The 69,863-nt window shown below is 52.1% G+C and overlaps 2 protein-coding genes and 1 long non-coding RNA gene across 5 annotated transcripts; 1 reads left to right on the top strand and 2 right to left on the bottom strand.

Moving 5' to 3' along the window:
* Positions 1–15,344: 15,344 nt before the first annotated feature.
* LOC132246588 (leukocyte elastase inhibitor-like) lies at positions 15,345–19,592 on the top strand. Its single transcript, XM_059719908.1, has 2 exons — positions 15,345–17,914; positions 18,539–19,592. Exons 1-2 carry the CDS (start codon positions 17,759–17,761, stop codon positions 18,941–18,943), a joined length of 561 nt encoding a protein of 186 aa, XP_059575891.1. The 5' UTR covers positions 15,345–17,758; the 3' UTR covers positions 18,944–19,592.
* Positions 19,593–25,470: 5,878 nt separating this feature from the next.
* On the bottom strand, positions 25,471–37,024 carry LOC132246587 (maestro heat-like repeat family member 5). The gene is made up of 13 exons (XM_059719907.1): positions 36,909–37,024; positions 35,340–36,288; positions 34,304–34,803; positions 33,795–33,904; positions 33,331–33,453; positions 32,871–32,953; positions 32,389–32,494; positions 32,192–32,287; positions 31,568–31,675; positions 30,996–31,131; positions 30,557–30,657; positions 29,671–29,823; positions 25,471–29,437 (listed from the first exon to the last, which is right to left on the bottom strand). The coding sequence occupies exons 3-13, from the start codon at positions 34,800–34,802 to the stop codon at positions 29,294–29,296; spliced, it is 1,659 nt and encodes a 552-aa protein (XP_059575890.1). The 5' UTR covers position 34,803; positions 35,340–36,288; positions 36,909–37,024; the 3' UTR covers positions 25,471–29,293.
* A 2,559-nt stretch (positions 37,025–39,583) lies between these two features.
* On the bottom strand, positions 39,584–44,311 carry LOC132246589 (uncharacterized). 3 transcript variants are annotated; one of them, XR_009457984.1, is made up of 3 exons: positions 44,279–44,311; positions 42,975–43,125; positions 39,584–41,530 (listed from the first exon to the last, which is right to left on the bottom strand). It is a non-coding gene; the product is annotated as an uncharacterized LOC132246589 (long non-coding RNA). The 3 variants fall into 3 exon arrangements; XR_009457983.1 differs by lacking the exon at positions 44,279–44,311 and adding an exon at positions 44,204–44,243; XR_009457985.1 differs by lacking the exon at positions 44,279–44,311 and adding an exon at positions 44,087–44,101.
* Positions 44,312–69,863: the final 25,552 nt, after the last annotated feature.

Genomic DNA, 69,863 nt, shown 5'->3' on the forward strand with positions numbered 1-69,863 from the left:
ACCTTTAAGTGTAATGTTAAACATTTTAAACACGAGAGGCAGCCACTCCCTGTGCTGTTCAACCTGCATTCTTTAAGGTACATAATTCCTGATTGACACAAGGCCTGTGTGAAGCTGCTAGTGTTTGCTTCGGATTCGGACTGGGCCAATTCGGGGGGCGGTGATTCGATAGAGTGATTCGAATCACCGTCCCGAATCGATTCGGCTGCTGCCAAAAGAGCCAAATGTCCAAGTCGCATAGGCCCCATCCCCCGCCTGCTCTCCCAGCCCTGGCAATAGATGCTCACCCGCCCCAGCTCCCAGCTCTTTGAAAAAAAAGCCTGTACTCAGTGGATGCTGCCCAGTGCGGGGTGGGGGGTCTATCCGCGCTGCCCCCAACTGCCCCCGACTCGGGCAAGGAGCTAAGTACCTGCAGATGGAAGCTCAACTCCTTTCACAGCCTCAGTTGTCCTTCCCACCCCTGGGGAAGCAGCGGTGAACAGGCTGCGTGGACCTTACTCTGGCTACTTAACCATCACCAATGTCCAGGTGGAGGATGAGGCTGATTGGTACTGTGCTGCCCAAGGCAGTGATGTACAGCAGCACAGCGCGAACCTGAGATGCAGGACTTGACCAAAAACTTGCTCTGCCCTTCCTCCGCCTGTGCTCTGCTTGAGTTCAGTCTGTGCCCGTGCCGCGTGCCCACCAGGGTGATGTCTTTCTTGTGTCTCCATTGCTTGCTCTTGCAGTCCCCCGGTCTGGTGGTTTCTAGGATTTCTCAGTCCTTGCACATTTAGGGCCACATTTGGCTCCAATGAAGTCCCCGGGAGATTTCCCATCCACTCCTATTGGGCTAGACTCTCCTCGGCTCTGCTCTTCCTGTGGTGACTGGGTCATGTGATAACGTGGAAGAAAGCATTTTAAATGTGAGGTGAGAAGGCTTCTCCGGAGTCAGCGTGCGGACGTGTGTGTCTATAATGTTGACTTCAGGGGTCTGGTCTCAGCCCGTGGTGATCACGAAGCCCTCCGTGTCTCCAGTGTCCCCAGGAGGGGCTGTCACTCTGTCCTGCGGCCTGAGCACTGGAGCCATCCCCAGCAGCAAGTGTCTGTCCTGGGACCAGCAGAAACCTGGCTCTGTCCCTCAGATGCTTACTTGTGAAGCGAAGAGATGCTCAGGGATCCCCACCCAGTTCTCGGGGTCCAGATCTGGCCACAAGTTCACCTTAACCAGGGGCCCCGGGGGTCCAAGCTGAGGCCGAGGCGACTGCTGCGGTGCTGTGTGGTGCAGTGGGCAGTGTCGCAGTGCCGCGGCTGGATGCAAAGTGAGGAAAAAGCCTCTCTTGCCCTCCCTCCCTCCTTCCCTCCCTCAGCCTGGGCTCTGGGCTGCTGCACAGCTTGGCTCCTGCCTGAGCCAAAGGAGTCGGTGTCTGCTCCTCATCAGGAATGTCCTCCCCTGCGCTGCTCGCCCCCTCCTGCTCCTCCAGCTCTCTGGGACAGGCCAGCAGCTCTGTGCCCACGAGAGCACAGCGCCCGCGGCCCAGGGGCACTGCCCAGGCACCTGGGGACTAGTCCCACCTGCCGCTATGAGAGCCATCCGCCAGTGCCGGTGATAGAGCTGCTGGGAGCCAGAGCAGGCGCCTGCTCCGACCAAGCCTGGGGCTGTCCTGGCCGAGGCATGTGCTGGCCGCTAAGTCAAAATGCAGCTCCTGCTGCTCTTGGCCCTGTCCTGCACACCTCACCTCCATCTGCACTTTCTCTTCATCCTCCATCAGCGCTCAGCTTGCAGCAGGATTTGGGTCCTGGCAGGGAAGCGCCTGTGCCCGCCTGCCCGCGGGCGTCCAAGCGCAGCAGCACCGGGGAGGGAACCAGGCGGGGGGTTGAGTGGAGCAGGGTCCTGGGCACTGCCCGTGCAGACACGGCCGAGCACGTCTCCGTTTCTCTCAGCTCTTCCAGAGCTGCCTCGTATGTCAGCTCCTTCCCCGTGCCCAGCTCTGGGGGGCCTGACAGGGCTCTGTCCTCATCCCTGTCACCATTACCTCCACCCCGACCCTTGGGGTTCACCCCTCCAGAAGGCCTCCAACGTCCCCCTGCTGCATACGGCTCTTTGCTGCTCTCCTCTGCATCTGAGCGGGGCCCGCTGCGTCTCCCCCTGAGGACCTGTGCCTGGGCACAGAGGTCTTCCTGCCGTCTCTGGTTAAACATGGCCATGCTGGGGTTTCACTTTGGGCGCCTCCACTTGTTTCCCTTCCCTTCTCACCCCAAAGGCAGGGACCACGGTCAGCATCATCTTTGTTTCGTGCTCCCACCAACCCCTCCCTCCCAGCGGTGCCACCATGTTCCTGCTTCAGCTGCAAAAGGGCTCTTCTTCTGCAAGAGGCCGGTGAAGGGGAACTCGCCTTCTGCGTGTGCTGCATTGGGCTCTGCCTGAGCCCTGGAGGGAGGCTGTCCCAGACGCGACACCGTATTTGCAGTTCAGTCTGGTCCCCGACAAGGGGATGCTGGGCTCAAAAGGCAGTTTGGGAGCCGGGGAGAAGTCTAGCCCAGGGATTGGCTGGCGCCTCCCCTTAAACTGGGATTGTCTCCCCACCCCGGGATGGAGAAGGAGAGGTGCGTGCTGTGTGAGAAGGGCTGGGAGTAGCGGGAGGTGAATTTAACCCCATCAGTACTGCTCTAGCCTTTTCGGTCTGCTTTCTCCAAGGGGATTTTCCCAAAGCAGTCAGGGACGGCCTTTCTCGGTTTCCCCTGAAGTCATTGGTCTCCATCTCAGCCCTGGGAGACTCGGTTTACTTCAGTGGAAACATTTCTGTTAGAAATCCCAGACACAGGTCATTTGGGAACGTAGCTGAAAGATTCAGAAGCCAACCTGCATGCCCCAAGGCTTTCCCAACTTGCACTGCCCTTGGGGTCTCCATTGCCAGAAACCCTTCTCCAAAGGGAGCCGATCATTAGCTTTGCTTCCAGCCGTGCTGGTCTGGTGGCACATCGCCCAGACCGTGGAAACAGAGGCCGTGTCCCCCTCCAGAGAGGGGTGGCTCTTAGCGGACGGGGAAGTTGGTGTCTCCGTGCAGGGTTGTCCTCATCTGATCACGGAAAGATCATTTTTTCCAGTAGTGATAATTGTGTTCCTACCTTTCTGTACACTTCAGTCTTAAATGACTTGCCCAGGTCCTGCGAGAAGAAGGTAAGGCGTCCGGTCTGGCAGTGCTCGGTGGACCGACTCGTGAGCCAGCAAAGGCAGAGAGAGTGCAGCGGTGCCACGCGCGTGTTGTTTCTGCTAGCAATACTGTTTTCTCCTCTTCAGAATAAAGTGCACGGAGAACTACAAGCCCAGAGACTTGAAAGCCTTGTCGGCAGAACTGTTGCTTGTTTTTCCAGCCTTTTAAAAGGGGCGGCCAGGTCAGCTCCGTGACGCAGAAACCTCCGTTATCTGGGACGCTGAGACGGTGTCCGCCAGCAGGGATGGCACATGCTCCTGGGAGTCCCGGCAGGAGGGCCAGATCCACAGCGATGCCCACAACAAAGATGCCTCGCCACCGCAATCATCTCTGGACACGTCTTCCTCACAGGACGAGCTAGGACTCCCACCTTGCTGGGTGACTCTAACCACCGCCGCTCTGGCCTCAGCCTTGAGGTTTCTCCTAGACGCTTCGAGAGCTGTTCCCATGGTCTCCTTCTTACCGTCTTGAATGCAAAAGCAAGTGGAGTGGGGCCTGGTCTCCTCTTTCTGGGTCTGGAGTTGAGCCAAAACGTTCCCGGCTGGCAGAAGAGCAGAGACGTCTCCAAAAGCGTAAGGCAAACTGCAGTCCGTCCTCATGTGGTCTTGTGCTGTCCACACTCCCGTGGGGCAGGGACCTGGCTCCACGCACGCTTCCTTTGCAGGAATAATTGCAGCAATTCCTTGAATGACGAGTATCTGCCGTTCCTCGTGTCGAAGACTGTATTTGTAAAGATTAATATATAGGGGCTGTGCGTGGACAAGCGTAGCGCCTTTCCCCAGTGTTGTCACCATGCTGCTGCGAAGCACTGACTCTTGTAGGTTGGGGGGTTTGTGCCCCTATCCCTGAAAGAAGCTGCAGCTGTCGTGTGTGCGCGCGTGCAAGGGAGTGGGGGTCCTTTCTTTTTCCCTTTGAAAGGATCAGAGTCAAGATGAACGTGTCTTTCCCAAGTGGCCACCTCTGTGTCAACACCAGCACTTCTCAGCCTTGTCTGTGATGTGCCCTGCCCGAGTTCAGGTTTTCTTTCCTGTCAAAGTAGACATTGCTGAATCCCACGGGCCCAGGGGAGGAGGAGGGTGCTTGAAAACCCTGAAACACGTGTACGGGCTCTGGAGCCAACGCCTTAGCTTGAGAGCCGACGCCTTGGCTTACTAGCACTGAAAGCTAGTTCAAGATCCAGCGTGCTTGTCGCCTCTTATGGCATTTGCTTGTTGAAGAGTGAAGCAAAATCAATCCGATTTACTTCTTGTTTCTTGCAGTTCCTTCCCAATTAGTACATTTACCTAACAAACAGACAAAACAAAACCAAAAACCAAAAAAAGAGAAAAAAGAAAAAAAAAGCTTTCACTCACATGTATAAATCATAAAAAAATATTTCTATGCATTTGGAGCTTAACCAACTTGACAGTGTTCATTGAAAGGGAAAAAAGATGCAAATGTGACGTGTCAGCTCTGCAGGGCGTTGTTTGAGCCTCATGAGAAGTGTGTCACACCGGACAACAAGGCAACTGGGCGGTGGTGTATTTTTACGTCTGAGGAGCAAGCTTATACATTTTGGGATGAGTTCTTCTATGCTCAGTATTGGCTAACATGTCAGCATGGTAAATCTTCTAGTTTATAAAGTGATCCCATAATTCAGATGATTATAGACTATATAACTTTGCTTTAGCTGATGATAGATTAGGTCTTTTTCTGTGCAACATGAAGAGCTGAGGGAAAAAAACCTCCTGGTTTTAAATGACTTTAGACCATGTCAGCTGCAGGGTGATCGGTACATTTGAGGGTGTGGTGACTTTTTATTTTGTGGGGCTTTTTAATAATCGCTGATAATGTTGTGCTCTTTCCTAAAGAAGACATATTTCCTCCTATCAGCAGGTCTGATAATACCTAGATCTCAGATGCAAGGTGTTTGGCTGTGTGTCGTCTGCGTTTGCGTGGCACGGGCTCGGATACTTGAACGCCGGCGTGGTTTCCTCTGACTGAGTGGGGACCGACCAAGGATTGAATTCCCCACGCTGGTCTGGGCCCAACCCCTGGGCAGCATTTAACTACGGCATCTCTCAACAAAAGGAGCGCTCACAAATGGCAGGGAAGCATTTTGGAGCATGTGCTAGCTCTCGCTGCAGGGAAGGGAAACTTGTACTGGACTTTCCAGGGAAGCCAGTCCCAGGATGGGGTTGATTTTGTCTGCATCCAGGTCACACACTGTGCCCAGTCCCTATGCTGTGGACTTCCACATCTGCCACTGTCTTATGCAGTCTAATCCACCTTTTCAGACTCAAGTCACCCCTTGGAAAATGTCAGCTTATGTTTTGACTATGGAAAAATTGAGCAAATCTCTTGTAAAGACCTCAGGCAGACCACAGCAGGCCAGAATGCTCTTGTCACCGTTATTTCCTATATGAAATTTGGGTTTCTCCTGTGCAGGTGTGTACACAACTAAGAGTGGGAATAGTGAGTCACCCTCCAGACCCCTCCCAGGATCTCCTGGCACCTTGGCTGAGAATTGCTGGCATGGGGCAGAAGGGGCGGGGGTCTTCCCCAGGCCGTAGTCCATGATTTTGGAGAGGCAGGGGGTTCCCCCTGGGAAAAACTCCAGCGCCACAATCAGGGCTCGGTTTTCCAGCCAGCTGTGCTTGCATCGACTGCATCTCCAGCTGGGGCAGGGAGCGGGTGTCAGCGTTCAATAGTAAACTGCTTGCCTTGTAGCATGTTAGAGAACCCAAAAAGCATGAAAATGTATTCAAAAACTTAAATTGAAGTGAGTAGTCTTGCTAATCATGAGAAAGGGCCTGCATGAGATCAGGAGGAATTTTAATGTGGTCTCCAGGACGAGACGATGGAGGCATGTTTGTGCCAGCCACTCTTTAGCAGCATTGAACCAGAATGTCAGGTGGGAGCCCGAACGGGAGCTGAAACTAGGGGGAGGGATCATAGCCGCAAAAACGGGGGAAAGCAATGCAGAACTCAGCTTTTTTGCGTAGAGTTGTAGGTATGAAGATGGCATGACCAATATTTCACTTAATTTCAGTTTTCCCTCAGAAATGGGATGCCCTTTCAATGCAGGTGGCTTTGCACAGGACAAGTATGGAAATCTTGAGATCAGCACCTTTTCCATTGGGACCATCTCCGTTCCCTTTGGTTGCAGAGGTCAAGCTGCCCTTGGTGGGAACAAAGGCTAGGACACACTGTAGGTTCAACACATCGCCCCTGTACATGTTCAGGGCTGGCACGTCCCCTTCTTGAGGACAGTCAAGAAAACAGAGACCTAGTGCTCTCCCCACCGCTCTCTAGGACACTTATTTCCAACTGCTTTGCCACGACCACTGTCAACCTTCAGTAGTTTTCAGTTCACCTTTCCCTTTCATCATGAAACTTTTAATTGCAGGGAAGGATGTCTTTTGCATTTGTGGATCATGTCTGGGGAACCATTGCTCTAAGATAAGCTGCACTTCCTCTGAATATAGCAGTTGCTGTTGTGAGTACGTATGAGTCCAACGTAACTCTTATTCCTTCCCTAGCCACTTACCTTCTCTCATTGTGTTTGATGATAGCTCAGGCCTGAAGTGCCATGCAGCCATAGCCCCAGGCTGAATGGTTTCTGATGAAGGCTTGAACAAATCGTATGCCGTGGTACAGTGCACATAGAGATACTGCTTTGCAACCAGTGGACACTAAGCTATGTGCACTTATTTCCCAATGTTTGGAAGGACCACTGTCAACCTTCAGTATTTTACAGTTCACCTTTCCCTTTTCTCATTCTGCATTGGGGCTGGCAGAGCTTCCCGCGGTTTGATCCACTCTCTGGTGGGCTTGAGAGACAGGCAGGCAGGGCTGGGGCATCCGCAGGGGCTGCGCAGGCAAGAGATGAAGCATGGCACAGGCATGTACTGCAATGAATGGCACCCAGCAGGAGAGGGACCCCGGGGTGCCACCTCAGCAGCCCCTGCTGCCATGTGCTGCCAATGCCCCCCAGTCCTGCAGGCTGGATCCCAGCGCGGAGCGGGCTGGAGGCTGCCAGCCCCTGTCCTGAACACCAAGACCCCAGCGGCAGGTTTCACGATCTAACCTTGTATAATTTAACACAGAAAAGCACTTACTCTGTGGAAATTTGATTAGGGAAATCCTGCAGTGCGTCTCCACCTCTCCCTGCAGAACGGCACCGATTCTTCCCATACTTCTCCCTAGTTCATCTACTAGCTGAGTGGGAACAAGGACATCTCCAGAGATGATGAAGTGCCAGGATGCAGGACAGGGACATTTCTACCTGGGAGAAGTGGGACAATCTGTGCCTTCTCCTTTGCCTGAGGAAGGGTGAGGGAGCCCAGTAGCTTACAAATAAAGAAGTTTTTTTTACAACTATTTACTTGGTCTAATAGAAGATACCACCCTGTAATATCTGGTATAAGCAAGTCTTTTGGGTCTGGACCTGTGGTTCTGGTCATTAGAGACCTTCATGTAAGCACCAAAGTTCATCAAGGATGAGCCTTTTTGCAGGTAAGAGTACATGGATTTGGAAATTGTGGGTGGGTGCAGCAACCAGGCCACACTTTAGAGGTCAGCTGAACTTTGAGATGACTTAAGAGTTCAACATGTCCACTCCAGACACTTCATAGATGAGAAAGGGCCACGGGGTGGTGGGGACAGAAGAAAGGGAAGGTGACGATTTTACTCATTCCAAAACTAGGTCTTACTTTGTAAAGCTGTATTTCTGCTAGGAGTCCCTACCCTACTCAACCTTGAGTATATCTATATCTGTATCTGTAGCTATATCTATATCCTCCATAATGGCCCAAAGAATTGTGGAGAAAACTCAAACGAATTGGAAATCGTTGGGTATTCGTTTCTCTGAAGTCTCATAAGTAGGGTGCTCGTTCTCCATGCCCGCTTTCTGCTGGACTTGTTTCCCAAATACCAAGTGTTATCTCTGAAAAATCTGAATAGGAACACATTGTAAAAAAGGTTTTCTATTTTCTTCATTTCCTACTGCAGTTTTCTGAGCAGCGGGTTGGGGTCCTGTCGCTGGAGTCATTCAAGAGCTAACTGTCTGCTTTCATAGCAATTCTTTTCACTTTCCTGTGGGATGTCTAAAAACCTGATGGCTACTTGAGCATCCCAGGGCCAGTCATGTAAAAAAACACCATCTAATTCCTAATTCATAGATTCATAGATGTTAGGGTCGGAAGGGACCTCAAAAGATCATCAAGTCCGACCCCCTGCATAGGCAGGAAAGAGTGCTGGGTCTAGATGACCCCAGCTAGATGCCTATCCAACCTCCTCTTGAAGACCCCCAGGGTAGGGGAGAGCACCACCTCCCTTGGGAGCCCGTTCCAGACCTTGGCCACTCGAACTGTGAAGAAGTTCTTCCTAATGTCCAGTCTAAATCTGCTCTCTGCTAGCTTGTGGCCATTATTTCTTGTAATCCCCGGGGGCGCTTTGGTGAATAAAACCTCACCAATTCCCTTCTGTGCCCCCGTGATGAACTTATAGGCAGCCACAAGGTCGCCTCTCAACCTTCTCTTGTGGAGGCTGAAAAGGTCCAGGTTCTCCAGTCTCTCCTCATAGGGCTTGGTCTGCAAGCCCTTAACCATACGAGTGGCCCTTCTCTGGACCCTCTCCAGGTTATCCGCATCCCTCTTGAAGTGCAGCGCCCAGAATAGCACGCAGTACTCCAACTGCGGGCTGACCAACGCCCTATAGAGGGGAAGTATCACCTCCTTGGATCTGTTCGTCATGCATCTGCTGATGCACGATAAAGTGCCGTTAGCTTTTCTCATGGCTTCGTCACACTGCCGGCTCATGTTCATCTTGGAGTCCACTAGGACTCCAAGATCCCTCTCCACTTCCGTGCCACCCAGCAGGTCATTCCCTAGGCTATAGGTGTGCCGGACATTTTTCCTCCCTAGGTGCAGCACTTTGCATTTCTCCTTGTTGAATTGCATTCTGTTGTTTTCTGCCCACTTGTCCAACCTGTCCAGGTCTGCTTGCAGCTGTTCTCTGCCCTCCGGCGTGTCCACTTCTCCCCATAGCTTTGTGTCATCTCCAAACTTGGACAGAGTACATTTGACTCCCTCGTCCAAGTCACTGATGAAGACATTAAAAAGTATCGGTCCAAGGACCGATGCCTGCGGGACCCCACTGCCCACACCCTTCCTGGTCGAGCCTGACCCATCCACCACGACTCTCTGGGTGCGACCCTCTAGCCAATTCACCACCCACCGGACCGTGTAGTCATCCAAGTCACAGCCTCTTAACTTGTTCACCAGTATGGGGTGGGATGCTGTATCAAAGGCCTTCCTGAAGTCTAAGTATACGACATCCACCCCCTCCTCCTGCGTCCAGGTGTTTTGTAACCTGGTCATAAAAAGAGACTAGATTAGTCAGGCACGATCTGCCTGCCACGAACCCGTGCTGGTTTCCCCTCAGCAGAATTTGTCCTGCCGGGCTCTCGCAAATGTGTGCCTTGATAATTTTTTCAAAGATTTTGCCTCTGATGAAGGTGAGACTGACTGGCCTATAGTTGCCCGCCCGGGTCCTCCTTCCTCCCCTTCTTGAAAATGAGGATCACATTGGCCCTTTTCTAGTTCTCCGGGACTTGTCCTCTGCGCCACGAGTGCTCAAATATTCCCGCCAGTAGCTCTGCAATGTCGGCCAGTGCCTTCAGCACCCTCGGATGGAGCTCATCCGGGCCTGCTGACTTAAAGGCATCCAGTTCCTCCAAGTGACTCTGCACCATCTCAGGGTCTATGCATGGCAGTCTGGCGCCTTGCTGCTGCCTCTCTACAACCCCAGTGAGAGACTTGTCGTGCCCCTCGCTTAGGAACACTGAGGCAAAGAACTCGTTGAGGAGTTCAGCCTTGTCCCCCTTGTCTGTCACCAGTTGCTTCTGCCCATTTAGTAGGGGTCCTATTCCTCCCTGGGCCTTCCTTTTACTCCCTATATATCTAAAAAACAATTTCTTGTTGTCTTTTAATGTTATCATAATTTCAGTAAAATATTAATAAATGTTGAATCGAAGAAGCATTCTGCCTTTTGAAAAGACATCTTGTTCAGGAGAGTACAACTGATTAAAAAGATGACCTTTAACAGGACTTTTTAACTAATAAATATTTAATTGTCTTAAATAATAGGATCATAAACGTTTTAACTATATACAATTTGTCATCTCAGGAATGGAGGTTGTACAGCCATTCTGCAGACACTGTCCGGGTGCACGTCCGTGCTTTTGCCACGTTTAGATGAAAACTGGAACTGACCCAGGCTGGGGGCTAAAAACCTGATCCTGCCAAACCTTCCCGGACCCCAGAAAACCCCTGCAGATCCTGCATCCCCATAATCCCTCCCATGGATCGTGCTTGCCCCCCATCTTTCCACAAATTGTGCCAACCCATTCCACACCCAACCCCCCATGGACTGCACCTGCCCCCCCCACCGGCACCCCCCCTGCAGACACCCCCTGCCCCCTGCCCCTCTGCCGATGCCCCCCTATCTAGGGTTACCAGGGGGAGCAGGGAGCTGTGGGTTGGGAATGAGGAGCACCAGCAGCGCTGGGGGGTGGGAAAGGGGCCACGTTAGTCGAAATTGTTCTTGGGAATGCTCCCCGGGGGAGACACGTGGGTTCATGCCCATTGTGTTCCTGGGAGCCAAAGACCTGGACCCTCCAGTGAAGAGCCAGGAGGTAGGAGCTGGGCTGAGAGAGAGGGCGAGTGAGCACAGGGGCGCTTGTAGGGGGCTGAGGAAGTGTGAGCATGTGTGCGAGCATGTGTGTGCATGTGTGCGTGTGGGGCCGTGCTGGGCAGGATATGTCAGCTGAGTGGAGCCCGGGAGGGAAACCCCCCTGCCCAGGTCCCTACTTAGTTGAGCCCCCCGGGACCCCTGCGAACAGAGAGCACAAGCAGGTGCAGCCCAAGTAGGGAGCAGCGGTTTGCACGGGAGTTCGTGCAGAGGGGCGTGCAGAAGGTGCCCAGAGGGCTGGGCCGAGCAAGCAGCCTGAGCCCAGAGGCCTGAAGAGCAGCTGATGGCTGATCTACGCACAGAGCTTTAACCTGACTTTGCAGGGGCCGGGGAAAGGTCAAGTGGAGCGTGCCCGGGGACTTGCGCACAGGAAAGCTCCCTTGTGCAGGACACAAACACAACTGTTTTTCAAAAGCTAATGCAGCGGTTCTCCCACAGCATCTCAGGACATCAAGGGGGTCAGCTGGGACCTCAGCTGCCTGTACAGCAATGCCAGGAGCATGGGGAACAAGCAAGAGGAGCTAGCCTGCCGGCTCTCTAGTGGGCAATATGACCTGGTAGGGATCACAGAGGGGAGGCTGCAGGTTCTGCCCGGGACAGACGGCAGCAGCAATTATCTCTGGTGCTGGGCGCACCCCGTGCCCAGTGCTGGTCCCAGGCAACAGGGCAGCCTCCTCTCATCCAGGGCACAGATCCAGGGGCTCGAACTACCGGGAGGGCAACTGGGCTGTGCTGGACTCCTAAGAGATCATGTTCGCACTTGAGCCCGGCCTCTTGAGCTTCATGCTCGCGCTGGTGCTGGAGCTCCTTGTGCTGGTGCTGGGCCTCCTTCTCCATAATCTGCATCTGCGTCAGCTCCAGGTCATGCTTGAGGTTGTGCTCCTCAGCTTCCAGCTGCAGCTGGGATTTGCCCAAGTCCCACTCAGAGGACGGCCCCTCGGGTTCTGCATGGACACACGGAGGTGATCTTGCAGCCTGGTCATCATCACACAGGATCTTAATCAGGTCTTCTCTCTTCTGCTCCCTCCTCTCTCTCTCTTCACCTCTTTCAAGTTGACTGCAGTCATGTGGTCATACTCGTCAGCCACCCCAGCTATCTACACTGACCACTTGACCTGATGCCAAATTAGAGATTGTTTGCTCAAGGGTTTCCAGTGACTCTGCTTCCTTCCCCAAATGATGCCTTCAAGACACAGGTTGTCGGACCCCACAGCTACCAACACACGTGGTAGGCCAGTAGGGGGTGCTCCTGCATTGAGCCATGTGTCTCACTGCACCCAACCACCTTCCAGGCTCCAAGTGCCTCCGTGGGGGCACCTCACGTCCAGCCGCCCCCACTCCTGGAGCACACCTGCAAGCCTGGGGTAATGAAGCCACCATCCACAATCTGGTCTGATCTTGGTCCTGTGCCCCATGGGAAAGACAGGCCTAGTAGTCCTTGATGGTATTTAATCCACTGCACAAACTTGGGGTGCTTCCCTGTCTGAAGCTGATATAGTGGTTTCCCTTACTCAGCCGAACCAAGGGGATCCCAAGGCATCATCTACACCCTTTCCCAATGAGTCTCCCATGCTAGGTACACAGGAGAAACGTATTGGTTACAAGAAGTAGGTTTGGAATATGGCACAGGATAGAGCAATATCAGAGAAATCCCTTAGTGCAAACGGTGGCATGATAGCCTTTGATCACACATCTGAGTTCATGCAGGCTATCTATTTAGTTAGTGAGGCTGTGCAAAATTTTGCCGGGTGTTTCATTTCAAAGCTGTTTCAAAGTGTTTCAGGCTCAAAACAGTGAAACTGAAACACAACAAAAGGAGTCAAAATGAAAGAAGGGCACTTGTAACATTTCAAAAGCTTGAAACCATTTTGAATTTCGAAACAGGGCTTACTTGTTGTCCCCGACAGCAGCGGCAGCCTTGTCATATCCGGCTCACAGATCTGGGGGCTTGCATACCTGGGAGGAGTCTGGCACAGCGCAGCAGCCCTGCCAGGGGTGTGAGCCCCCAGATCAGTGTATCAGATGAGGGGAGGCTGCAGCTGCTGCCTGGAACAGGAGGCAGCAGCAATTCTCTCCGGTGCCGGGTGCACTCCATGCCCAGTCGAGATCCAGGGGCTTGCACCCCGGCAGGACTGCTGGGCTGTGCCACACTACTCGTGGGGGACCAAGCTCCCGTATCTGTGCTGGATGAGGGGAGGCTGCAGCTGCTGCCTGGGACAGGCAGCACCAGCATTTATCTCCAATGCTGGGTGCAGCCTGTACCCCCGGGAAGGCTGCCAGGCTGTGCTGGACTCCTTCCAGAAATGCGAGCCCCAGACCTGTGAGCTGGATGAAAAGAGGCTGCCCTGTCACCTGTGACTGGTGCTGAACCCGAATAAGCCCAGCTTCGAAACGCAAAATAGTTTGAAACTTTCAAAATGTTCTGAGTGCCCTCGTTTCATTTCCAAGCTGTATCAAATCCTTTTGTTCTGTTTCAATGTCACTGTTTTGAGCATGAAACACTTTGAAACAGCTTTGAAATGAAACACCCGGCAAAATTTTGCACAGCCTCACTAACTAAATAGATAGCCTGCATGAACTCAGATGCGTGATCAAAGGCTATCATGCCACCGTTTGCACTAAGGGATTTCTCTGATATTGCTCTATCCTGTGCCATATTCCAAACCTATTTCTTGTAACCAATACGTTTCTCCTGTGTACGTAGCATGGGAGACTCATTGGGAGAGGGTGTAGATTGTGCCTTGGGATCCCCTTGGTTTGGCTTAGTAAGGGGGACCACTATTTCTGCTTCAGACAGGGAGGCACCCCAAGTTGTAGCAGTGGATCAAATACCCTCAAAGACTACTAGGCCTTTGTTTCCCATGGGGCATAGGGCCAAGATCAGTCCAGATCGAGAATGGTGGCTTCATTTTCCCCAGCCTTGCAGGCATGGTCCAGGAGTGGGGGTGCCTGGTCGTGAGGTTCCCCCAGGGGGGCACTTAGAGCTTGGAAGGTGGTCAGGCTCAGTGAGGTGGGTGGCTCAACGCAGGAGCACTAGCTACTGGCCCACCACGTGTGATGGTAGCTGTGGGATCCGACAACCTGTGTCTTGAAGGCATTATTTGGGGAAGGAAACAGAGTCACTGGAGACCCTTGAGCAAACAATCTCTAATTTGGCATCGGGTCAAGTGGTCAGTGTAGATAGCTGGGGTGGCTGACGAGTATGACCACATGACTGTGGTCAACTTGAAAGAGGTGATGAAAGAGAAAGGAGGGAGCAGAAGAGAGAAGACCTGATTAAGATCCTGTGTGATGATGACCAGGCTGCAAGATCACCTCCACACGTGCATGCAGAACCTGATGGGCCGTCCTCTGAGTGGGACTTGTGCAAATACCAGCTGCAGCTGGAAGCTGAGGAGTGCAAGGTCAAGCATGAGCTAGAGCTGAAGCGAATGGAGACGGTGGAGGAGGAGACCCAGTGCCAGCACAAGGAGGGCCAGTGCCAGCATGAAGAGGTCCAGCGCCATCATGAGCGTGGTGCCCAAGAGGCCAGGTTCAAGTGCAAACACCATCGCGCAGTACTCAGGATGCAGTCAAACCCTGGAGTTGCAGGCGCGTAGCAAGCCCCAGCTGCTCCCCTCAGGCTGAACACCCCAATCTTCCCTCACAACAAACATGGAGATGATCTAGAAGCCTTCCTAAAAAAAGTTTGAAAACTATGCATGCCACTGCAAGCTGGGAAAGGTCTTGAGCATATAACTAACCTCTTCTCCCAAGAGTGCATCACAAACTGCTGGGGATCAGGCTGGGACCAGGCAGCCAGTGAACAGGGACTGCCAACAGCGGAGCAGTTTGCGGCAGTTCACAGGCCAGTCGTGGGCAGGAGCATGTGGGGGCTTATGCCAGAGATTCAGGGAAGTGAAGGAGGAGGGGTGCTATTATGGGGTGACACGGAGCGCAGCCAAGGCCCCTGCCCTGCTGCTGCCTCCGGCCCGCAGCTCCTGGGAGGCCTCCACCGAGACAGGCCCCTTGGGTGGGTCGGCAGTGCCCTGAGCCCTGTCTGCGGGGGTTGCTGGGCGGGACCTGTGAGGCCTGGGGGTAGCATCGGGGCCGGGAGTCTCTTGCCTGTGCCACCTGTGCCCGGATTGAGGCCTTGGAGGGGCAGGAGAGGGGACTCCAGGCAGAGGTGAGCAGGCTGAGGGGCATCAGGGTAATTGAAGAAGGGATTGATAGTTACTTTCATTCTCCTGGATAAGGGAGGAGCACCAGGAGGTATGTGGGGGTGGGAGGGAAAGGGGCTGTGGGATGGGAGTGAGGGGCACCGGCAGGGCTGGGGGGGCAGGGGGAAGGGTATATAGCCCTTCCCCCACCCGGGTGTCTGCTTCTTTGCAATTGCAAAACCCTACCCCCATCCCTGCCTTGAAACAAACCTCCCTCCCATTTTCCCCCTATCCCTCCCACTCCTTGTGCCCAACATCCCTCCTGAACATAAATTATATTTCCTTCTGCTCCCCATTCCCACCTGACCCCATCCCTCCCATGCCTGCACCCCAACCCCCGACAGGTTCCCAGTGTCCCCCAGCCTGACGGTGTTATTTATGTCAGCTCCCTTTTAAAAAGCTTTCATTCAGGTCTGAGCCTGCTGCCTCTAAAGAGGCAAGGCAGGCGCCTCCTCTTTTTCTTGATTTCGGCAGGCCCTGGGGTGACAACAAAAGCTGGTTTTCTTCTTATACTGAAGTCTGCATTGCCCTGGCTGTTCATTTCAGAGAACACGTTTGCTCCCTGTGGGAAGACTAGCTCTGCAGAAAGAGAAAAGCAAAGAAGCGTCGAGTGATTTACTCTGGATAGTAGCACTGCAAGCAAGCGTAGAAAACTGGTGAGCATTCAGAGGTGCATGCTGGCTGGACACGTACCACTTTGAAGTCTAAATAAGGTTCTTTCATTTGGTTTTTATTAGTTATAACACCTCCTTTCCCACCAACAGCAAAAGTATGAGAAGATGTTGGACCATCCAAAGTCATGCTTCTGGAAGTCTGAGAACACCGAACTTACCTGTGCACTAAATGAAACAGTTTTCTGGCTCGGAGATCATTGACTACAGACAGTAGCACGATGTATACACACAGGGCTGTACATTTAGGTTGAAAGGAAACCATTTGATTTGCTTCCTTAATGCATCATTTCCATGTGTGGTTTTCTACAGCTTGCATGTGTTGGGTTCTTTATTCAAAAAAAAGGTCAAGGCAAATTCCTTTCCATTCAGCTGAGACAACACCTTTACCTCCTCATGCACCAAGAGCAGGGGTTGAACTTTGCCTTTTGGCAGCAGAGGAGATTGCTGCTCCCTGAGCTCACAGATACCTGTCTGCTAGCAATGGGAGACAGCTGTTTTCCAAAGAGGTGCGTGTGTGGGGAGAGGGGACACTGGGATGTTGGGCTGCTGGGTGCCAGAGGTGAGCAGAAAGAAGCCTGCTCAGCCTGGCTTTCTCCCCTCCCTTTGAATCTTCCCTCTCTTCACTGGCTCTGAAAGAGGGCTGGTAAATCCAGGGCAGGGCCTGATACTGCTGCTGATTTGATGGTGATGATAGTTTGACCTTGCAATGGTCAGGGATTGATGGTAGACTCAAGATACCCAGCAGGTTTAGGGCTTGCCAAACACTGCAAGTGCAATGCCTACAATCCAGTAGCCCTCTGTGAAGGTGAAGCTGTTCTGTGGGGAATGCTCTGGATTTATACAGTGCTTTCCCCAGTAGGGTCTTTGACCATAAGTATGGCTTTAGGCATGACAAGAGTACAAATAAGTAGTAAAGGTTAGCACGGGCATGCAAAACCTCAAACAACTGGTGGCCAGGATCCCAGGGACAGTACATTTAAAGCAAAAAGGAATCGGGGAATTTGGTTGTACCTTTGAGGGGATATTAAGGGCCCGAGGATATGTCATCCCTGTGTGAGGAAGGTTAAGAATCACGTCAACGGACTGGCTTGGCTAAACAGCAAATGCTTTTGTGACTTGAAACTTAACAAGGAATCTCTCAAAATGTGGAAGCGTAGCTACAATACTACAGATGGCAATAAAGGAAAAACCCGGGCAGACCAAGGCACTGTAATACAGCTACTACGAGACCCACAAGCACCCTTTGAAGTTAGATGTCAAGGACCAAAGGAAGTGTAGGTCCATTACCGATTGGGGAAAGGGAATTAAAATTGCTCAATGTGGAAAAGGCAACGTGTTTAATGACTTCTTATCTCAGTCTGCATAAAATGTGTCCTAGAGGTATCAGGACACACCTGATAAGAAGTTGCGTTCATGTTCTGTTCTTGAGCCCGAAGCAATCCAAATCTATAAAACAGGATTCTGGCATGGCGCTATTCTGACTTTTATAATGTTGGGTTCCAAAATGAGGAACGTAACTATATCCAGGGGATTTTAACTTAATTCTTCTCCTTAACAAATGGATGTTTTTCTCTGGTGTTCTTTAAAACAAAATGTCCTCATTTGAGATGTCAAAACAAATGCATGATGGGGTTGAGGGAAATTCTATCCTAACCCATAAGTCGGAAAAAAGTCGATATTGTCCTCTGTAGAATGAAAAGGAGAGTTATAATGAACTTGATGTGAGAGGGGCTGAAAGGGAGGAACACAACATGCCACTGTTCAGGTCCAGAAAGCCGACAGATAGAACAGGGGCTGGCTACCTGTGGAGAATTTCATCCTGGGCCAGAAACAGATCCTAGACCCAGTTTGACTGTGTGACTTCCAGTACACAGATTCTGGATAGGGGAATGTCTGTGCTTTCTGCTTCTCTTCGTGTCTGTTCTTCATATTACAGAATCGGACCAAGAATGTGCAGATGATGTTTCAGAATGGCTACTACAATCTGGCCATCACAGAGGAACCTGAGATTCAAGTGCTCGAACTCCCCTACGGTAAAAAAGGAGAAGGAGAACTGAGTATGTTCATTTTTTTACCAAAAGATATCAAGGATAACTCCACTGGCCTGGAACAGGTAAATCCTCTGATCTCTGAGGGTGTGTATAAAAGGCTTATATACGCTGCCTATGAATGCACTGATATCTTTGCTCATCTTCAATTACCTGGGCAGTACAGACAGAAGAAAAGGCAATAGTAAAGGTTCTTTATATTTTCTCCCATTTACTGTGGATTTTGAAGATGCCCGTTATTAGACCGAGAACATTCTATTTCATTTCCTTAGACAAAATATACATGGTAAATTGCTAATGAATAAAACTTTGGGGATTTAAAAAAAATTCAACAATGAATCCTGAAAATATGACTTTTTAGTGACAATCTAAAAAATGTTATTTTGGGAGTGCGGCAGGATTGAGCATCAATTGTGCTGGTTAGATATTTCCCACATTTCAAATACAATTTGATATCTTTATCTCAAAAGACACAGGAAAAGATTAAAATATATTTGGAAATGGTCCTACTTCCCATTCTTCATTTGATTATGAGCTGTGTTCTGGTAATCCATTTGTTTTTTGTAATTAAATAAGCATACTAAACATGAAATTGAAAACCAGATTCACTCCACTTGCACAAATTCAGCTCTTTGGTCTCTTTGTTTTTTCATCCTAAGTTTTCTATTCTCCTGTTTTTGCCCCTGTAGCTTGACAGCGCACTCACCTATAAAAAATTTGTAGAGTGGACCACAATGACGGAGATGCATAAACAAAACGTGAATGTGTACCTGCCCCGATTCAAGATTCAGGAAAGCTATGACCTTGGGAAAACTCTGCAGGCTATGGGGATGCTCCATTTGTTTGACACTTCAAAGGCTGATTTATCAGGAATGAACGGAAACCGTGATCTGGCTGTGTCCAAAGCCATCCATAAATCTTACGTGGATGTTAATGAAGAGGGCACTGAAGCAGCTGCTGCTACAGGGGTTGAAATAATTTATACAAGTCCTGGGATGCCTTATGAGTTTAAGGCTGACCACCCCTTCCTCTACCTTATCAAAAACAATGTAACCAACAGCGTTCTCTTTTATGGCCAATGTACCTCTCCTTAACTGGAGGGCACTTTGAAACAATATAGGAAGACCTACAACCTTGTTGTAGTGAGGATAAAAGATAATATTTCTCAAGTTTTTTGAAATTTTGCAAATTTGAAATGAGAGATTTTTGAATGCAATGGCTTCGAAGAAAAGTCTCCTAATACAGTGGCCGCAACCATACGGCTCCAGTCTGGTGTGGACCGAGTGCCTTTAGCAGCACATTGGCAGTGGGGAGTTTTTCCTGAGCCCAAGCCAGGGTCAGGCATCTAGGAGCTGTGCCTGTGCCACTGCCACTGCTTCTCTCAGCCCCCTACCCTCTGGCTGGGGGGGAGAGTGCAGCTTCCCACTGGCTGAAAGCTTTGCCTATGCTACAACTGAGGGACGGTGGTGGCGATAAGTGGCAGAGGCCCGGGTGCAGCTAGAAACTGCCCAGCTCTTGCACAACCCCTTGCTGCCTGACCTTGACATGGGGGCAGGTGCAGGCACAGGCAGAGCTCTCCACCACCAGTGGTTCTGCAGACTGAACCTGAATATGTTGCTGGCCCCTCTTCTATGATGTTATTGTCTTTTGCCTTTATATTGCTTAGAACTTATTGTCTTTATATTGGTTATTATAATGTAACCAAAGCAGCTATCTCCTAAATTTGAAATCATTTTGACTCCATTACGTGTTCTTGTTTCCATGTGTTTTAAACTGAGGAAAGTCTGAGTAAATCAGGTGGCCAAGTTGATGCCCCTGTTCATACAGAATGTGGCTGGAGACATTTCCCACAGTGAGTGAGCTGCAATCCTATTTTCTGGCTCCCTGGAGCCTTTCTTATAGAAAACCCAATGTTATGCCTTCCCTTGCATCCTGGCATTACTCCTCCAAAATAATCACATCAGCACTGCTTTAAAGAAGGGGTGCTTTCATGTACACTGAAAATTGGCAACAGAAGTAACTGGATAAACCCTCAGGTTTATGAAGTTTTGTAGTCACTCACCATATCGACAGCTACCCGGAGACCTTCTCCTTCACCGTCATCCCCGTCCCCACCCTGGCCTTTCCCTGAGCACAGGGAAGGGGGAGATACTGTTGCACAGGTAGCTGACCTTCTTGCTGTGCACATGAGTAAAATCTCCTCCTTCCTTCATCAATCAGGGAGAGATCTCGGGAAAATTCTACAAATGTGGCAAGCGTTCCCATCTCTCTGCCCAAACGCTGGGAAGCAGGATGCCGCCTTCAAAATAACCCAACTTTCTGTCTGAGGACACCTGGGCATAAAGGTGCCTAGACCTAGACAACAGGAACCAGAGGGTTGTCTCTGAAATCCTGCTCCTCCTCAGAGCCCAGGTGCCTGACTCAGGGTGGTATGTCTGGCACTAAAAGGAGCCTACCTCTGAGGGGAAGCTGCAGTCATGTCCACCTTTTGCATAAGCTTAGTGGTTAGAGCACTCTCTCAGGAAGTTGGAAACCTGAACTCGAGGTCCCCCTCAGACTGGAAAGATTGCACCCTCCATTTCCTACTTCCCACAACAGTGAGCTAAGCCCTGACCACCAAGCTGTAGGCAAGGCTGGGATGGGAGATTGGCGACACCCTCGACATCTCCTGAATGTGGCCAATGCGCAGAAAAGAATTCATGAATGACAGGATGGGAAGGGGTCACAGTGTAGAGAGCACTCATCAGAAGCCCAGTGTTGAGCACACGTCTTGCAGAATGGAGAGACAAAGGTTTTTGCCTGTTCCAAGGAGTGGTCGAGTATTATACACTGGAGATTCCCTGGATAACATGGAGGGAAAATAACTTGCGGAGCCTCCCTCCACCCTCGAACTTTTCTGGAGAGCTCCAGCCCAGCCCAGGTGGTATGCAGGGTTTGGGGCTGGACCGCGTGGCTCCGGGGCCGGGGTGGGGAGCGGGCTGGGGCTGCAGGCAGCTCATCCAGGAGGCAGGGTGGAGCTGGCTCCCCACATCTGTGCGCGCTCCCAGAGGGGTATGGGGGACACATACTCCCAGATTTGTGTGCAGGGTGGGGGCAGGTGAGAGTCGATGATTCGGACATAGACACAGCTTTATATATTTTTTCTACATACCTCAAGGTACCAGGTGGCTCGTGAACATCGGGATGGTGGGGCTGACGGAGCATCCCACGGGAGCGCAGGGGGGTCCCCAGCACGCTCAGCGGTGCACCCGGAAGTGGACAAGAAGCACTTTCGGTTCACTTCCAGGTCTGCCGCGGAGCGTGCAAGTGACCCCCCCTACCCCCTGGCTTGACAACGAGTGCCTCCTGGGTTGGGGGGGCACCCGGGGTCTACTTGCAGCTGCTCACCGAACTGGGAGATGCGGGGGAGAGGGGTCCCCCACGTGCTTGGCGGCGGACCCGGAAATACTTCTGGTCCACTTCCAGGTCCGCCGCTGAGCACGCGGGCCACCCTCCCCCACGCTCCTGTGGGACGCCCCATCTGCCCCACCATCTCGGCGTTCACAAGCCGTGCCTGGTACCTCGAGCTATGTAGAAAAAACATTTAAAGCTGTGTCTATGGCTGAATCGCTGATTCTCCAAATCAGCACTGAATCTGCAGATTTGGATTCAGCCAAATCAAATCGGGACAATGATCCAAATCAACAAATCGAATCAGTGTCCCCTGAATCAGGCCGAATGCAAATCCAAATCAAATACGGCCTGCTTCGTACACCCCTAACAGCTAACCTCTGGGATGAAATCCTCAGGGCTCCTTTAAAACAAATCACCTAATTTTCCCAAGAGGTCTTTGTCCCCTCAGTGATTCAAGACCAGAAACAACCCTCTGCTTGGTGCTACCAGTCCATTCCTTTTTTTGGCACCCTCGCCTTTTGGGTCCTGAACCCCCCCAATTTCTTCTCTCTGGCTCCCGTACCTTCTGGCTTAACTCTGGGAGGGGACTTTCCCTCTTCAAGGGGACGGAGCGCACCCAAAGCAAGCAGCTCTTCTTCTTCTTTGCTTTAAAGAGAAAGCAGTGTGTACTGGTCAGCTACAATACACCGGGTGAACCCTTGGGCCCCAAACACCTGGCTACCTTGCAGGCAGTCTCTTTCAGGAAACATCCCCGCTGGCTTCTCACTTGTGCTCTCAGCTTCCTCCCCTGCTGCCTTTCTCTCTCAGTCTCCGTTTGCCTCTAGCATCTCCATTTTCAAAAGGGTCTTTTTTCACTGCCCTGCCCTTCTCTCAGGTGCCTCCCAGGCACAAGAAACAGCGAGGAGCAGGGATCCTAGTTTTCTCTGATTTACAAAACATCCCCAATTTTCAGTTTAAAAAAAGGAACTCCAAATCCACATTTTTCCGTCATTTAAATGAAACACCACTAATATAGAGATGTGTACACAGTGGTGTTGCATTTTAATCATGGAAAAATGTAGATTTGGAGTTACTTTTCTTTAGCTGAAAATTGGGATTTTTTTAAATCCGAGAAAATCAGGATCCCTGGTGGGAAGACTCTTACGTGCAGTTAGGTCGTGGCTGAAGTCCACTTGATGTGGCAGCATTGGCAAATGAGCTCCTTGTTGCTTGCAGGCCCGTTACCTGCCGAACACCTAGGCGTATCTCTACAGCGCTGGTTCGAAACACAATTAATCCCTTTTTTCCCTGTGCACAAGCTACTTGGGGAAACTTGCATTTTGCCAGCTACAACTGAGCACCAGTTCACCATTTCCCATCCCCCCCGCCACCTATTTGTCTCACACTTATTGTCCCCCATCCCTTCTGATCCTCGCTGCCACATATTCGCATATTCACAGACCTGCAGTTTGCATATTGACTTCTTTTCCACCATGGAGAACACAAAGCGCCAGCAGATTGTCCCTATGCCTGAAGAAGGGTGTTTGTGCCCGAAAGCTTGCAAAGAACAGGTTTTCCAACTATTTAGTTGGTCGAATCAAAGATCAAGCAGCGTCCTTCCATTCGCACCGCAGCTCAGACTTACCACAGGAAACACCAGCAGCTGGTCTGCGCCTCCATGCAAGCCCCAGGTAAGTACCTGGGGTTTACCCTTTCCCAGGGGGAGTCCATACTCACTGAGAGAGGGTTGGTACTCCTCAACCCCGTCGCCCGCAGGGTCGTTTTGCCGACCCCTCTGCAGAGCGCTCCTCGATGGCATCATCATCACCGTTCTCCCCTGCGTGTCCCAGGCAGCAAAGTTGTTGGGCTCCTGCGCTGCATTCCCGTCACACTGCCGCGTGGACCAGGCAAGCCTCCCTGGCTTGTGAGGGACAGCTTCCCCTCCATTTTGTGCGATGCTGAGAGGCAGCGTCCCCTCCGGTTTGTGAGGCCGCAGAGGAGGCAGCTGCCCCTCCGTCTGGGAAGCCTTCACAACCCCTGTTACTGAACAGGACAACTCTTGGGCTAATTACCTGAGAAGAAGCCAAATCCAGAATATCTTCATCTTAATTATACAAGGACTCTTTAATTAGTTGTCATTAGTCAGTTATACGTATAGAGAAGGCCACTTTAAATCTTTTAGCAGTTAGGAGATAGATTGTTGTTTCCTGAAGGCTGAGGTGCTCAACAGGTTGGCTATATAGTAACATTGTTTTTACCTCTAGACATTTCAGCACAGGCATTCAGGGAAGTATGTGACATGACATGACATGACATTATTACCGCTTGCCTTACTGCTTTGGTTAGTGGATTTTCGTACCTTAGTGAAATTAGTAATATTAACACATGGTCGATGGTGCAATAACAATCTGTTGTAACTATTTAGCGTGTGGAGCGGTGAGTGTGGTCGTGTTAGTTGAAGCCATCAGGGACCTGGATGTGACCAAGCAGTGAGATATTGCTCTGGGGGTTTCTTTGTTACGTCTTGTCTTTCTTATGTCTTGTCCCTCTTTGTCCCCAGGAGCTTGGCAACTTCATTCAATGTACAATGGGGAGAACTAATGACAACGACTGTCATGTCATGCAATGGGAGAGCATTGAATGAGCCCACCGAAGGGACGAAAGTGCTCAGACCATTACCATCTCTGGACAGTCGGATTGCTTTTCTTACTAGAAATGCTTTGAAAAGCTGTATCCCACTCTTCACGCAATTCTTGAAGCAGAGGTACAGCTATATTCGTTCACAAACTAATTGCTTTCACATTCATTAACAAATGGGGCGATTCTGAGGGGAGGTAAGAGTAGTGGAGATGCTATCTTTTTGTCATACAGTACCAATATGTCAGCAACAAAGTCCAATCTTTTGGGTGGTGATTGGAACTGCGTATTGGATACGGTGCTTGAAAACTCAGTTACTGTTAACAGAGTCTATCAGAAAACTGAAAACAAGCCCTCTTATTTATTAAAAAGACCTAGGATTGGTAGATATCTGGAGGCTTCACCAACCCAGAGGTGAGAGGCTAGACCTGTTTCTCACCAGTTCACTTGTCGTACTTCAGGATTGATTATTTTCTCATACCCGGTCTCTGGTTCCTGCTTGTTTAGGTGCAGAAACACAACACATCTTAATTTCTGACCCAGCTCCCATTATAATAGCAATGGATTTAAATCATTGTATTAAGAACAAGGGAAGCTGGAAGCTTCATACTTCATTGCTTAAAGATACTAAATTCTGTGAGCAATGGAGAAATCGATCGCATAGTTTACTGAAGACAACAGGCATTACATGTCATCTGCTGTGACTGGTTAGGGAACCTTGAAAAGCTACTTTTTAGGGGGAAATAGATAAAGTGTGCTAATGAAAGGGCAAAACACAGGTCTCAAATGTTATTTGCAGCAGAGCAAGATATTTCACATCATGAAAGAGCACGTAAACTAGTTCCACAAAATGAAAATATATTTAGATCCCTCAGAAAAGCACAATAGAACTCCAACTAGCTGAAAACCGCAAAACATTCACACTTAAATTTTTATTGCAAAAGTATTTCTTTAAATACAGGATTTTTAGTAATCCTTTGACCAAGTACTGCTAAATGATTTCTTCAGTCAGCTTCGAAAGGTTGTTTTCTTTCTTCAGCCAATTCCTTTTTCTCTTGCTTGCCTGTTTCGCATTCTGTCATATTCATGTTCACTAGATGGACTTCGAAGTCTTCCAGACTTCTTAAATTTTCTTTCCTGAAATCTTCTTATTCCATCATTTTAAAATTTTCTATTATAATGCCCTGCTTATTCTGCCTGTCATTAACCATTGTGACTGACTGCCAAGAATCGATAGTCTACTGCCATCTATTACTGGCGGGGACGGTGCATGGGGCACTGGAATACCACCAAAGCCGAGCTTCCCTGAGCATGGCCAGGCTTCCGGCGCCCCGTGCACCCTTGGATCCAGTGGGTGCTGCTTGTGAGCTGGGGCTGCACCAGTGCGCCTAGCTCTCAGCCGGGTGGCTGCAGGGGAATCGCTGCTGCCGAGGGAAGCACCTGGGCCCCCGCAGCGCATGTGTTACTTGCTTTGGTGTGGTTTCTTTGGTGTATTTCTGTGATGACATGAAAGGAATCTAGAGTTTTACTTCTGTTTAAATATTGCAGTAAGATCCCCAAGGATGTAAATTAAAATAATAATAATTCAAAACTAGATGAAACCAACAAAACATTTGTGATTACATTTTTATTGCAAAATTATTACTTTAAATACAGGATTTTAGGATAGTGATTGACCGAATACTTTAACAGAATCAAAAATTCTCACCCTTCAAATGGCTACATAAAGCTGTCCATGTGTAAACACAGGCTTAGGAATACAAGCACATATTTTGTCAAAAGTTTGACCTTGTGACTTGGTTACAGTCATAGAATAAGAGGGCCCTTGTATACGTGACTAACAGCTCTTGTATATGTGAGGAAATAGCCCATTTAAGTGGCTTCGTTGCCCATTTTTAACCATTTAAATGTGTAATGATGTACAGGTTTGGTGGCATGTTAAGATTTAAATGAGTTTTTGCATAGCAAAGTAAAACACATCCCATGTGTATTAGTTTTCTTCATAACATATTACAGCGCTATTCCTCACATGTACAAGGGCCCTATCTGGAGGAGGCGATGGGGATGGTACATGGGGTGCTGGCAGCCTGGGGGTGCTGGCAGCCTGAGGGTGCTGGAGGAAGCTTGGGCTTGGTGGGTATTCACTGCCCCGTACCCCATCCCTGACACCTTCTCTGGCTGCCATCACACCCAGCTGCCATCCCACTACCATCCCGGGGCAGCCAGCCCATTCCCGGGTGGTTCCAGGTGCTGGGAAGGTGGCAGGGATGGTGCACGGGGTGCTGGAAGCCCACCAAGCCTGAGTTTCCCTGAAAACACCCAGGCTTCCAGCGTCACATGCACCGTTGGTTCTGGCAGATACTGCCTGAGAGCTGGGGCTGCACCCGAGCAGCTAGCACCCTGCCCAGCCGGCCCAGTGGGGGTCTGCCACCGCTGCGGGAAGTACAAGGCCCTCCTACAGCTCAGGGGCTGTAAGACCCAGTGGCAACTCATGCAGGCAGGCTCTGCCAAGTAAAAAACCCCACAAAAACAGTGAGGGGCCTGATCTTCATTTTTTTTCCTCCCAGTCCCTGCCTGCATCTCCCGTGGCTGAGGAGTGAGCTGCCAGTGGTTCATGCAGCCCCTGAGCTGCAGGGAACTCCAGTGCTTCCCGCTGTGGTGGTGGCACTGCATGGGCAGCACCCACCCGCTGACACCCGGCCCGGCAGTCCTGTGGGGCACCATCACCATGCAGGGAAGCACTGGAGGCCCCCAGCAGCTCAGATCCCACTGGCAGCTCACCCTCTGGCTGCAGGAGAGGCAGGCAGGTTCTGGAGGGGAAAAATGGGGAACGGGCCCCTCACTGCTTTATTTCCCCACCTCTCAACCCTGCCCCCTCACCTCCGTGCCCTCGCCGGACCCTACCCACTCCACAGCAGAGCGCCCCAGTGCTTCGTTCTACCTCTAAGTTGTCTACATATCTGTCTGAAATGGTCTTATTCTGTCTGCACTTTTGGTTGTTTCAGTTTCAGCATTGCGATTGGCTGCCAAGACAACTAATCAGAGTGCTCCAGACAGACAGAATAAGTCTCTTGTGATGATACATAAACATTTTGACATGGGATTGCATGTCAGGTCAAGAAAGTTAACATGACTATGAGTGGCGTGACAAGGCAGGTAAGTTATTGGCTAGAAGACTTTAGGCAGAGGCATCAAATAGCAGATCTCTGCAATAATTACCTCCAATGATAATACAGTATTAGATTAGAAGCTATATGAATTAGATTTGAATATGTCAAGCAATTGAACTAGAGAAGGAGATCACGTTACAGAAAGTTACGGAGGTGCTGCATTTCTTAGAGAGGGGAAAGCTCTGGCAGTTTTCCATCTGAATTTTAGAAAACTTTCCAGAAAAGTCTGGCAACAATTATTATAAACTATGTACAGTGAAATAGTTGAAAATGGAATTCTGTCTAGAGAAGCAAGAACAGCTTTATCTATTTGTCTACTCAAGAAGTGAAAGAAAGGTTTAACATGTGGAGCCTACCGCCCAATCTCAATATTGAAAGTTGATAACCAGTTTCTCACAACATGATGAGCTCTAAGACGTAGTAAGGTGATTCCATTCTTGATACATGCCGTACAGGTAGGTTCTATAAAGGGTACTTTGGCCTCGAATAGTTCACACAACTGCCTGACTCATCAGCAGCTGTTCTCTCACTACACTGGCAAAGGTGCTATGATTGGAGTTGTGGGAGAGCTGTGCCTGGCTGCATCCGATTCTAAGAGACTGGTGAGTGTAATCTCTGCTCCACATGGAGGGTGAGAGGCAATAGAGCTGAACAACCCAGTCCCAGGTGACCTTCCAAACTATTTGAACCACCTTGGATTGACAGACTGGTTTCATCCTCTGGATGCCATAATTTTCTGCCCTGTTCTTAACTGTCTGCTTCCTTGATGCCATTTTCCATTTTCCTGTTATTTCATTTGGGCCTTCCAGCTGATTGTGATATTTAGTAAAGTACTGCATCGGTATTATTGTGTGTGCTTCCCATTGTTTACCTGCCTTGTCATTATCATTCTTTATCCTCTTTATTCTCATGTTCCTCTTAGTCCTAAAGCAATCCCTTTTATGTTTTTGAACCCTTAATCTAATTTCAGTGCGTCTCTCGCAAACACCAACCAAATTCAGAGGGGTGTCCCAAGCAGGAGTCCCCCGCAACACCAGTGCTGCTGGTCAGTCTGGTTGAACCTTAATCCTCCTGTCCACTGGTAAAAAGTGGGCATCCTGGGGCCGGTCAAATCGTTGACTCACCCACTTGTCTCAGGGCTAACTGCCCGCCTCCCTCACCTGCCACAACCTTGATGATACAGGTGAAAGATGAGAACATGGCAGGAAGCTGCCCATTTACTTGCACTGTGTAACAGGAGGCCCTTCCTGCCCAAGTTTTTCTGGGCTAAGCGCCCGCCTCTCTTTCCTGCCACACCGTGGCAATACAAAAGGATGGTCTTAATTAAGAGGTAGGCTGTCCATTTCTTGCCCGAATGCCTGGGGATGTTATCTGCAGCTCCAAATCCTCCCCTATGCTGCAGCTCATGTCTCACAGCTGGCATCCCAGTTCTTAGCATCTTTGGCCCCATCCTGGGCCCCATAATCCTCCAGTCTGGACCCCAACTGGCTCCTTCCAATCAGGCGGCCTACTCCGCCCTCATTCTGGGCTGCCTACCTCCCTGCACTCTTCCCCCTCTCAGGTGTGCCCCACACCCCGGGACCTTTGGCCACACAGGCCCTGGCCTCCCCTCCAAGGCCAGTTAGAAACCCCAGGCCCTTGGCTCTGGGCGTCCCTCACAGTGGGCCCCTGGCCCTTTTGACCCTTCTGGTCCTGGCCCCAGCACTGACCAGTTGAGGGTGCCTCAAGTCAGGATTGTGAGCATCTAGTCCGCTCTCTCACAGGGGTCCGCCGTCTCAGGACTACTATGGGGTTACCCACCTGGTTGTGGGAGCTGGGGTTATTAAGGCGCCCCGACCCGCCTTTCACCGGGGTGGTAACTGGCCTGGCATTTCCTGGGGGCTCCCACGCCACTAGGAGCCCCACCAGGCCACCCATTCCCGGCAGGGTGCAGTTTTCGGTCGTGCCCAGGACCAAGAGCCTCCTAGCCATCCCCATAAGCTCTTTCCCTTACCGCCTGGTTGTTCCTGCTGCAGCTCAGCGAGGCAATGTTTCTGCCTCGGCTGGCAGCAGCAGACTGCAGCCTTTATATAAAAAGTTGTCAAAATGACTGCTGCCATCAGGCACTTGCTGGATGCCTGACCCAGCCCTGAAAGTGGCAGGCACTAGCAGTGCCCTGCCACACACTGATACCTAGGGCTTGTATACACGGCTCCGACCTCCCCTACACCGTGTCCCATGCCTCGCAGTTGGCATCCGTGGCCTCACACCCAGCCTTTGCTTGCATCAGGATGGATGGCGCTGCTGCGGAGAGATGGGGATCCTTGAGGCACTCTCCAGATGACTGTGCCTCTGCAGCTCTTTGGGCAGCTGATGGAAGCATTTCAGGATTAGGAGCTTCCTCAGTACCCTGACGGGAATTTCCTTCTCCTGCAAGGGTACAGAAACCAGTCAGGGACTCCAGGGCCACCAGGGACAGTCAGGTAATGACATTGGAGCCAGCACAATCCCAAACCAGCCCAAAGACATGTCTACCAGACGCGTTGTCCCCCACCAAACACACACCGTCTTTAGCTTCCCTACCCAGAAATCACCCTCTCCTTGGCTAGAAGTGAGAGAGTGTGTCCTGCCACTCATTTCCTGAATCCAACCATGCTGCTCACCTCTGCCCCCGTCAGGTGACCAGATTGCCCCAGGATGGCATAGAGCAGAACCACCCCGGCCTGGCTCACGTGCAGCATGACATGGTGGATCCCCAGCAGTGCCCTCTGTGCAAACGCTCTCCTCTGGTCTTCGGAGAGGATCTTCCTGAAGGCCTGAAACCCACAGGACACAAGGCATTGTTGCATCCCAGAGCCAGGCTCCCCGTCAAGGAACTGGAATGCGTTGCCCTTTTGATGGGCTGTGGGGAGGATGAGAGCCTGGCTGGAGCCATGGCAGGTCACTCTACTCGACAGCCTTTCAAATCTCTCAGCGGATGCAAAGTCCAGATAAGGAGAGGAGGACTCAGGTCTTGTTCCCCTCTCCTGCCCTGGCCTTCTCCCTGCCTTTCACATGGGGCTGACAAGTAGCCTGGGATGGAAGCTCACAGTGCTGCCTACTGAAACCCAAGGGGAGGGTGGTTCTGCTTTTTAACTGTGGAGAGAAGAGCACAGCTTGTCTGCGCTTCTGCACAGAATGGGACTTCCTGCAAGGATCTGCTGGAGCAATGGTGGGTGTGTGCTGGCTGCTTGCCAGCCCCAGGTCAGAGCTGCCCAGCTCAGGACCTCCAGTGTCAGTCAGGGAGGGACAGTGGGGTCCTGCAGTAACTTCCCTCCCAGGGGATTGTCCTTGGGCCACATCAGCGTGACACCATGCAAGACATACAAACCATGGACGTGGCTAGGACTCGGACATACAACCATGCACCCTTGCTCCTCGCTCTAAGCCTGACAGAGGGTGCTGTGGGCTGAAGGTAGAGCCTTCCTCCTGAAGGCAGGAGGCAGGTATTCCAGGGAAACACAGCCCCATCCCCTGAGCTGGTGTACAGAATGGGCAGAGCATCCTTACCTCTCCCATTGTGGCCAGATCGATGTAGAGGAAGATTCGGTGTAGGTGGTGCTGGTGCTGGCTGATGGGCCACAGCTCCTGTGCCTCTTGGATGTCTTGCCCTAGGACAGAGAGAGGCTGGTCAGAGCTGCTGTTCTGGCTTCAGAACTGAAAACATGTGAGCGCTCTGAACTGCAGACCCTGGGATTGGTGCCATGGTACAGATGATGTCTAAGAGGGGAACCTCCCGATCTCACTGAAGCCAGGCTGTAGCCCAAGGGTTACGTAACACCCTACAGTCCCTCCCCTGAGTTCAAGGCTACTGCTCCTGCCCTCCCTGAGGCCACTTTGCCCTCATGTCTCCGTGAACTCTCCCCCTATGTCAACTTCCCAGCTTGCAGACCCTGGACAGGCTGATTTTCTTAGGAGATTCCCACAGCTGGACTCAAGGTTTCCATACCCTTCTGATGCATCAAGATCTTGTAGAGGTGGGAGAGGCCCTCCTTGGCCTGGCGGCTGATCTCCTCCACTGGGTCGCTGATGCACAGACCCAGCAGGGCCACCAGGTCACCCACCAGGGGCACCTTGGGCGAGTCCTAAGGAAAGGCAGAGGACAGGGGAGTCCATCTATGTCTGACCGGCAATCACCTCAGGCTCTCTGGGCCGTGTGCATCTCCTGAAGCCTGAGAAATAAATCTCTCTGCCTGCCATACAGCAGGGAGCCAAGGGTCTAGGAGCGGGCCCCCCTGAGGACTCCCTGCATTTGTTGCTCCAGGAGGAGCAGCAGGGCTCCTGAGACAGGCATGAATCTGCCTGGAGCACTCTATGGCAGCTGCTGCCCTCTCCTGAGACAGGGGCTCTTAGCCAGGAGCACAAGCCCTTGAATCAAGCACAGCCAGTTCCCAGCCCTCACTCTGCCATGCAGGGATCCTCTCTCCTATCCCGCACTTACTGCTGCCACTGCTATCCCACAGGCTTTTTCACCAGCCCTGCCTCTGCCTAAAGTCAGGACCTGACACAAGGCTCATTTACCTCAAACTGTGGGAGGAGGGAGACTGCAAAGCAGAGCAGGCTGGTGGTGATCTTGATGGCTGTGGCTCTGTCCCTCTTATCTTCCAACTGGAGCCACAAGGTCAAGTGCTGTGGGTGGAAGAAGTTCATGGCAGTGGACACGTGCTCCTGTTGTACCAATGATCCCCACCCCCACCCCCGCCTGAGTGCTGACCCTTTAAGCCCAGGGTAAAACATCAGCCTCAGGGGGCCAAACTCTGTAAGAAGGGATTGTTGCATCCAGCACGGCCCTGCCCCCAAACGCCCTTTCCCAGCCCCGACCCCTCCCTCTGCATCTCAGGGATGGTTTTTGTCTCTTAAAGCTGGGACCAGACTCTGTCTCAGGGCTGCTCCTCTCCTCCCTGAACAAAGACAGCATGACAGGAAGGAGACAAAATCCTGTATCCATGCCAGGCTCCAAAGCCAAATCCAAAGGGGCATCCTCCACTCTGTGGGTAATCCCTGAGGGATCGGCATGGTGAACTCGCACCAGACTCCTGTCTCAAGGAAGGAGCCAGGGATTCTTCTCTGAGGACCGGCTCCTGCAGTGCACAGGTCATTGAAGCTGCCCCCGTCCTAAACCCAGCCTCTCCCCATGGTGCTCACCTGCCCGATGAACTGCAGCCTGGCCAGGCTGGGGGCAGTTGCCAGCAGACACCTCAGCGTGGCCTCCAGGTACTCCACGCTGATCCGCTGCATGCCCTGGAAGAAGACAGAGAGCCAAGAGGGTCAGTGCTGGAAAGTCCTGTGCCATGTCTGCCAGGGGATGGCTGGTGGGACTGTGCGGTGAGAGAAAGAGGTACCTGGATGTGCTGGCTGTTGTGCCCTGTGGCCATCAGGAAGGTCTTGTGGAGGGCGATGTAGAGGAGGCGCGATTCCAGGGCTGGCTCCAGGGCTGGCTTCAGTTTGCTGTCAGGAAAGAGGAGCCTGTCTGGATGGAGCTCTGTGGGGCTGGCATTGGCTCTGATGTGGGCAGGTCTCGACAGGGAAATAGGCACCCAGAGGCGACAATATGAATTGAAACCTCAAGGAAGGCTGAAGTGTGCCAGCACCCAAGGGTCAGGGTTGGCCCACTGACCCCTGTGTTGCCCGTCCCACTGATCCTTGACCCTCCAACAGTATCCACACTGTCGGCCCTTTGCTGAAGGCCCTTGTGTCATCATTACAGGGAAACTCAGTACCTAACCTGGGGAAAGGACATATTCCCACCTCGTCGGCAAACCAGGGGAAATCTCTGGAGCTGAGCAGTGCTGCAGTTAGTGCAGCTGGGCAAGTGAACAAGTACCTGAGGATGCAAACAACAGCCATGCTGTAAGGAAGGATGGTGCTGGGCTCTTCTTCACAGTCGGACAGCTTGTCAATCAGCACCTGAGAGACGCATGGGGGAGCGTGAGAAGGAGACCTCACAGTGCTCCTGGGGCACCTGGATGCCACCGCCAACCTGGGCCCCCCCTACCAGTTCTCTCCTCCGCCCTCACTGAACACGGCTCTCCTCTTCCCTCCGACATGCTCATGAACACCCTGTTGGTCACCCGGTTTCCCCACCCGCTCCCACATCTGTCCTCCAGCCCTCTCATTCCCCTACCACCCTGTACTCGTTCACCCCACAATGTCCCGCTTCTCTACCCCCTATCCACACACCTAGCAACACCTGCCCTCACCTCTTCACTCCAGTCCCCATTCACACATCCTCTCCTGGCTGCTTAACTTCTGACCCGAAGCAGCCAGTGCTCTTTTGAACTCACCACAATCCTCTCCACAAGTGCCGCTTTGCAGCAGGGCGGCTCTAGGGTGTCCTCGCCCCTCTCCATTGTAGCCAGGCACAGCGTGGGGACGGCACGGAGGAAAGTGAGCCCCTCATTCACAGTCTGCATACACCATAAGTTACAATGGGAAAAGGCCGGCTCATAGCCAGGAACCTGCCTGCCCTCCCAAGGGGAGCGTGGGGCTCAGATCTGGTGGTATCCCCCGTTCTCAATCCACATCTCCTCCTGGGCAAATGGGGTCTGGCACAGGGATGGGGTCTCTGTGGGGAGGGGTCCCCAGGTTGTTTGGGACAAAAGCACCCCCGACGAGGGTCCCAGCCCACGTGGGCTGCACGTGCCCATCAAAGGCTGTGGCTCACTCGGTTCCTCCTCCCCAGAGGGCCACATGGTGGGAGAGTGGACGGGCTGGTGCTGGTGCTGGTCCAGCTCTGGGATGTTCCTACCTGGTCCGTGCTCTGGAGGTGCCGTAGGATGACTGAGAGGGCGGCTTCCTCCAGGTAGGTGAAGTCCTCCCTCTGCTCTTCCTCTGCCTTGTAGAAGGGCAGGACTGTATCTGCAGGGAGAGGGAGAGACTGTGATGCCTGCTGCTGCTGAGGGGAAACAGAGGGGCAATGCAGAGGAGAGGTGTGTCCACGTTCCTGCAGCCCAGGAAATGGCCCCGTGGCTGCCCAAGTGCTATATGGCCCCTCTCCATGCACTGCCTCAGGCCCCGCCTGTCCCAGCACCCCAGGGAGGTGCCTGCCCCTCTGGGAGATTTGGGGACCCTCACGTACAAGGCTCCCTCTTCCCGCTCCCCACCCAGGACCATGTCTGTGGCCCACACTGGGGGTACGAGGTCTCCTGTCACTCAGGCTGTTGCTCTGCCTGGGATCCCCCGGCCCCATCACAGAGCGACTCACCGCACTCAGGGGTCACTGCCCTGTTTGCACTGGACGTCTGGGTGTCACCTCACCTCTGGCGGTGGCAGCATGTTGCTGGAGGCCCACAGCCTCCTGGGAGCTGTCGCTGTCCTCCCTGGAGGAGCTGGAGCCCAGCTTGAACCAGGGCCTGTGCAGCTCCTGCCCTGGGGAGCCTGGCTTCTCCTCCCAAGCCACGTGAGGAGTGGCCTTCGGCTGGGCTTCAGCGCTGGGGTCCTGGCTGCTGTGTTTGGGGCTGGAGCTGCGCGGGGGCTGTGCCTGGGTCTCTGGCAGTGCTGGGCCCTGCCTGCCCAGCTGTATCCTGGGCCACCTCCATCGGGGCCTGACTGGCTCCTCTCCCTGCTCTTCCGTGGCTGCTGGAGGTGCCCTTCTTCTCCAGCCCACGAGACAGTGCCACCACCTGCCCTTCCTTGATGCAGCCTCTGCCTGGTGGTGGCCGCCCTGCTCCTCCTCCTCAGGCTTCTTCCTGTCCTTCTCCTGTCCCGGGGCCATTCTTGCCGTCCTCTTTCTGAGGATCTGCCTCAGCCTCTCCATCCTGACACAGAAACAGTTAGGAGTGTGGGTTCAAAGCTGTCTCTCCCTACTTGTCTGTCTGCCCCTTCCCCGAGCTGGGTGACTCCCCCACATCCCATGCTTTCCCCTAAATACTGGGTGCCAGCTTTTGGCTGTCAGAGGTTTGCAAGCTGTTGGCTCAGGACCAGAGACCTTCAGTTAGTTTGGACTAACAACTCCCTCCTCCTGCCCTTGCCTGCTCTCCTCATTCAAGTCAGGGGGACTGAACGTTGGGACTCAGGATACATCCTGGGAAGTAGGGCACCTTTTCTGGGAGCTGTGAGCACTCAGAAACTCCACAGATTTGGGCCCCCTGGGACACGTGGCCGGGGGAATGGCCCCTGGCAAGGGAAGTGTTGGAACCTCCACTCCTTGGGGATGTTTGCAAACACACTGATGATGGTGCTGGAGAGCCCCAGAGGAGATGTCATCACTTCTGGGCATATGGTTTCCCGCCCACAGCTGCTCCTCCCTGGCCAGAAATGGGAAGGCGGCTGGGACAGGCTGCAGACCACTCACTTGCCCTGGAGGGCTGGCGGACTGCTAGGTAGAGTCTTGCAGTCCCTCTGGCTGGGTTCCTCGCCTTCTTCTGTGGTCCTTGGCCTCAACGGGTCCTGCCTCCCAGGAGTCTCTGCAGCTGCTGGGTGCCTCAGTAGATGCAGCTAGGTGGATGTGTCTTGTACCTGGAAGGGGACTCTGCCATGTATTAGGAGACTTGTTGGAATATGCCGTCGTGCACTGCCCCTTCCCCTACAAACACATGAAACACTTCCCTTTCTCCTGCATCCCTCCCCCTTCCCCCTTCCCTTGCTCTCTCCCAGGCATAACTGCCCCTCCCTGATTTCCCCTTACAGCCCTCGGTGGCAAAACTGGATAAAGTTGTACAGGTCCATTGCCCCTCATGTCTGCTCTTGGCCTCTCTTCTCAAAAGGCGCGCTCCCTCTACCTTTTCTTACCCAGTTCCTTTTTTCCCGACTAGGCCTGTACCCATGTTCTGCACCCTAAGTACATCTAGCATGATATCTCCTTAACCAACAACTGTTGTTGCCTCTATGCTGGTGGGGTGCCAGATGCCATCCGTCCTGGCTGGATAGGGGGACCTGGAGCAGGAAGGATTTGGCAGCCTGGAGTCACCAGGGCAGGCAGAGATGGTCTGAATCAAAAATAAAATACACAGACAAGGTTAAAGCACAAGCAATTCCTATCATGTGCTATTCAGGGCTTGGCCTCCAGAGTGACTTGGGCTCCTCTGCACTGCTCACGCGCTTGGGAGAAAACATTAGTAATCCCCAACCTGAAGTCAGAAAAGACCATTGCTTCAATGCCAGCTTCACAACCACCTGCGCCTCAGGGTGCATTGTCTCATTACCTGATCCTCAGCTGCTTGTGCAGGGGAAAGGTGACAGGAAAGAAATCCTCCTCTGGAACAGGCTCTCCTGGGACTCGGCGACGGTCACCAAGAAAATCACTAACAACAAAAGGTGTCTTTCATTCTCATGGATTTGTCTGAAATAGTTGCATCTGTTGACTGTGGGGCAACGAAGGAAGTGAATCCTTCAGTGCGATCAGTGAAGAAGGGTGGGGATTGAGCGACACCTCTGTGGGTTGCAATGTTAGGAGCTGTCTACGCTGTTAGCTAATAGTTTCATGGGTGAGTTTGAGGATGTGACAGGCAGGAGGAGGAAGGAAGACAAACATTTCCTAGACGAAACTGCATCCTTTGGAGCCACAACCTGGTAATCTGAGGTGTGATCCTAATGTGGCGCTCATGTTTGGCTGCCCTATTTAACCACGGGGGGCATGGCCCTCTACGTCAGACCTCTTGAGCGTACGTTGACAACATTTCGTAGAGGCAGGACACTGACTGCCGTGCTTCCCCTCTTTCACCTCTGTCAAGGTTCGGGTGTTAGGTGTGTGTTGTGGCAGGGTTGAGAGCAGGCTGGTACAGGGCTCGGCTAATGGTGTGTATGGGATGGTCTGAACAGGGCTGATGCTGCCTGAGGAAGGGGTTGCTGAGTCCTGTCTGCAAGCCTTGCTCACCTCATGTTGTGGCAGAAGAGGGGGCAGCTTTCCCCATCCCTCACTTACCCGCTCCTCTCCAGATGGAGAACAGCCGTCAGCACCGCTCCGGCCGCCGACTGCAACTGACTGCCGTTCCCCGGCGCCGGCGCGATGATACGAACGCTGCCGCGGCAACGCCCGGGGATGAGTTCTGCCAGGCCCCTCCCCCTCCCCCCAGGCTCCCCCGCCCCCAGGTCCACGCCCATTTCCTCCTTCGCCCACGCTGCACGCTCCCCGGTGGCCCGCGGTCCTGCGAGCACATCAGTTGACCCCCAAGTGAATTACTTATAAGGGATAGAGAGCTGAGCCGGAAAGAATTAAGGGAAGTGCTTCATATATCAGGTGTCAAATATGATATGAAATACTCCACAACTTTTTCCGTGAAGTTGGAGGGAAAGGAGAAATGTTTCTTTTCTCCCTCGGACACGTGGAAGGAGCTGGAAAAATCCTGTCCTGATCTAACACGAAGAGAGACAATCACAATTCCTTGAACAAAATTTTTACGTGTCTGTTTGTTTTAATATGTAGCAAACCCCCCAGATTTTCTTTTTTTCTTCTAAAATGCATTCCCTCCCCTTCCCTAACCGTTTCTGACATTTCTCCCCCCCCACCATTCCCTATAGATATGTATAAGTGAGCTAAGACATAGGATAAGCTTCAGCATTTCATTTTAGTAGCAACCCTGCTCTGGACAACACCTACTAGACAAGGACCCCTTCCCAGCCTGGAGAGGCAGCTATCCCCCCTGCCCCCTCTTCCACCAGGGACTTGCACTCTGCTTCTCTTCCCTACCTGGACTCCAGCCCTTCCACTGAGTCTCTTTCTCCTGCTGCCATTTTGAGAGAGAGAGAGAGAGTGTGAACCAATAACTTCATGGGGCTGTGTAGTGTGTTGTCTGTTTAACAATCCTGTTATTTTGAAACCCCGAGTTGAAACCTACATCTACTCCCCGTCAATTTGTGGCCATTGTTCCTAGTTACTCCAGGGGGTGCCCTCGTAAATAGAGCGTGTCCTCTTCCCTGCTGCCCTCCCCTGATGAACGTATAGGCAGCCACAGGATCACCTCTCAGCCTTCTCTTGCGAAGACTGAAGAGATCTAGGTTCCTCAGTCTCTCCTCGTAGGGCCTTGCCTGCAGGCCTCTGACCATACGAGCGGCCTCCTCTGAACCCTCTCGAGGTTGTCCACATCCCTTCTGAAGTGCGGCGCCCAAAACTGGACGCAGTACTCCAACTGTAGTCTGACCAGTGCGGCACAGAGGGGAAGCATCGCCTCCCTGGACCTGTTCGTCATGCACCTCCTAATGCATAATGAAGTGTGGTTAGCCTTGTTGATCACTTCGTCACATTGACGACTCATGTCCGTCTTGGAGTCAACTCCCTTTCCGGCACTGTGCTGCAGAGAAGGTCATCCCCCAGCCTGTACGTGGGTTGGTGGATCTCTTTGCCCAGGTGCAGCACTCTGTACCTGTCTTTGTTGAACTGCATCCTATTTCTTTCTGCTCGTTTTTCCAGCCTGTCCAGATCTGCCTGGATCCGTTCCCTACCCTCTGGTGTGTTAACTTTGCCCCGTTATTTGGTATCATCTGTGAACTTGGACAGGGTGCTCTCCACGCCCTTGTCCAAGTCAACGATGAAGACATGGAATAGCACCGGTCCAGGGACCAAGCCTTGCGGGACTCCACCGACCACATCTTTCCAGGTCGATATCGACCCGTCCACCACCACTCTCTGGGTGCGACCCCTCAGCCAATTTGCCACCCGCCTGACCGTGTAGTCATCTCCATCACAGCCGCTCAGTTTATTTACGAGAACAGAATGAGATACGGTGTCAGAGGCCTTCTTAAAGCCTAGGTAGAGGACATCTACCTCGACTCCTGCGTCTAAGCATATTGCGACCTGGTCATAAAAAGAAACCAGGTTATTCAGGCAGGATCTGCCTGCAATGAATCCATGATGATTTCCTTTCAGCATCATGTCCCCTGCTGGGCTCCCATAAATGTGATCCTTAATGACTTTTTCTAGAGTTTTCCCAAGGATAGTGTTGACACGAACTGACCTATAGTTTCCTGGTTCCTCCTTCCTCCCCTTCATAAAATCTCACTATTTCCAGCTTTCTTGAAACAGCTGAGCAGCAAAGAATTAAGGGAAGTGCTTCATATATCAGGTGTCAAATATGATCTGAAATACTTTACTTTTCCTGTAAAGGTGGAGGGAAAGGAGAAACGCTTCATTTGTCCTTCAGACACATGGAATGACAATCTTGTCCTGATCTAACATGAAGGGAGAGAGTGACGATTTCTTGAAGAAGATGTTTCTGTGTCTATTTATTTATTATTTCTTTAATTAGTTGTGCCGTATTGTGGTAGTGAGATACAGCTGCTGGAGTCCAGAGGCACTGAAGGGACAGCTTCCCCTCCATTTTGTGAGGCTGCTGAGGGGGAAGCTTCCCCTCCATTTTGTGCGATGCTGAAAGGCAGCGTCCCCTCCATTTTGTGTGATGCTGAGAGGCAGCATCCCCTCCATTTTGTGAGGCTGCTGAGGGGACAGCTTCCCCTCCATTTTGTGCGATGCCAAGAGGCAGCGTCCCCTCCATTTTGTGAGGCTGTTTAGCAGGCAGCTGCCCCTCCACCTGAGAAGCCTTCACAACCCCTGTTACTGAAGAGGAGGACTCTTGGGCTAATTACCTGAGAAGAAGCCAAATCCAGGGTTTCTTTACTTTAATTGTACAAGGAGTCTTTAATTAGGTGTCATTAGTCAGTTATACGTATACCGAAGGCCACTTTAAATCTTTTAGCAGTTAGGAGATAGATTGTTGTTTCCTGAAGGCTGAGGTGCTCAAGAGGTTGGCTATATAGTAACATTGTTTTTACCTCTAGACATTTCAGCACAGGCATTCAGGGAAGTATGTGACATGACATGACATGACATTATTACCACTTGCCTTACTGCTTTGGTTAGTGGATTTTCGTACCTTAGTGAAATTAGTAATATTAACACATGGTCGATGGTGCAATAACAATCTGTTGTAACTATTTAGCGTGTGGAGCGGTGAGTGTGGTCGTGTTAGTTGAAGCCATCAGGGACCTGGATGTGACCAAGCAGTGAGATATTGCTCTGGGGGTTTCTTGGTTACGTCTTGTCTTTGCTATGTCTTGTCCCTCTTTGTCCCCAGCAGCTTGGCAACTTCATTCAATGTACAAAGGGGAGAACTAATGACAATGACTGTCATGTCATGCAATGGGAGAGCATTGAATGAGCCCACCGAAGGGACGAAAGTGCTCAGACAGAAAGTGCTCGTTGACAGGCATGCATGCCTGGGTTGACACGGTGCTGCAGGACCCGCCTGGGCAGAACCGGGTCGGCACCGGCCAGGAAAAGCAGCATGCAGCTGAAGCCAGCGTCCCATGTGCTGCCGGGGACAGGAGGAGGCCGGCCAGGTCTGCGCCAGCCAGCAGAAGCGACGGCAGAGCCGCGTGCCGCTCGGGACTGACCGGTGCAGGCTTGTCCCGTCCCGAGCGGCACACGGCTCCACCGCCGCTTCTGCTGGCCGGTGCAGACCCGGCCGGGCTCCTCCTCTCATCCCCAGCAGCACACGAGAAGCGGCCCCCTTTGGGCCGTATGTTGGACAAGCCTGCTTTAGGGTATAACCCAAGGTTATCTAAGTGGGGATTAAAAAGTAACCATTTCCTTAGGAAGAAGCCACTCATAACTGCACAGGTCCTGCCCTTTCCTCAGAAATGTCCAGTGATCTTCAGTGTTGGATTAAAGCAGGGGTATCGCGTTCACCTTGCCCCAGGGGTGCCGGAGTAGGTTGGATCCAGAGTGGAGACGCGTCATCTGGCCTGTAGGGCTGCTCGCAGGGCAGAAGTGTGGTGGTGGGTCAAGCAGCATTAATTGCTCTGGTTCCTAGAGCCACGTTGGCCGCTGCTTGTCCTGACATCACGTTTGGTCCACAAGCAGCCCTGCAGGCCACGCGACACAGCGCTGCGCTCTGGATCCAGCCCACAAGGCTGGGAATCTGGCAGTGGGACGAGCGGCAACTCCCGAAGCTGTGGATATTAATGCTGCCACTGCTCACCCCACCACCCAGGACCCAGACCCGCAGGCCAGACCACATGGCTCCGAAGGCTGGACCCATGCTGCTGTATTTTTGACAGCCCTGGATTAGAGAGACGGCTTGTATAGTGTGGTGGGGCAGTTCTTATATTCCTTCAAAGAAACAAAGCCAGCTCTGCAGGCACAGAAAGTCTGAACTCTCCTCATTTCAGATGCAAAACCACAACATCCCAATATTGGAAACAGCAAGTTTGGTTACATAAATGAAAATGCCTTTTAAAGCTTTCATAAAAGTGGAGGAATGTGCGCTGCCACTGCGACTGTGCTCTGCGGCAGCGGTGCTGCTGCCACAGGCCGGATAAAATGGCTTGGCAGGCCGCGTGTTGGACAAGCCTGATCTACAGTCATATGAAAATGAAAGAGTACCTTACAGGAGTAATTGTGCACGGTCAAAGTGTATGCAGGGTTTAAGGAACTATCTAGTCCACGGAGTAAAAAAGTGAAAAGCATGGTCCAGCCAATGAGTAAATGTCCATTTCTGTCCACGTCTCAGTTCCAAGCAGAACAATATGAAGATTAAGTGTCTTGTACATCTGCAAATAGAACAAGCATTAAAAACAAGGTGCCATCTACTTGTGGGGTTTTACAGTAAATGACTGCCATATACTCATGCTGATGATGTTTCAGAGACCTTCTGCTTGGCCCAAGATCTTTCTGCAGTTTGTTCATGTATATTATTAGTTAGAAGAACAATATGGACTGCAGAGTATGTATTTTCATTCGTTCACTTTATTTGTTATACCATTTCTCTTCACCTAAGATCTTCCTCTGCCCTGGTAGTTCATGATTACATTCCCTCATGCATTAACACATTGACATCACGTGCATGCAGTACTCGGGAGGGGAGGAAGCTTGCGGGGCAAGAGTAGGGAGCTGAGGTGTGCATATAAAATGGGGAAGGGGCTTGCCATCAGCAACCAAAAAATAAACATGATGGAAGCAATTAAGAAGCTCCAAAATCAGGGATTTGAAAGGGGCATAAGAAGAAAAGACCCACGGTCCATCTAGCCCAGACCCTGCTCCAGCACTGGCAGAAATGGTCACTACAGAGGTAGCGAATGCAGTGGTTGTCAACCTGGATCAATCAGAGGAACCCCTCAGAAAACATCAGCTCTTCATTTTCACTCTTTTTTAACTACTGAAAAAAAAACCCAGCAGTTTTCTGTTGCAAAGAACTCAAAGACCACAACTCTGGATTTCTGTTTGAAATCTCTGGGTGCATCTTGCGAATCAGATTTGCCCACCTAATGGTGCTGATAGGTGTGGTACCCCTGGCTCCCTCGAAAGGATCTAGCGTCCTAAGGTATAGATTTTGAGGGGCTCAGTGTGAGCACCCTTTGCTACAGAGAGGCTCAGAAGTGGGAAACCTATGTGACCTTTTCACTTAGGAGAGCAGGGCGAGTCCCCAGGGTTGATATTACAGGATTTCAGTTTTGTGGCCGATGTGGCACACTGCACCTGAAGGTCACTGAAGAGGCATGGAGGGAGCTGGAGGAGGAAAGCAAGAGTCCCAGGGAGAACAAGGGAATGGCAACGGCACAAGAAAAACTGAAGGGAAGCAGTCTGCTGTGCTGGCTGGGACATGGCACTCCTCCCTCTCCCCTGGCCTCCACAGCCAGCGCAGACACAGCTCCCTCAGGCGCCTCCAAACGTCCCGCGGCCCCTTGGCTTCTAGGTAGCGGTGGCCCTGGCAGTGTTGACACCAGGTCTCTGGGGCGGGGAGCTCATCTGCGGTGCAGCTGGGGGTCTCTGAGGGAATCGGCCTAGGGAAGGGGGCTGCACGGTCTGCATCGTCTCCTGTCCCCGGGTCTCCCACCGTTGGACCAGCTCCTCCTGCAGCTGCTGCTTTACTGCCTGTGGTGCCGACCACCGTGGGGACACCCCCAAGCCCATCCCAGGAAGGACAACGTGAGGGACCTTTCCTGCCCCCTCATCCCTTGCTTGATGCCCCCCTGGGTCCTGATCCCCCAGCCTCACCTCAGGCTGCAGCAGGGCTGCCAAGGGAAGGGCCACGGCTGCCACGGGCTCCAGCACAGCCACCAGGACAGGCCTCCCCGCACCAGGGCCTGGGCTCTCGCTCCCCTACGCTCACACACGGTGCCGCACCACAGCGTGCGGTCTGCGGGGCCTGCGGGCAAGGAGACAGCAGGGACGTCACCACGGGATGGGAGACACGGGACCATGCCCCTGCCCTTGCCCCAAGGTCTGCCCAGCCGTGACCAACTGTCCCCACGCACAGCAGCCTCGGGGTCGTCCTCACTCCGCTCCTGCCCCGCACAGGCTGCACGGACCAGAAACACCCAACCAAACCCCCCCTCCTCACTCCTGCCCGGCCTCTGCCAGGCCCTGCAGCCCCTGCCTGCACCCAGCGCGGCCCAGGGCCCTGCGCTTAGGTGCCTCCACTGCCCCCACTTCCCTCCCCCACAGCACCCACAGGGGACAGCCCCCCCACCGCCCTGCTCTGGGCCCCGCACCCCACAGCCCCCACCCACGGCCAGGCAGGGCTGGCCTGTGCAGCGTGGCCCAACAGCCCCAGACACCAGTGGGGCCTCCCGCCCGGCACCTCTCCACTCCCACCCACAGCCCCTGCCCCACCAAACCTTGCCACTGCCCCTCACCCTTGACCCCTGCTTCCCCAGCTGTGCCCCTGCCCGTCTCCATCAGCAGCCCCTGCCCCCCAGCCCTGCCAGAGCCCCCCCACCCCGAGCCCCTCACTCCCCACCCGCAGTCCATGTCCCGCCAGGCTAAGCTCTGCCCCGCACGCCCCCCGCAGCCCCTGCCCCCCAGCCCTACTGCTGCCCCGCACTGCCCACCCGCAGCTGCCCTGGCTCCTTTCACCAGGTGACATCAGAGACCCTCAGGTGGGAGTCACTCCTGCTGCCGCCCCGCCCCGCGTTAACCCTTTGGTGGCAATAACCACTGCAAGACCCACAGAGGGGGCGGGGCTGGTCCAAGGCCAGGAGACACCCCTCCAGTCCCTGCCTCAGTTTCCCCTGAACCCCTCAGCCCTGCACCCGCTCCCGGGGAGACCCCCCACAGCTCCCAGCAGTGCTCCCGCCCCAGCTCCAGCCTCAGTCTCCCCAACCAACCCCGGGCCTGCAGGCCCCGTCCCGCACAGCCCCGCGGTGCCCCGCGCTCCCGACCCGCAGCCCCGCCCATGCCGGAGCCCCGCCCCTTCACTCGCAGCCCCGCCCCCTTCACCGCACCCCTGCCCGCCCAGGCAGGCCGATGCGCCTCACTCTTGCCCCGCAGCCCCTGAGCCGTGCACTGCCCCGCCTCACCCGGAGCCCCGCCTCCGGCCATGGCGTCACACACGTGACGTCATTGGACGGCACTCATCGTCACTCCTGCTGCCGCCCCGCCCCGCGTTAACCCTTTGGTGGCAGCAGCTGCCGCAGGACCCGGGGGGCGGGGCTGTTCCGCGGGGAAACTGAGGCAGGGCCCCGGCTGCCCCGGACCCTGCAGCGTCCTGCTCGGCCTCCCCTGCCTCCGTTTACTCCGCCCCCGCCCCACACACGGCTCCCGTCCTGCCGGACCCTGCCTCAGTTTCCCCCCGGCCACCCCCGCCCGGCCTCGCTCCTCGGGGCTCCAGGAGGAGGGGCAGGGCGTGCGGGGCCAGGGGCAAAAGCTGCTTTGATCCACAGCAGTGCCGACACCGCGCCCCGCCCGCCCGCCCGCCCGGCACTGCCGCAGGGAGCGCTGGCCCCACCGGCTCCCCTCCCCTCCCCTCCCCTCCCCCCCTGGCCACAGCCGCCGCCGCCCGCGACCACGAGCACGTCCCCCGGGCCGGCCTGGGAGGTGTCTCGGCCCCAGCAGCACGGCAGCAGGCTTGCCTGCACCCCTGAACGTGGGGCCCATTGCCCTTCCCCACTGGGAAACATGCCCTTCCCACAGCCAGCACCGGCCCCGGGGACCCTGCAGCCATGTGGGCGCTTTGCACAGGCAAAGGGGAGGGGTGCCAGGGGAAAAGGGTGCTCAGGACACCAGGGACCTGTGGCGCGTGCAGCACGGGGGATCCGCGCGGCAGCACAGCAAGCAAGGGTCCCAGCTGTGCTCACGCGTCCTGACCCCTCAGTGCCCGTCTCCCTGCAATACACCCCTGGCCACAAACCTCCCCCAGGTCCCTCCTGCCCTGCCAAGAGCTCTCTTCCCCTGACCTGCTTTCCTGCCCCTCCATCTCCTGCCCCTGATGCCCTTCCACAGGGGTGGGGCACTTCACACCCCGTGCTGCACCAGAGCTGTGCACCCTCCTCCTGGCTCGACCTCTGGGCAGGACACCACAGGGCACTGCCACCTCCTAGCGTCATCGGTTGTCAGGGGCCGGAAGGGACCTGGCAAGGTCTTCGGGTCCAGCCCCTGCACTGGGCTCAGGGGGGCCCGGCCAGGTGACCGCCCAGTCTCCGACTGAGATTCCCAGGGGAGGCGACTGCGCCAGCTCTGCAGGGAGTTTGTCAGTTGTTCCCTCTCAGGATCAGGCTGGAGAGACTGGAGACAGAGGGTTTGTGAGGCACGTGCCCCACAGGTGCTTGGGCACGCTCGTCTGCTAGACCCGGGTGAGCAGGGTGGGGGCACTGGCCAGTGGTGGCAGGTTTTGTGTTTGGAGCTGTAGGAAGTCGGCTTCAGTTGTGGTGAGGAGACTCGTGCACTTATCATGGACAGTGCAACTGTGACACGCCACAACCTGCCGACGTCCGACCCCCCGGGGACCTCTGCACGTTTACCTGCGCTGCTACATCCCCCTTCCCCGCCTCGAGACGGCGTCTAGCGCGGACCATGGCCTGCGAAGCGGCAAGTGGGTGAGCCATAAAAGTCCTCGCATTGGGGGATGTTTTCACAACAGCACGAAGGGTGATAGGATGAGTCTAAAATGTTAATGCCATGCATATACATCGACACCGATCAGTCACCACAACCACTCCTACAACCGGTTTTAAACTAGCACCTATTACAAAACAAAGCCCCAAATAAGCACCCTCCAAATCAAACAAACCCGAAAAACCGCAACACACGACTCTCAAAAATGTCAAGTGACTTCTAAAAAAAACAAGCCCAATTTTCTGCTTATTAGAAGAGGACATGGCAACCTTGGTAAAAACCTTGAGCTGTTCGTGCATGCCTTACCTGGTGTGACATCACCCAAGCCTCGTCCAATGAGGAGTGCCGCAGTCCAGCCTCTCGCTCACTCATCTGCCAATGAGGCCAGAGGGTTTTACATATTTTCCCAGATGCAGGGCCCGGGCTGCCGTGTGCTGAGCACGTGGCCAGAACAACCGGGCGGTCTTGCCCACACACACACACAATGCACAACGCAGCGTGCGTGGGGGCGTTACACCTGCTTTGCACATTCACACACCCATTGAGATGAGCTTTCCCGCGCCTCCTGCCGGGGTCTTGCAGAGGTGAAGGGTGAGAAAACAGACACTGTCCTGCACAGACACAGAGCAAAGTCTGGGAGGCACCGCGCGGTGGAGCTGCCGCATCTCCTGCCTTCCCAACGCACAGCGGGACTTCAGCGGAAGAAGAGTGCCGACGGCCTTTCTCGAGCAGTGCGCCCAGAAGGAGACTATAAACGCCACAAATGACCCCTCCATCCTTGGCGCGCATTGGCCCAACTGTGCCAGAAGGCATGTCCTAGGAGACACGCTCTCCATGCCCTTTCCTCAGCTGCTCTGGGCAAACCGTAACCCCCAGACCCTCTCTGGGGAATGCTCTCCACCCTTCCCCCTGGCACACGTTGGCACAAGGTGGCAAGCAGTCACCTGCAGGAGGGAAAGGGCTGATGATGGAGCATCCTCCCTTACTGCATGTGCCTCCCGATCCTGCTCATGGCAGTGTGGAATCAGAAAAAATATATGCCTTAAACTTTGATTATTTTAGTTATAAGATGACATAACCGCTTTGTGTAGAATTGCTGGCTCGGTACAGTAGAACAGATAAGGGCAAGTGTTTGTTCTTTGTAACTCTTCTGCAAATGCTTCGCTCACCGCGGCCTTGAAGGTAAAAAAAAAAAAAGTATGTACAAAGTAGATTTCCAGGTGCAAGAAGGAGGTTTGTGAACTAACCCTATCTCCCCCATAATTCCCATCCTGATAACAGCAAAGAAATAATGAAGTAATATTATAGCCGCTTTTCATGCTAATTTCACTATATGATCACGTGGGTTGTAAGCGACTGTTAAAAAGTATATAAGCCTCCTGATTTTGCTCTTGGGGGGGGACCCCTTCCAAGTGCTTGGGAAATCCATGTCACTTTGGAACTCCCCCTACAGCTGTAGTTTCTTTTGAATAAAAGCTTCTGCTGACCTGATCCAAAAGTACTCTGTGTGTGTTTCCATGACAATTCCTGGTGCCGTGACTCGGATCCAGAACACAGGCTGAGGAAGGAGGACCGCAGGCTACGCCCCCCCCGCCGAACCCTGAGGCGCCAAACTTGAGAGGTAAGAGACCTAATTCAAAATCTCTATTGGGGTTTCGGAGGAGGACTGCCTGTAGGCTCCCAACTTGGCCGTGGAAACTGGATCTGAACCTTGTTAAAACAAGTCAGTCTGAACCTTACTGCCGGCTAAAATTTTCTGTCTGGTAAAGGATCTCATTTTGTGTCTGGTAACGTACGTTTTAGGGAGAAACTGTTTGAGGCACCTTCATCCAACAGCACATCGGGCTTGTAGTTAATTAACTAAGGCGGTGTGGGGTAGGAGGTCTGGCTGACTGAATAAATGTGCATGTGTGTGTGTATTTAGAAATATGAGCCACTGACCAGGACTGAGACTACGGTTGGGTTCAGCCGCCCCAATTCTGCCTGACAGGGCAGTTTTGAAAGCAAGGGGACCCAACTGGAACCTCGTGACCCAGTGGACAGGGCGTCTGAGTGATTTTGTCTTTTCCAAACCCCTCGTCCCAGTAGCTTCTGCCGAAAGCAGGAGTGAAAGGATCCCTCTAGTGTTTCCCTCCCCATTTCCATTTTATGAGCCGGTGTCGGGTCAGAAGCCTTTTGTCTGGGCAGTGAAAAACTGCGGGGCAAGGCACTGAGCGGCCCGGACATCCTAAATAAGCCTCTCCTACGTCTCCCTGTGTGACTGAAAATGGGAACAAGTCAGTCTAAACAGGTTCCTGTCCCCCCTAAGGGGACTCCGGCGTACTTTATGTACACACACTATTCTCCCGAGACTTGCAAGTACCTGGATAAGTGGAACTGGTACACTAGGGATGATCCTGTGAAACATTTTCCACAGGAAGGAACATTTGATCAGGATAAAATAGTGCACTTGAGAGGGGCATTAGAGTCCCGTGGATCCAAAACACCACAAAACCAGTGGGACGCGTTCTTTTATTGGTATGATGAAATGTCCAAAAGGCGGACAGAATCTCAAACTAGGAGCCTAAAAGACTCTCAAGAAAAATTAAAACAGCAGTTAAAAGCTGTTCGGGAGAAATTGGCTGCTCTCCCAAATTACACGCTGGCCACATGCTCCAATGTATCCAGCATTGCCCGGGGCGCCCCCACCACCGGAGCCAGCAGAGGATATCCTTGACCTTTGTTCGAACCCTGCTCTCCTGGGACTCCCACATCAGCAACAACCGGTTCAACATCAGGCTGCAGCCCAGGCTAGTGACCCATTAGCTGAAGCTCCTTCAGTAAATCCATCCACGGAGCTTAATAGTCCGGACTCATCCACCATATCTGCCACTCAATCATCACCAGTGTGGCAATTTACTCCTGGGTCACAACCCACCACAGGTGTATTTAGAAGAATGGGAATAGGCATGGAAAGATCTCCCATCAATCTGAGATCCCGAACTGCACAAGTTTACCCCCTAAGACAAATGCCAGGCATTGGCACCGATGGACAAAATATAGTAACTGTGCATGCACCCTGGACTCCAGGTGATCTCTACAATTTAACTCAAAAGTTCCCAAAAATCAGGGAAGACCCAGAAAAATTTCAGGCTACTGACCAATCTGGTCCGTTTGTTGAATGCCTTATATCTGGTAAACCTGTCTCCTGTCTTGTCGACACCGGAGCGTCCCGCTCCACGCTAAAGGCTGCTGAGTTTCCTTTTCTACCTTATTCTCCTGAAACTGTAAATGCTGTCGGTATAGGCGGACAACCTATCCCACATCCCGTCTCTGAACCTGTCTCCATCTCTATTGGCCCTTTGTCTGAAAATCATGCCTTTCTTCTTAGCCCCTGTGCACCTGTCAACCTTCTTGGTAAGGATTTGCTGTGTAAACTGGGATGCGTGATTTATTGTAGCCCAGATGGTGTTTACCTTGAGGTACCGGAACATAGGGAAACCGAGCTTGTGGCCTTGCTAACCCAGGAGTACTCTGATTCTGACACTTCCTTCTTGCAAGAGGAACTGTTGGCACGAGTACCTCCACAGCTGTGGTCCACCCATGCGAATGAAGTGGGGCACATGCTGAGTGCTGAACCAGTGCGTATCATCCTGAACCCTGCCAAGCCACTTCCTCGTGTCCCACAGTACCCCATCTCAAAGGAAGCTGAGGAAGGGATCAAGCCTGTCGTTTCCTCACTCCTTGAGCAAGGGATTATTGTCCCAATACGCTCCCCTTGCAACACACCTATCCTACCTGTCAAAAAACCTGGTAAAGATACGTATCGCTTTGTGCAAGATCTTCGAGCTGTAAATGTCGCTGTGTTACCCGCTTTCCCCGTGGTCCCTAACCCTGCCACTATTCTTTCCTGTATCCCTTCAGATGCTACATATTTCACAGTAGTGGATCTTTGTTCTGCTTTTTTCTCTATCCCCGTTCATGAGGATAGCCAGTATCTGTTTGCATTTACTTATCAGGGATTTCAATATACCTGGACAAGACTCCCTCAGGGATATACAGAGTCCCCAACCCTGTTTTCCCAGATCCTAAAAAAAGATTTGGATCCTATCACGTTCAAAGGGGGGTCCACCCTTGTTCAGTACGTTGATGATCTATTGTTAGCCTCACCCACTTTAGAGGCCTGTGAGCAAGATACTTTGACACTCCTCACAGCTTTAGCTCAGAAAGGCCACAAGGCCTCAAAATCTAAATTGCAGCTCTGCAAGTCTAAGGTACATTATTTAGGGCATGATATCTCAGCAGGAGAACGACACCTTTCCCCTAGTAGAGTTGAAGCTATCCTCAACATTCCCAAACCTATGACTAGAAAACAGATGAGGGGATTCTTAGGTGCAACGGGTTATTGTAGACAGTGGATCCTGGGTTATGCTGCTTTCGCAAAACCCTTGCAAGCATTCACTCATGATACCACCCCGGAACCCCTCCCTTGGACTCCTGAAGCCGAACAAGCATTTGTGGTCCTTAAGCAAGCCCTCACTCTTGCTCCTGCTCTTGGACTTCCTAATTATAAGAAACCCTTTACCTTGTTTTGTCATGAACGGGAAGGAATCGCTTTAGGAGTACTCACTCAGCTGCATGGTGAAAAGCATCGCCCAATTGCATATTACAGCTCTGCCCTTGATCCCGTAGCTGCGGGACTTCCTCCTTGCCTCCGTTCAGTTGCAGCTGCTGCCTTGTTGGTTGAAAAGGCAGATTCTCTAGTTTTGGGACACTCTTTAACCGTTGCAGTTCCACATGCTGTGATGGCCCTTCTGCTCAAGGGCAAAACTCAGCACATTTCCAATTCCCGTCTTACTAAATATGAGAAACTTCTACTGTCAGCTGCAAATGTAACCTTAAATCGCTGTTCAATTCTGAATCCTGCGTCACTTCTGCCTATTGCCTCTGATGGTGAGCCTCATGATTGCCTGTCTATCACAACTCAATTGTTAACCCCTCGAACTGACCTCAAGGACTTTCCTATCCCGAACTCTGACCTTGTTTTGTTTGTTGATGGTTCCTGTCTTAGAAATGATGCAGGCAAATTAGTTGCGGGATATGCAGTATGCACTCAGTATGCTGTTTTGGAAGCCTATTCTTTACCCCAAGCTCGTTCTGCTCAAGTTGCTGAACTCATTGCTTTAACACATGCTTGCATTCTTGCAAAAAATCAAACCACAACCATTTATACTGACTCTAAGTATGCTTTTGGTGTTGTTCATGATTTTGGACAAATCTGGAAACAAAGAGGGTTCCTCACTTCATCAGGGACCCAAATCAGTCATGGTTGTTATGTAAAAGCGCTCTTAGAAGCTGTTCAATTGCCTCTTGCTATTGCTATTGTTAAATGTAAAGCTCATGAGAAACCCTTTGATGATGTCACACGAGGAAATGATCTGGCAGACCGTTCTGCCAGAAATGCGGCCCTTTCTGGCCCACAGGCTCCTAACTCTGTTTTTGTGTGTTTTTCAGCAGACCAGTCTCCTTTGGCTAGCCTTTCAAGTCTGGCCCTTCTTCAAAATCAGGCCCCAAAAAAGGAAATAAATGACTGGCTGCGTGCAGGATGTTCACTGCACCCCGACTCTCTCTGGCGCTCCCCGGACGGCCGCCTGGTGGCGCCTAGAGAGCTTTTGCCACATCTTGCTCGTTTAACCCACTCTGTGGCCCATACGAGCAAAGGAGGAATGATTGCTACAGTACAAAGAAATTGGTTTGCCCCAAATTTTCCTTCCATGGCACAACAGTACTGTAGCTCCTGTCCCATCTGCTTAGCTCACAACATTGGGCAACGGGTAAAAACGACACCCGCAGCCCATCCCCCTCCATGGGGACCGTTTGTAAATCTGCAAATTGATTTTGTGCAGCTACCTAAGTGCTGTTCTTATGAATACATTCTTGTTATTATTGATGTGTTCTCTGGATGGGTGGAAGCCTACCCATGCGTACGTGCTGATTCCATCACTGTAGCAAAGAAATTGCTCAAAGAATTCATCCCTAGATTTGGATTGCCCCTCACAATAGATAGTGACCGTGGCACCCATTTCACAGGACAGATAGTAAAAAACATCTGCCAAGCACTCAACATACAGCAACACCTACACTGTAGTTATCATCCACAGTCAAGTGGTGCTATAGAACGTAAAAACTCTGATTTAAAAACGCGCATTTCGAAGATTTGTGCTGAAACAGGCCTCAAATGGCCTGATGCACTGCCCATTGCTCTTATGCACATTAGAAACACTGTTAACAGAAAACATGGCCTAACCCCTTATGAAATACTCATGGCACGACCCATGAGGATGCCAGCTACACCACCTGTTGCCCCTCACCAAACAGACCTACAATTAACTGATGAAACTGTACTAAATTATTGCAAGGCATTAATGAAGTATGCCAGGTCTGTTCATTCACAGGTCCAAGAAGCCTTACCTCAACCACCGGATGTTCCCTGTCACAACCTCGAACCAGGGGATTGGAGGGGGGACTCTTCCACATGATGCATCTGGGGGAATCTTCATCTTTTGAGTATACCTGTGCCCCTTCATCCCCTTATGTCCCACTTCAAGTAGCAGGAAAAATTTATAAGTGTCTTACAGATACGGGAGCAGATTTATCCTCACTGGGAGACTCTCCAAAAAGGGCGGGAATTGCGGTCTCAGGAACTGAAAAAAAAATGATGGGAGTAACTGGGAAATCTATGCGAGTGCCCCGTGGCGCTGAGACGCAAGTGCAGATGGGACCCTTTACCTTATTCACTCATGAGAATCGAGGCATTGCTTCAGGTGTCTTAACTGTGTCAGAGTGCTAGGACACCCTCCTGTGGTTCAAGTGCCTCCTGCGATAAAAGCTCTCCTATTACAACACAACACCCAACATTTTCCTAACCAGCGTCTGAACAGATACGAAGTACTGCTGTTAGCAGCAAAAAATGTGTAACTTCAGCGATGTACAGTTCTAAATCCAGCCACTTTACTTCCAAATCCTGAGGATGGGGACCCTCATTGTGGTGGGAGAAACCTCCCTAAGGTCCGTTGTCTAGCTGTAATTTGATTGACAGACAACGCGGGTAAAGAAAGACAGCTGTTTATTTGCTCGAGCAAAGACCATAAAGCCAGCAAAAGGCAAAATGGGCCCCCCTCAAGGGTGAGGTGATCTTTTATATTTTTTATAACAAAGCAAGACTATATGGTTAACAAAAAGCAATACTTGGGCAGTGCTTTGTAATCTTTGTAACAGCATATTTTTATTAAGCTGAACTAGCACTTATTAAAAGCTAAAAGTTAAGTAACAGTAACATTATAACGTGTTAGCAAAACCTTACACAGTAGTAGATACTTTTTAAGGATGCAACTAGTATACCCAGAACAATGGTTTCTCTGTCTTATCTTATTTCTTGCTGTAGCTGATTTTTTTAGCACACAGACACAGATCCACTTTTTAACTCAGAAAATGCTTGGTACAGTTAAAATGATTACATGACACAAGCAAAGGCCTAGCTATCATTCTGCCTTGTGGTCAGCCGCATTGCTAGGCCACAGGTCATGCCTTGTATTCAGCTGTAAAGCTAATATTTCTTAATAATCTAAATTATTGTAAACCTAACAGTATGCTATGAGAAAACTATTCTATTTCAGGGTAATAACAAACATGCTCACTACACCCCTTAGCTACCAGAAACTCTGGGTTCCATCAATTTGTGAGAGCCTTCATACCGTGGCTTGGAGTAAGAGAATTGGAATTAGCCATAATTAACATTTCAGCCACAACAGAAGCTTTAGCAAGGCAAGAAATCCCACGGCAGAGTCTAGAATAATGATGTTACAGAAGTGCGAGCAGATTGAAAGAAAACATGAAAGGCTGCATGAGGAAATAGAGGGGCTCATGAAAATGGAAGTTTAAGGCTAAAGTGAGACTAAAGAGTCTCCAAGTGGGGACTGGAATCAGAAAAAAATAAATGCCTTAAACTTTGATCATTTGAGTTATAAGATGACATAACGGCTTTGTGGAGAATTGCTGGCTCTGTACAGTAGAACAGATAAGGGAAAGTGTTTTTCTTTGTAACTCCTCTGCAACTGCTTCACTCACCGCGGCCTTGAAGATAGCAAAAAGGATGTACAACTCTGATTTCCAGGTGCAAGAAGGAGGTTTGTGAACTAGCCTCGCCTCCCCCATAAGTTCCCATCCTGATTACAGCAAAGAAGTAATGAAGTAATGTCATAGCCGCTTTTCATGCTAATTTCACTATATGATCACGTGAGTTGTAAGCGACTGTTAAAAAGTATATAAGCCTCCTGATTTTGCTCTTGGGGGAGAACCCCTTCCAAGTGCTTGGGAAATCCATGTCACTTTGGAATCCCCCCTACAGCTGTAGTTTCTTTTGAATAAAAGCTTCTGCTGACCTGACCCAAAAGTATGCTGCGTGTGTTTCAACGACACTGGTCTTTTCATCTGGAAAGGTTCACGTACAGAATGAGTGACATTCAAGTCAGGCAGGATGGTGCAAATAAAAATCGTGACTTGTAGTACCTAAGTGGGGAGCACGGTACGGAGCCTGAGCCCACTCATTGCTCCGCACCCCGGAGATCACATGAAGAGTGGACTTTTGCTTTTGGCAGGAACTGTTCTCACCCTCTGGCTTGCACGTAACAAGCAGTGGGATTGCCAGCAGTGTTGGTTTTTGGTTTTTTGTTTGGAAAGCGGGTATGTTGTATTTTGAAAAATACAGTACTTCCTAGGCTGACATACTAACATGGACGTGACCATGGAGGACAGGACCTGCTGGGGAGAGGGAGTGTTGCCCAGTGTCTCAGGTCTTCCCAAGTAGGCTGGAGAGCTTGAAGCAGCACAGCGGGTCTAGGCTGATCCTCTGTCAGTTTTGCTCTCTCCTCACATGCACTTTGCTGCATGGGCAGTTTGAGGAAATCCCAGTCATAGTGAGGTGCTGCAACTCAAGGCGCCAGACTTTGGGCAGGGCAGTTAGCCCTGCCACCGCCAGTCCCACCCTGCACACGGGCATGCATTCATCCCTCAAGTGGGCTGGGGAGGGACACTGGGGCACTGTTTAAGCTGTGACCAAAGCTTACAGTGGGAAGGCTGTGGCTGGTGTGGGAGAGGAGCTTGTGTTTTTCACTTTTTCTCTTTTGCTGAGTATCCTGCTCCAGTTCTGGCCTCTCCTCCTGCAAGCACCAACCCCACAAGAGCCTTTCCCAAAGCTTAGAGTGATGGGCAAAGTGTCTGTGTCCATGTAGTCTGCAATACGTTGGCTACTAACAATGGCTACATGAAGAAAGCTGCACAGAATGAGCCCACCCAAGTGCCTTGCAGAAAGGGCTTCATTGTCCTGATGTGGAAATCGCAGGGGATTTCACTCATGTGGGCTTTTTGTTCTGCTTTCTCTTTCTTGATTATAGGCAGAGGTCTGTCCTGCCAAGGCATCCTCACAAGGATCGCAACTGTGATGTGATGGAGAGAGGCTTGTCTGCTATCGTTGACATCAAGAGCGATGCTGTCTGCGGTTCTGTACTTCTACTAGGGTCGCCCGTGTTCGCAAAGTGGAGAGTGAGCTTGCCAGGCTAAGAGTGATCCAAAAATAAAGATAAAAGTGACTGATGGTGGAGCATGCCGACGAAGCGAGACTATTTCACGATGGTGGCAGAGGCAGATGAAGGCATCAGCAGAAGATATCCTCAGTGCTCTTGGTTTTCCTTGGCATGGGATTCAGGTTTCCCTCCTGAGAAGTACTGTCTGGTTGCTGTTGTGCCATTTCATCCCCACATTAAGAGAAGGCGTGTACAAGCCTCTTGCTTCAATAGCAAGTCCCACAGTGATGGGTGAGTGGCAACGGGGGCACACTCTAGCAATTACCCGAAGCCCCTAGTCACGGACCTGCCTCTCGTCACGGACCTTTGCATACCGAGACAATGACCGTACGATGGTTATTTTGTACTTGGAACTGAGACAGGAGTGTGATTAAGCAGCTGCAATTATGCCCGAGCAAGCCTATTTCAGATGAACTGTCCTCTCCTGTGTGTGGAGGGCACTAGAAAAGGCACAATAAAGAGCCCGTGTCTTGTCACCTGCCTGGGATCTGTCCGAATCCAGAACTGAGGTTGGCAACCTGGACTGTCCACACCCTAGCGCACAGCACAAACAGCGCCCAACTGGATTGAAGGACAGCACTTGTGCGCAGAGCTGCATGGATTTCTTTTCCTGAACAAGCATGCACAACGTGATCTAATCATCACAAAGCAACTGAATGAAGCGTTGAGAATGATGACAGGTACTTGCAGACACACTCATGTTCCTTGGCTGTCTCTTCTATCTCATACCCCTCCTCCTCAGCCTCGACATCGAAGGGCTAAAGAAAGAGTCTACAGAATACTGCCTATATTCAATTCACTACCAATGTTTAAGGAACTTGATGAACCCACCCCAGGCCAAGGCTTATGTCCAAGAAGGCCATTTCGGAGTGTGGGAAAAGAACTGAAAAGCGTGGGAAAGGAATTGAAACACGAAAGCTTTGATATCAAGGCAAATGGACCCAGCAATGCAAGACAATTGACCTCATTAATACATTTGTTATCACAGGCCCCACATATAAACCTCCTGGGTCTCCTTAACTAAGGCAGAGCTAGACTACATTGAACAGGGTGGACAACTAGCTGCTTTGTAAATTCATAGCTTCATAGGTTCATAGATGTTAGGGTCGGAAGGGACCTCAATAGATCATTGAGTCCGAACCCCTGCATAGGCAGGAAAGAGTGCTGGGTCTAGATGACCCCAGCTAGATGCATATCCAACCTCCTCTTGAAGACCCCCAGGGTAGGGGAGAGCACCACCTCCCTTGGGAGCCCGTTCCAGACCTTGGCCACTCGAACTGTGAAGAAGTTCTTCCTAATGTCCAATCTAAATCTGCTCTCTGTTAGATTTGTGGCCATTGATTCTTGTAACCCCTGGGGGTGCCTTGATGAATAAAACCTCACTAATTCCCTTCTGTGCCCCCGTGATGAACTTATAGGCAGCCACAAGCTCGCCTCTCAACCTTCTCTTGCGGAGGCTGAAAAAGTCGCAGCCCACTCCAATTTGAACTATCCTCCGGTTCTGCTGAATCCCTGTTGTCAGCCCTCTCAGGTGGGGCATGAGAAGAAGACAAGGAGAAGACCAGCCCCAAAGGAGCTGGATAGATCCTTGTTTGAGCAGTTCCATCGTCTCCATCCGTACGGCCACAAAACCATGTCAACAAAAGACGCAACCAAGGAAGAGGTTCAATCTCAAATGCTGTAAAGCCCTGCTAAGGAACATGCCCTCCAGCAGCGCCTCCGAGAGAATCGTGCCAACTGCCCCGATGCCCTTGATGCCACTGACCGCTCAAGGAAGAGCTTTGAGAAAGGCATCCGTGAGGCGTGCCAAAAATGTCAAGGCTTCCTCACAAAGAAACCTCAGGACTGGTTCAGTGAGAATGATTGGGAAATGCTTGCCTTCCAAATGGACAGAGCACACAGTAACGTCAGCTCCAAACAGAAGTGCCCACTTTCGTGACCTTCAGTACAGATCAGTCACTCGGCGGCCCCTGCCACATGGACAGTTTTGCACACATAGGGGAAGAATGTATCTCCCGCTATGTGTGTGTTAGTAAAAGCCACCATTGAGTAGGTGTGTAACATGTAATAAAAAGATGGGAGAATTTATTAGTGCTGCAAATTCTTCTGAAATTTGCTGTGGACTCACCTAAGGCCTTCACTGCAAAGAAGCTGCTTGGGTTTGGTTTAGCACTTCCTTCTGCCCATTTACCTAGTCACTGCTTTCCATTTTCCCCGAGGGTTTTTCCCCTCTACTTGCCAGAGGAGGCTGAGCCCTTCCTGAGGCTGGAACAGGCTCAGGTTTCAGATGGCAGATCCCATTCCTCTTTCTACGCAGGTACTGTCCATGTGGGAGCTTTGCCTTCTGAGGTGCAGCTCCCCGGCCTGATACCGGCAGAGATCCCAGGAAGGGGGAGCACATGGGGTGCTCCAGCAGGCTGCAGAGAGGCTGCTCCTGGCAGGGGAAACACCATGGATCTGGGTCCATGCAGGCAGTTTTCCTTAAGCGTTCCTGGGGGATAACTGTTCTTCTGGCGTGGTTTAGTACCCGCCAACGTGTTGCAGCTTAAAGCGCACTTTATGGACATGGGAGGCTCCTCCCTCGCTTGCTTCTACAGCCATATGGCTGAGGACAGGCGAAACTTGGGGGCATCTGAACCCCAAGCCTCCGTGCGCTGGCCTGCTGGTTGTAGGGCCACTGATGGGTCTGAACTGACTCACTGATTTGGACTTCATTGGGCTGATTTGGCTTGGAACGTGAAAAATGTCCTTAAGAAACAAAATGTGCCTCGAAGAATGCTAAAGCGGTTTCCCTTTCATGGCTTGTTGCCACAGCTAGCCAGCGCTGCAATGGCTCGTCTCATGCAAAAGGCTTCTTGCCATTTTTGTTGGGATCTTTCTGCTCTGTAAAGACATGGACCACATCTCCATCCTAAATTAGGCCTGAGGCCAGGGAGCCAAGGTGCTGGAGAACTGTCCAAATCTCTACAGGCCACCAACCTTAAAATATTAAAATGGATTTGTCCTGGAGAAGGCAGGCAGCCCAAGTCTCATTTCCTCTCTTACTGTGTTCCTTGTATCATGGAGCCATACAGGTCCTTTCCCTAGCCTTGGTGTAAGGCAGAGCAATATCAAGGCTTTAGTAAATGAATGTGCTGCTTCCAAGGACTCCCCTAGACCCGGGACAGGAGGTCTTGTCTACAGCATAGGAGATTCAGTGGGAGCGTCTACCCAGGCCTTTAGGGGGCAAAGCTCCTGGGTGCGCGTCTGCAAGTGCACCCAGATCACAGCACACTGAGCCAAGTCACAGCAGCGCTAGGTGGCAGGGGAGCCAGGGGGTCGACTGGGCTCAATGTGCTCAGAGGGGTTGGCTGGGGCATGAGGATGCTTCGGCGCGGGGCTCGCTGGCAGACAGCCCCAGCACAGAAGCACCCTCGTGCCACAGCCAGCTGGACGGGTCTACTTGTGTGCTGCTGTGCACAAAAAAACTCTGCAGCTGTGTATTTACAAGTCCTACCCTGCTGCAGAGTTGATTAGTTTGGTGCTCTTTCAACGACGCGTGGACAGGCTGTGCGGTTCATTAGGCAAGTGCGCAGTAAACGTCTCGTGTAGACGTGCCTGGCACTCCCAAAATACCCCCATCTGGGGAGCAGGGCTAGTGTTGAGTTGTGATGACCTCCTGATGGCAGCTGGGAAGACCCTCTGTCCACCGCTCTCAGGCCACTCATGTCCAGCCGCTCCCCAGGCACCTGCTGGAGCTGGTTTCTGGAGTTGCTGCAAAAGGTGAATCCAGAGGCTTTGCAGAGAGGTGCAGAGACCACCTCCACCCCCGGCCCCAAACCCTAACCCGATGCCAGGCATCTGAACTCCCTCTCCAGATCCGAGATCAGGTTTCTATAACAAAGAAAGGGTAAGAATAAGCATCGTGCCAGTCCTTGCCTGGGCACCTGGGAAGATGTTGAGGGACCCTGAGGATCCCCTGCTCAGGCTCACCCTGTGCCAAGGTCTCTGGGATCTCAACACTTCGGGATATTTCAGGGCATTGAGACGTGGACTTACCTGGCAGGGCGGTGAGAAGCAAGAGCAGCTTCCCCCAGGACTGCACAGTGCTGGTCCGCAGGGCTGGTGGGGGCCCAAACCCCTGGACACCCCCTGCCAGCCCCAGCCTTGGCGGGGCCAGAAGATGCCAGCAGATATCAGGTGTTTGTGGCTCTGTAATTGCCTCACTTGACCTTCACAAGGTCCCCTCACAGTCCAGCACCTCCCGCTCCTAGAGACAGGCCCAGGAAAGAGCCTCAGTGGCAGAGGGTGCTGGTGGCAGGGAAGCTGCAGGGGCTGGGCCGTGGGAGAAGGAGCTGGGGCTAGAGGTGGCCCAGAGGGCTGGTGTGGCCTGAGCGGAGGCTGGAGGGTCAGGGCTGGGGTTGGACTGCTTGTGGGGAGCAAGGGGATGTCCATGGGATGCGGGTCTGTCCCCACAGCCTCCAGGAGCCCCCCTCACCTGCCCCAACCTGGCGCTGGGGTACCTGGCACTGGGCAGCAGGGGCCCTGACTCTATCCCTGCTGCCAGCCCCAGCCCTGCCCCAAGCACTCGTGGGGGAGCAGGGCCAGGACGAGCAGGGCCCTGACTAGGGCGGTCATGGTGCTGCAGGAGGGGAGCCCAGAGCCCAGCATGGAAGCTCAGCTCCTGGGGCCGTGGTCCCCAGCACCCCCGGGCAGGTCCTTGAGCAGGATCAAATTGGGATTTGCATAGAGGTAGTGTGCCAGGGGAGGCTGGGACAGATTAGAGGGCATGTGCACTCCTCTGTCCCTGGCCAGGCCTCCCCGTCTCTGCTGGGGAAGCCTGGGCAAGCTCTTTAGGCTTCACCATCACACCCCTTTGGATGCGAGCATTGTTTGTGGTATATGATATGTACCTTCAAGGGGCCAATAGATGGACCACCCAGTCTTTCCCCGTGATGCCCTGCAGGTGCGGTTTGTGGTGGTGGGAGTTGTAGTTCTCCCTGCACGATGTGAGCATGTGAGTTGATGAATCCTGTTCCTAATCAAGATAAAGCTGTCTACCACTCCACCGGTCTCTGCTGAATGGTGACTGGAGGATGGGGCCCCAAAGGCGCAGAGGTCTGAGCGAGTCCCCTGTCCCTGGGATCCGGTGGCATACAGCAAACACTGTACGGTGTCACAAGTGACCCGTCTCTCGGTCGAGTCATGGGCATCCTGATTAAGGGGGTTGCAGCGTTCATTCAAAGAAAAAAATGGAGCATTTCAAACTTCCACCAGCATCCTCCTTCACTGGAAATCTTGGGGAGATTGGAGGAGATGGGAACAGAGGCTTCGATTACACCTTGCAGTCACAAAGGCTGCGGAAGAGGCAGAGGATTATAAAATTGCAGTCATGCTTCACTGCACTGGGGATAAAGCCCTAGAAGTTGACACCAACATGCAAGGGGTGTCAAAACCCTTCCTGAGGTGCTTGCAGAATTTAAAAAGTACTGCGAATCGAGGAAAAACCCTGTCTTTGAAAGGTAGCAGTTTTGGCAGCTTAGCTACAATGTGAGGCTGCAGGCATAGGTGATTTTGTAAGGGAGCTCAGAAGCAGAGCACAGCATTGTGAATTTGCACTTGCTGAGGCTGTTGTGCTGCAGGACAAAATTGTCTTCAGCATAACTGCCTGCAACCTGAAAGAAAGGCTTCAGCTAAATCCCTCCCTCACCCTAGCGCAGCCTGTGGATATCTGTAGAGCAAAGGCTCTCACAAGTGCTCAGGCCCGAGTTATGTCTGCAGAAGGAAGCGTGCATACAGGGGAGCAAAAGCCAAGCTGCCAGAGCACTTTGCAAAAGCAAAGCAAGCCGTCAGCAAAGCTTGCTCCACAGCTGAGCAATGAAGCTAACAAAGGCAGAGCCTGCAGAAGGTGTGGAAGCACACACAAGTCTCGGTGCTGCCCAGCTTTTGGAGAAACTTGTTACAAATGCTCGGGAGTGAACCACTTTGCAAAAATGTGCAAATCAAAGGCAGAGGGTCCAAAATCTGCAAAAGGAGCCAGTACCCTGTATATGGTGCCAATGGCTGCAAGGCGGCTTTCACAGACCTTTCATAGCCAGAATGCCTGGTGTAGCACAGTCATGATCGCTGGCTTGCCAGTTGCTTTGAAGTGAGATCCTGGAGCAGAAACAAACATTATCCCAGCAGACGTAGCAAAGCCTTTGCAAGGGAAAGTGCGGAAGACTCCAGCTCATGTTACATTGGTTGCATTCGGCACTGCACACATCCAACCACAAAGTGCAATCCTTGCACACTGAGAGATCTCTCAGTCCTGATCCTCAAGGGGAACTTACACAACACTTCCCAGAGACGAGCCTCTGAGCTCCATTTCATCAACCTGCTGGATACTAGAGATCAGGGACTAAACACAGACATTGGATTTTTGATACATTACAATCAGCCTGGCACTGACTCCCCCGCCCAGCCCAGCCCAGCCCAGCCCAGCCCCGGCCTTCTTTACTTTTCATTCCATCCAGGAAGAGCACACACCGACTGCTGCAGCTTCCTTAGCCTGACAAAGGGTTTTTGAACCCGAAAGCTTGCTTAATAACTATTCTCCAACCATTTGGGTTGGTCTAATAAAAGATATCAAATTCACCCAAGGAACCTTGTCTGCCTATATCCTTAGACCAACACGGCTACAAGCTAAACCCTCTAAAGCTGATTCTTTAACTCTTCTCCCCTTCTTGCCCTAAAAGGCCATAAGGCATCTAAAGAAAAGCTACAACTTTGTCTCCCTCGTATCCACTATTTGGGTCATGATATTTCTGCTATGCCTCTATAGTCAAGCCACTGCAAAACCTGACTCTTGTTAATACCTCTGAGCCTTTGCCCTGGACTTCAAAAGCCGAAGCCGCTTTTGCCTCTATTAAACAAGCTCTGTCACAAGCTCCTGCCCTAGGCCTTCCTGATTATGTGGTAAAAATATAGCATAATCTATATTTCCTGCTTTTATAATTGCTTTTGCATATTATCACAATTGCTTTTGCTAAGGCATGTAGGCTAATGATAGATTTACGAGTAGAACTACACTTCTGCAGACAGAGCCAGGAACAGATGCAATAAATAACTCCTTACGAGAGATAAGAGAAGAGGGGCAGGGAAAGATGCTGACATGGAGAGACCAGACCCTGACTGAAGGATGACCGCGAGGGGCTTAAGAACTGCCCCTGGGAGGGGATTTAAGATGTAAATGAGACATGTATGTAAACCGTCGTAGAACGTAACTGCTAGACATACGATGCAAGACGTAATGCTAAGTCTGCCAATAATTGCACGATACGTTGAAATCTATTGTTTACCTTGGCTATAAAAATAAGTTTCAGACCCAGTTTGTTGTCAACCCTGATTTGAGCGCTCAGCTCCCGGGTTGAACTGTTTGCAAACAATAAATCTGAAACTGGACCTAGTCTGTGTGTGTGACTCTCTCCTGGGGTGGATTGGACAAGCCTCCAGGGGCACGAAACTGGCTGTTTGTGCAACAATTATACTAAACCATTTATTCTTTTTTGTCATGAAAAAGACGGATTTGCACTGCCTGTGCACATGGAGACAAGCACCGTCCCATTGTTTATTATAGCTCTGCTCTTGACCCAGTTGCAGCTGGACTTCCTCCATGTCTTCGTGCTGTAGCTGCAGCTGCTATTACTGTTGAACTGTCCTGTACCCTTGTATTAGGTTCTCCCCTTACTGTGGCTGTCCCGCACGCTGTAGCAGCCCTTTTACTAACAACTAAAACTCAACACCTTTCAAATGCTAGATTGACTAAGTATGAAATTTTGCTTCTTTCTTTTGGAAATATTACTTTAACTAGTGTCTCTAGTGGGTTATGGAATAGAGAAAATCCCACACAATTTAGTGATTCGTTTTGATGCACTGGCTGGGTGAGTAGTTAGCTACTTGCACGATTCCACAATGATTACACACTTAATTCATACAACACAATTTTATTTTAAAATTCTTTGCTACACATATAACACTGCTTAGCTTTAAGAAATACCACAAACTTTAAGAACACAATAACTACATATATCAGAAACAATGCTCCGAATGCACTTCCTTCCCAAACAATGCTATAAGAATTAGCATTACAAAAACTACAATTGCAACTAAAAGTTAAATTTGAATCAATACTATTATTTTTCATAATATACTTACAATCCTAGAATTCCAAGAAGCCGAACGCCTAAATATGGTTTCATTCCTCAGTAGTACAATTTAATGGGTTGGCCTCAGCAGTGATAGGACTAAGTCCCCTTCCTTCAGTCCCTTTCGGGTGCTCCACGGCTACTGCGTGAACTAAGAGATTCGTGTTCACGGAGAGGGTGGTTCAGGTGATCAGTCTGATCCGGCCTACACGTGCGATTCTTCCTTCGTTGTTCTGCAAGTATAGTCACCTCCAATTTGGGAGAGTAGGTTACAGTTTTTATTGAGTGAGTTGCCGTCCTGGGCCACTCCTACCCAAACCTGTCATTACTCCAAATTTGCGCTCGGATCTTTCTTAACATATTCTTTCGCTTGGTAATCAGTTTCTTTTGTTGATCATTTTAATTACTTTGGGGAACTTCCATACCACTGCAAGTGACCTTTTCTTACCAATCTTGTCAAAAGGCCCTAGGGTTTGCTCTCTCGGAACTCGGGATATTTGCTTAAGGGTCATTGTTAGGTTCTCTTTGTTAAAGACCTCTAAAGATAAAATTAAAGAGTTAAGACTTTGAGCAATGTCTGGATCTTCCCCACGGAGTCCAAAATAATGTCTTCTTCCTGAAACTGGCTAATGGGCAACCATTACAAACATTCAAACTATTTCATTCAATATGACAACTAGATTCCCTGTTTTAAACCCTGCCTCCCTGTTGCCTACTCCTTTAGATGGTGAACCCCACGATTGTATTGTTGTTACTGCGCACCTAACAATGCCCTGCACTGATCTAAAGGACACCCCCTTGCAAAACCCAAATCTACTATTTTATGTTGATGGGTCATGTCAAAGAAACTCAAAAGGCTCATGGCTATAAATATCTAATATTTTGGGCCCAAAAGGCCCAAAAGGGGGGAAAGTGGAAATAAGTTTAACCAGGCCTCTTACTTGACCAAGAAGAGAAAGAGAAGAAAAAAGGTGCTGATGCTATGTGTTTTAAAATGTTCTAAGATAAGGAGAAACCTTCATGCCTTGTTTTGTCTGTGTGCAGATGTTAACCTCCTCCTTTCCGCCGAACCAGAAGCTGAGAACTGTTCCCAAAACATAGTGTTTTTTTCTAAATAAGTAAACTGCTTCCGTGTGACAAACGAATGATCAACATCTTTCTGTTTCTCCCCAGGTTGCTTTGTCTGAACCCTGCGTCTTTTCTTGCTGTCTAAAGTATAAATACGCTTGTAAATTTGTAGAGGTCAGAGTTCCTTTGAGAACTCTCCCTGTGATCACTTGTATAGTTTTAAATAAACCTAGATGGCTCTGCCAATTCTAATACAACCACAACACGAAGTTTGATTTCTTCCACACCAGTTAAAGTAGCACCTGATGAACATCCAAGTCGCTAAGAGGGAGCTGCCCGAGTAAAGGACGGGGATGTGGTATATGGGAGGTCCCTTGAAGGGGCCAGCAGTGGGATGACCCAGTCTCTCCCCGTGATGCCCTGCAGGTGCAGTTTGTGCTGGTGGGTAGTTGTAGTTCTCCCTGCAAGCTGTGAGCTTGTGAGTTGCTGAATCCTGTTCCTAATAAAGATCAAGCAGTATGCCCCCCCGCCCCGGCCTCAGCTGAATGGTGACTCGTGGACAGACCCCAAAGGCATGGGGGTCTGAGTGAGTGCCTCATCCCTGGGACCCATGCCATAGAGCAAGCACTATCCTTGGGCCCATCCCTGGCACTTGGGCTCATGTGAGGAGCCCACAAGTGTCCTGTTGGCGATTCGGTTGTGCCACAACTATGAGCATGCCCGTCCCTGCTCCCCATTCCCCATGTGGAGTAACAGAGCCCAGGGAGTGGCCCCCTGAGCTGCACAAGTTCGCCCCGTCCCCTTGCTGGTGGCGGGGGTGAGTGTGGGGCAAGAGGACCATCAGGAAAGTCCACTCCTAGTGACCGCACCGTGCTGGGGAGCTGAGCTGTATCTGAGCAGGGGCAAGAGGAATGGGAGCTATTTCTCTCTGACAGAAGCAGGGGTGGAGGGTTCGGAGGCCATTGTAACTCTGGATTTGCAGATAGGGCTGAGGCCGAGCTGGGCTCTGTGTTCCCAGCCCCACCCCACCGGGCAGTGATCAGAGCGGGCTACTGTTTAACCAGGACCCCCTGCACCAGGGTGCTCACTGCTGTGACCCTCCAGCCAGGGCGGTCACTGCTTGGGCCACATGGACAAGGACAGACAATGCGCCCAAAGACTTCAGGGGCTCAGGTCATCTGGGGCAGGAGCACCCCCAGGCCAGGCCAGGCCAGGCCAGGCCAAAGGCGCCCACAGCCCCCGCACTCAGCACCTTGCCTGGGTGGGAGGGAGACCCCTGGTTGCCATGGCAAAAGAGCTGTTGTGCCCAGTGACATCACAATGCCCAGCCTCACTCTCAGGTACCGGCTCCTCCCAGTGCTTTCCCGCCCTTCGCCCGTGCCACTTGCCCTTCCTCGTGCCTCATCTCTGTTGGTTAGTTAGTTCCTTACTTTAGCAGTTTGTTGGGTAGTTTGTTAGTTCTTTAGGTAGTTTCTTAGCTCGTTAGCCACTTAGATTGCTAGTTTGTTAGCTAGTTAGTTTCTTAGTTAGTTAGGTAGGTAGTTTGTTAGTTGATAGGTGGTTTGTTAGTTCATTAGATAGTTCAATAGTTATTTCATTAGTTCGTTAGATAGTTGTTTGTTTGTTTCTTAGTTAGATTAGTAGTTCCTTAGGCATTAGTTAGGTAGTTAGGTTTAGTCCATCCTCCTATCCCGGCGTTGGAGGCGAGCACCAGTTGCAGACATGAGTGCCCTTTCTCACTCAGCCGTGGGGGCGGCCCTGGGGACACGGCACGAGTCCGTCCCGGGGACTTTTGGGAGATGTGACAAGCTGTGAGTGGGGGCTGAGGGTGGGCAAGAGCCCAGCACTCGGCCCCATGCCTCATCCCTGCTCTCGGAAGTCCGGCTCCTCTTTCCCTCCTTCAGCTCAGGGCTGTGTTTCTTTGCAGATGCTCAGGCGGGAGAAGCTGCCCCCATGTGGCACGCAGGACTCCTGGCAGGTGCCCCCATGTGTTGTGGCCCAGAGGGGCTGGTCATCCTGCACGCTGCAGCAGCGTGGGCCCAGTTGACAGGCGGCCCCTTGTCTCCCCGCAGGGCCAGGAGCCGTGCAGGTAGCAAGCGAGGTGAGGGGCCAGACGTGGTCGCATTCCCCCGCTGCCATGAGTCTTTCCCCTGCCCAAGGAGTGGGACGGGCAGCTCTGAGGGTAGGGGTCTCTCCCCAGGTGCCCGGTGCCCCTCCCAGCCCCATGCAGCACATGGAACCCTGGGGGAAAGTCTCTGTCTCCCACCAACTCCACGGGGCCTCCAAGACTAAGGGAGGGTCGTGGGCTCATCTCCCGATCGCAGGGACAGTCCTTCCCAAATCCAAATGTCTGGGGGGACCTGGACCTGGGAGGTGGGGACTCACCTGGGACAGGGGGTAACATCCAACCCCTTGGATCCCCAGGCCCAGCTCTAGGAGCCCTGCCCTGCCCCGGGGCTCAGGGAGCCGCCAACCCTGCATCACGGGGAGATGGGACCTTGCTGCCCAATGGAGCCCATCGCCCCAGACGCTCTTTCTTTCTCCAGGAGGACAAACCCTGTGGCCGGTACCGCCAGCAGCATGTGAACGGGTCCCAGCAGGGCTGGGGGCTGTGAGGAGACCAAGCACGGTGGGTGATGGCTGCACGGAGGTGTGGACCAGAGGGACAAGCCTGGGGCTGGGCTGCAGGATGGAGGGCAAAGGCAGGGCCAGAGGGACAGATGGGGCAAGAGGTGGCTCCGTGTGCAGACAGACGGGCAGTGGCGTCAGGCCTCTCTAACCCACACGGTCCCGTTTCCTGCAGCTGGAGCTGAAGGCACTCAGGGCACACCTGGCTCAACAGGAGCAGGACGCAGCAGTCTTCCTGTCCCGGTAGGTGTGGGGTTGGGGGGCACTGGGCTGTTCCTGGGGTGCGGCGCAGGGCTCGGGGCTGAAGCCCAGGGCCTGTCCCTGCTTCTGCGCAAGTCTCTCTTTGGGGAAGGGCTGTTTTGTGGGATGGCACCGTCAGTCTCCCTGAGCCCACAAATGTGCTTTGTCCCCACAGTGCTCAGCAAAGGAAGAGCAGCTCCTGGGGGGAGGCATGGGCATGGGGTGGTGGCAGTGGCCAGAGCCTGGGGGCTTGAGGTGAATGGGAGGTGACCAGTGTCTCTGCCTCCCACCTGCAGGGCTGACACTGTGGCAGAGGGGAGGAGGAGAAGGTTGGGGGCAGCAAGGAGGTGAGTTTCCCCCCTGCACCCCAACCAGACCCAGGCCTGAGGGGCTGCCCCTCCACCAACCCACATGATGATCAGGGGCCCCCCGCCTCCAGGCCGCTCAGGATGACCCGTCCCACCTCTCTCCCAGGGCCCTAGTGCCCTGCATGGACCTGCTATCCCCAGGGTTGGCCCCTCATTGCCCACCTCTGGGCCTGAGGACCCTGTTGCCAGGGTTTCATTCCAGGAATCAGAGCTTCTGGCCCAGGCCAGGCCCGCTGGGACAGAAAGCCCCACTGAGCCATGTGTGAGAGCTACGTCCTGCTCCCTGCTGGGGAGACGCTCCTTTACCCCGTGGTTGTTCCCGGGAGTGAGCGGAAGGACCCCACACTGAGCGTGCCCTGACTCTGCCCTTCTCCTGCAGGTTCCAGCTCGCCTGGCTGCTCCCGTGCTGCTTCACCCTGACGAGGTGAAGCCCTGCACTCCTCCCCTCTCCATCCACCCCCGTCATCCTCTCTCTTCGTCCTCCCCTTCCCGATCTGCCGGGATGGGTCCACGGGATGACAGCGTTGGTGCCTCTGCCTCTCTGAGCATATAAGTGGCTTCTCACTCCTTGTAGTTTTCTGCAGCCTCTTCTCTTGTGTCCTTGCCTTGGGCCCGCGCACTCCAACAGAGGGGCTTGGCAGTCCGTATGTTGAGATTGCCCCCTCACTCTCATGTAACCTTGTCACAGGCCCCTGCCCGACTCACCTCGGCACTGCCACTCAGGTGTCCCAGCGACATTCAAGCATCCAGTGTCACGGCAAACAGTGGAGCCTCGCCCATTGGCTAAGGGCTTGGCTGCAACGGGTGAAAAGTGGGCTTGCAGAAGGAGGCACCCCCGGGAGCTTCTACTGGGACACTGCCAACTTGTTAGATGCTCTCCTCCCAGCCAGGGGGGATCTGGTGGTTTTCCCCAAGGCCAGCATGCCCAGGGAAGCAGTTCACTCCCATCTGGCTTCTGCAGCATCGTTGCCTTACTTGGCTGGCCAGGATGAGCCATTTAACTTCCATGACCTGTTGAGCTGTGAAGTTGAATATAAAAGGCAGAAGCAGAATGCTTGGGGTCTCAAGTCTCACCAGACACCTAAGAGAGAAGAAAAGACAAGATTGTCATGCCGACGTGTCACCAGGGGTAATGACAAGACCCAGGTCAGTCTGAACCTTACTGCCGGCTAAACTTTTCTGTCTGGTAAAGGATCCAATTTTGTGTCTGGTAACGTACGTTTTATTCAGGGAGAAACTGTTTGAAGCACCTTCATCCAACAGCACATCGGGCTTCTAGTTAATTAGCTAAGGCGGTGTGGGGGAGGAGGTCTGGCTGACTGAATGAATGCGCGCGTGTGTGTGTGTATTTAGAAATATGAGCCACTGACCAGGTCTGAGACTACGGTTGGGTTCAGCCACCACAATTCTGCCTGACAGGGCAGTTTTGAAAGCAAGGCGGCCCAACTGGAACCTCGTGACCCAGTGGACAGGGCTTCCCAGTGATTTGGTCTTTTTCTATCTGGCTATTGAATGAATGTGTGTGTGTGTATTTAGAAAAATGAACCACTGACCAGGTCTGGGACTAAGGCTGGGTCTAGCTGCCCCGATTCTGCTTACAAAGGTAGCGTCGAAAGCAAGGGCCCAGCTGGAACCTCGTGACCCAGTGGACAGGGCGTCTGAGTGATTTTGTCTTTTCCAAACCCCTTGTCCCAGTACCTTCTGCCGAGAGCAGGAGTGAAAGGATCCCTTTTGTGTTTCCCTCCCCATTTCCATTTTATGAGCCGGTGTCGGGTCAGAAGCCTTTTGTCTGGGCGGTGAAAAACTGCGGGACAAGGCACTGAGCGGCCCGGACATCCTAAATAAGCTTCTCCTACGTCTCCCTGTGTGACTGAAAATGGGAACACGTCAGTCTAAACAAGTTCCCATCCCCCCTAAGGGGACTCTGGCATACTTCATGTACACACACTATTCTCCCGAGGC

Source organism: Alligator mississippiensis, chromosome 16 (assembly GCF_030867095.1).
Source record: "Alligator mississippiensis isolate rAllMis1 chromosome 16, rAllMis1, whole genome shotgun sequence".
In the NCBI taxonomy this organism is placed as follows: domain Eukaryota; kingdom Metazoa; phylum Chordata; order Crocodylia; family Alligatoridae; genus Alligator; species Alligator mississippiensis.

Coding starts and splice junctions, on each gene's coding strand:
- LOC132246587 (XM_059719907.1), bottom strand. CDS start 34,802: ATGGAGAGGCTGAGGCAGATCCTCAGAAAGAGGACGGCAAGAATGGCC. Junction 33,454..33,794: donor ACCTCCAGAGCACGGACCAG/GTAGGAACATCC, acceptor TGGTGTATGCAG/ACTGTGAATGAGGGGCTCAC. Junction 32,954..33,330: donor CACTTGTGGAGAGGATTGTG/GTGAGTTCAAAA, acceptor TGCGTCTCTCAG/GTGCTGATTGACAAGCTGTC.
- LOC132246588 (XM_059719908.1), top strand. CDS start 17,759: ATGATGTTTCAGAATGGCTACTACAATCTGGCCATCACAGAGGAACCT. Junction 17,915..18,538: donor ACTCCACTGGCCTGGAACAG/GTAAATCCTCTG, acceptor TTGCCCCTGTAG/CTTGACAGCGCACTCACCTA.